At 47.3% G+C, this 71,672-nt stretch overlaps 1 protein-coding gene across 6 annotated transcripts; it reads left to right on the top strand.

Annotated features, from left to right (window-relative positions):
* Positions 1-24,914: 24,914 nt before the first annotated feature.
* FBXO25 (F-box protein 25) lies at positions 24,915-70,541 on the top strand. 6 transcript variants are annotated; one of them, XM_058659823.1, is made up of 11 exons: positions 24,915-25,181; positions 34,333-34,473; positions 38,061-38,164; positions 39,482-39,531; positions 42,851-42,943; positions 64,698-64,791; positions 65,574-65,758; positions 66,979-67,161; positions 67,914-68,057; positions 69,157-69,183; positions 69,652-70,541. In XM_058659823.1, exons 2-11 carry the CDS (start codon positions 34,340-34,342, stop codon positions 69,739-69,741), a joined length of 1,104 nt encoding a protein of 367 aa, XP_058515806.1. In that variant the 5' UTR covers positions 24,915-25,181; positions 34,333-34,339; the 3' UTR covers positions 69,742-70,541. The 6 variants fall into 6 exon arrangements, with proteins under 6 accessions (XP_058515806.1, XP_058515808.1, XP_004590943.2 ...); XM_004590886.2 differs by lacking the exon at positions 24,915-25,181 and adding an exon at positions 25,198-25,313; XM_058659824.1 differs by lacking the exon at positions 24,915-25,181 and adding an exon at positions 25,678-25,683.
* The last annotated feature ends 1,131 nt before the right edge of the window (positions 70,542-71,672 follow it).

The following is a 71,672-nucleotide window of genomic DNA, read 5'->3' as shown; positions in this document are numbered from 1 at the left end:
ACAGCCCAGAACAGGCCATGGAAAGTTTCCCACTGGCATACATTTGGCATGGGTTGGGGGCAGACCAGGTTGAATCAATTCTCGTCATCCATTGGCAAATCCGAGCACCAGAACAGAGTGTGGGTTGGGCCAGGTTCAGTCACGACAAAAACCAGTGCACAATACGGAATGCCAAGATGAGGTTGCCTATACCAGATGTGACCGGCAGTGCGCAACCAGCATGCGTGAGAACCAGGAAGGGAGGGGGCGGAGCCAGCAGGGGGAATATGGAGTGGGTAGGGTCCCTTGCTGGACAGCTACTCCCACTAGAGAGCATGAGCTGGGATGGGGGCAGACCAGACTAAGCAGGGCTACAACACCTGTGCCCTTCATGTGGACTAGATCAGGGAAAAGCCAGGCTGGGCTGATTATTCCTACTGGTGCAAACAAAACTAGAGCGGGTGAGGCTTCTTTGGGCTTAACTGCAGCATCAACTGGCAGAAGCTGGCACTGGGGGCTAATTCTCTCAAGTCAAACCACAGAACCACCTAGAAAGTGAATAATCCGGGAGTGGGAGAGGCCTGCAAGGGAAATAGTGGGCTCCTCCCTCTTGGGTTACCACTCCCACGGGAGGGCACAAAAACTAGGACAGGGGCTGGGGTGGCTAGACAGAGAGACCCAACAGCATGTGTGTGGGCTGCATAGGGGAGCTGGTTAGATGGAACTAAGCTTTAATACCCATTGACATGTACGAGAGCTAAATGAGATGTGGGACAGACTGGACTAGTCTGCTACACGTACTGGCAAACCAGGGTAGGGGGCGAGCCTGGTGGGGGTTATTGTGGGTCGCTCTGACTAGGCTGCAGCTCCCACTGGTTATTGCAAGGACCGAGTATGTGCTGGGCAGAACCAGGCTGGACTGCAACACCCATTGGTTCCAGTGGAAGTCAGGGCTGAAAATAGAACCAACCCAGCAATTGCAACCACCAGCTGATTGGGGCGATGGACTGTTTCAGACCCTGTACTTGCTAGTACATACAAGAATCTGGCCTGGGAAAACCTCAGACAAAGTTTCTTTTGAGATCTCCCCAATCAAAATGCCAGACTCGGAACCCTAACCAAGAAAAGAGAGAAGACAATCAACCACCTCAGCTATATGTTGGCAGCGAACTACCGGGCAAATGGAGACTCTATGATGGACTATGTGAATCAGTGGATTCTTCAACGACCTCATCGTGCTTGGAGTGGCGAGATTGGCAGCAATTCATAACTGGTGAACTATCAAAACCACCTGAGCAAGAACCTCGGAGCATGCCCTACATCCAGGACCTGCGATGGGAGAGAAACTGGGTGGAGCTTCTCCCTCAATATCCCCCTTCACCTCAGATACATGACGGAAACAATGTGGAAATAATAGTCTTACCCACTTTCCTATAGCCCTTGAACCTTTTACCCTAATTAACTATGTAAAGATTATCAAAAATATAATTAAAAAATGAAAAAAAAAACCCAGAATGCCAAGGTGAGGTGAGCCATACCAGATGTGGCCGCAGCACCCAACCAGCACACATGAGAACCAGGGAGGGAGGTTGCAAAGCTGGTAGTGGGAATGTGGGCTCGTCTGCTGGAGAACCACTCTGACTGGAGAGCATTAATCAGAATGGGGGCAGACCAGACCATTCAGGGCTACAATACCTGTGGGCCTCATGTGAGCCAGATCAGGGGAAAGCCAGGCTGGGCTGACTGTTCCGACTGGTGCAAGCAAATTTAGAGTGGATGAGGGTTGGTAGGACTTTGTTGCAGCATCAGTTGGTAGAGGCTGGCATTGGGGGCTAAATCTGTCAAGTTAAACTGCAGAACCACCTGGAGAGTGCATGATCCAGCAGTGGAAGTGGCCTAATAGGGAAATGATTGATACCTCCATTTTGGGTTAGCACTCTCACTGGAGAGCACAAAAACCAGTACTGGGGCAGGCATGGCTGGACAGAATGGCACCCACCAAAATGTGTGTGGGCTGGATAGTGGGGTTGGCTGGGTTGAATTAGGCTTCAATGCTCATTGACATATATGAGAGCTGAATGGGATGTTCAACAGACTGGACAAGTCTGCTCTACATACTGGAAAACATGGGAACCAGTGTAGAGGGGCAGACATGGTGGGAGTTATGGGGATTTTCCCCGAGTAGGCTGCAGCTCCCACTGGTTTGTGTGAGGACTGAGGGAGAGGTGGGCAGAATCAGGCTTGTCTGCAATACTCATTGGTTTGTGTAGAAGACAGGCCTGGAAACAGAACTGACCCAGCAATTGCAACCAGCATAAGCTGATTGGGGCAACAAACGGTACTGGCAAGCGCACACAAGAATCAGGTCTGGGATCATCTCAGACGAAGTTTCTTTTGAGATCCCTCCAACGGAACTGCTGATCTCAGAACCACAACCATGAAGAGACTATGTCAACCTGTGGATTCTGAATAGATTTCATCAGACTTGGAATGGTGAGATTGGCAGCAATTCAGAAGTGTTGAACTATCAAAACTGCTTGAGTAGTACCCTCGGAGCATGCCCCACATCGGGGACCTGGGATGGGTGGGAGGCTGGATGGAGCTTCTCCCTTTGTTTCTCCCCTTACCCCAGATACGGGGGGAAAATAATGATATTAGAGAGGGGAAAAAAGATGAAGGAGAAAAAAGATGAAGAAAAAAAAAGAAAAGTAAAAAGAAATGCAGAGATGGAGAAAGGGAGAGTTCCCACACTTTGTCTCAGTCCTCACATGTCCACATGTCCACATGTCCGTGGCTACAGCCAGCAGCTGAGAAGCACACATACCTCTCTGTGTTGAGCCTCCGCCCTGCCTCTAGGGTCTGCATTAGCAGAAAGCTGGGGTCCAAGGTGAGACCCAGAACAGAATACAGGTGCTCCCACGTGAAATGCAGGTGCCTTAGACATTAGGCTAAATACATGCACTAAGGTTTTCTGTTTTATTTTGATTTGTTTTTAAGTGTGAAATAACTGCCTGAAAGTATTTAAAAATTATTAATGGTGTTCATAATATGTTTGCCATTTCCTGCCTTGGCAAATAAATCAAAAGCATTCAGAAAGGCAAGCAACAAGCATTATTGAGAAAAAATAACTTTTTAATATAGAATTACATTAAGAATTTAAAGAATAAACAAAGCAACCATGTTAAAAGAATTTGTTCATCAAATATACCTATTTGCAAACTTCAAAGTACACACATACGTGTACTAAGTCCTTCCTTGTGTGAGTTGTACTTAGTTTAACTTTACCTGCCTGTGGAATCTGAGATACATTGCGTAACCACTGAGATGGAATTTTACTCTAAAATGAGAGTAATACTGCCTTACTTAAATCCAAAAACTACTGTGAAGATAAATAATAAAGGATGACAAAGGACAAAGCAGGAAAGAAAACATGCACATCCCTGCTGCCTTCATGGGAGACTCAGCTTGTGCTCCCAGCTCCTGGTCCAACTCCAGTCCATTCCAAACCTGCATGGGTGTTGGGAGGAATAAGCCAGTGCGCGAAAGCTCTATCCATCTACCTCTATCTTTATTACTCTTCCTGCAAGATTTAAAAAGCAAAGAAATCAAAGTAACCAATACAGTAACACTAGCAATCACTGTAACCATGATTATAGCCTGAGAGAAACGAAATGGTGTGACAAGGAAGGAAGGGATGGCATCGGGACTATAGCATTATGAAATACTCTACACCTGAAAGGATGTGATGTGTTTCTGAAAGTAGCTAGATGAGCTATAAATACATGTTGAAAACTCTACTGCAATCATTAAGGGTGTTTAAGGAGGAATCATTGATATGCTAACAGAAGAATAAACCATCACTGCATGAAATGCTACTAAAATTACACCTTAACACACAGATTGTCCAGTGTGCCGCACTCTCACTAAAGTGTTCAAAGATTTGTTGGAGATAAAACATAACTATGTGTGTCTATCAAGTTCAAATCACCCAAGAAACAACCCCTCACTGTCTAGGATCCCTGCGGAGTGGTGGCAAACAGTGAGTATAATGAATGAATCATGACTTGGACTACAGAAGGTGGGCTGTGTAGGGCATGCTTTCTGTGGCAGTTAAGGGGCTGCTTGGGACTCCCATATCCCATACTGTGGTCCCTGGGTTCTAGTCTTAGCTCAGCTATCACTCCAGCTTTGAGATAATGCATGCTCTGGGAAGCAGCAACAGATGGTCCAAATGTTTGTATCCTTACCACCTGCATGAGAGACCTAGATTGAGTTCTGGGCTGTTGGCTTCAGTCTGGTCCAGCTCTGGCTGCTGCAGACATTTGGAAGGTAAACCAGTTGATAAAACAGCTGTTTCTGTCCGCTACTCTGCCTTTCAAATAAGTAAATGATAGTTTTCAAAAGCAAAGCAACTCATCACAGGATGGATTCTTTCAGCCCAGGAGCTCTTTTGTTAGCTGGGTTACTTTCCAATGGCCTGGCAAGGCAGCAGCAGATGACCCAAGGCCTTGGGCCCCTGCATCCTCACAGGAGTCTTGGACGAACCTCCTGGCTCTTGGCTTCAGCCTGACCCAGCCATCCATTTGGGGAATGACCCAGCACATGGAATCAATCTTTCTCTCTCTCTCTAATTTCTACAATGGTACAATTATGATTTTTTAAAACAGTGCTACACATTAAAAGAAAAAAACTAAACAAACTAAAATGCCATGCAATGAATGGTAGTTACTATCTTTGGGTGATATGCCTGTTCCAATATCTTCTGGCCTGTGCTTCCAAATTTTTATGATGAATGCATATTAGAGAGCCTCTTACAGTCCTGCTAATACACATGGGAAGGAACAGAAGATGGCCAGGGGTCGCTGTCATCCACATGGCACAGACTTGAAGTTCCTGACGCTGGGTTAGTCTGGCTAAAACCTGTCTGTTGCAGCCATTTGGGAACAAATTGTATTAAAAATATGTAGAGGTGGCCCAGCGCGATAGCCTAGTGTCTAAAGTCCTCACCTTGAATTCACTGGGATCCCATATGGGTGCCAGTTCTAATCCCAGCAGCCCCACTTCCCATCCAGCTCCCTGCTTGTGACCTGGGAAAGCAATCAAGGATGACCCAAAAAGCTTTGGGACCCTGCACCCATGTGAGAGACCCAGAAGAGCTCCTGGTTCCTGGCTTTGGATCAGTGCAACTCATGTCATTGCATCTGCATCATTGGACGGAAGATCTTCCTCTCTGTCTCTCCTCCTCTCTATCTGACTTTGCAAACAATAAATAAATCTTTAAAAAAATATGTGTAGAGGGAGTATCTTGGAAATCAGTGGGAGTGGTATTTAAGATAGACCTTAACTTTGTCTAAACTTTATTTACCATGACAATGCATTAATAATTAAATTTAATTTAATTTTCATAATTTAAAGTGTTTTACAAGTTTTAAATTATTCTGTTTGGTGGAGAAAACATAATTGTCATGTGAACTATACTATTAAAGCTACACCAAACTAAATTATTATAATAGTATAGTTCTTCATAAACAGCCTTTAATCCATCATTCTGCCTGACATTGCAGGCATTGACAATGGCAGAGAATCTGATATCCTATTGTCAAGATATGTTTCAGTTTTGTTAGGAGTCCATCTTCGATATGGAAGTAGAGATGCACACTACATTGTATCCTCACCTCTGGATATGATAGTCTCTATTACACAATTATAAACCCCCTTAAGTGAAAGCCACAAAACAAAATCAATAACAGGAAGAAAGCTAGAAATTTACAACGCCATGAGTTAAATAACATGCTACTGAATGACTAATGTGTCGCTGAAGAAATGAAAATCAAGAACCTTCTTGAAGTAAATGATACCACTGTAAGACTTATGAGTCAGTGAAGAATTTAGTGAGAAAAAATGTTTTGAAGAAATGAAAATAAAAACAAAACATTGAAATCCATGACATGTAGTTTCTGCTCATCTTTGTCTCCTAGAGGTAACAGATAGATGGGTTTTGTTTTTTGATCCAGTCTACTAATCTATGACATTTCATTCATGAGTTTAAGTCACTTACATTAGGGGTTAATATAGATATGAAATAACTCAGTCCTGCCATTTCAGCAATGGGTTATTCACTGTTTGATTTAACCTTTTGTTGTCATTTTACTGGGATGTTCTTCGCATTTACCTTTGGTTTTGGTGGGAGCTATTCCTTTTCTCTGTCAAGAGAACATCTTTAAGTATCATTTGTAGGACAGGTCTGCAAAAGGCATATTCCTTGAGCTCTTCTTTACTGTGAAAGAATTTTATTTCATTTCCAAAGACAGAGGAAAGCTTTGCTGGGTACGTTATTCTGGAATGACAAATTTTTGTTTTTAGAATCTGGAATATGTTGTTCCATTCTCTTCTGGCCTATAGAGTTTACTGTGAGACGTCAGCAATGATCTGATCGGGGTTCTTCTAAATGTTAATTGATTTTTTTCACATGCTAGCCAACAGATCTTGGAAAGGTTTTCTCGACCCTAGAGCAATAAAACCAACAACTTTCCAGAACTGTCAAGACAGCTCAAGTAATACCCTCTTCCCCACATCAGGGTCTCTGGGACATCATCAAATGACCATTCCCAATCCTCAGGTGCCGGTATAGTTTGACAGAAGGATAAGTCCCTTCCCCACCCTCTCTCCTGCACACACAGGAGGAAAAAAAATGAATTATTTGTCTTACCCACTTTCCAGGGTACCTGATCCTCCCTACCCTAATCAAGGCCCACATGGGCCATTCATCCCTCTCAACTATGTAAACAGTATTAAAAAGAAAACAACAACTAAAGGAAATGGAAAGTAAAACTGAAAGATGACACAATTTTCCATGAGGTTTTCAATCCCCTTACATATTCAAGACATAAAAAAGAAACTGAACTCAGACATCTGTATGGAAGGCAGCAGGCATGGCCTCTTCCCATGTTAGCTGTGCACTGCCTTTCTAGAACCTGGTGTTCGGCCTCCAGACACAACGTGAATGGACAGTGTGCTGCAAGGTCACCTGTGGAGGGAACTCAGCATGAGGTCTGGCTGCTGGGTTGTCAGCACAGGTATCTGTCTATCTTGGGGTTCAGCCACAGGCACCTGCCTGCCAGGATTCAGTCATAAGCAGTTATCCGTCTCGGGGTACAGCCACAGGCACCTGTTTAGCCACAGGCATCTCTCCACTACAGTTCAACACAGACAGCTGTTTGAGGAGAAAGTGGCTTCCCCAGAGGCTCCTGTGACAGCAGCACCTCCTCTGATCCTCCTGACCCCTCTGCCTCTTGGTGCCCGGGTTGCTGTGAGAAGGACTGGACATGGATGCTGCCTCCCCTGCTCGCTGAGGCGTCACGCAGACCACCCTTTTCTCCGGAACACACAGTTCCCAAGTGTACTAATGTACCTACCAGCCTGACCCACAGGAGGCTGGAAAGCCAACTCCTCCCCTCACAGAGGCAAGATAGGAAGTGGGAGCTGCTGGCATCTAGTGGGCAGAGGCTGTACCTGCATTCAGCACCACAGTGCACAGTAGTGTGGAGTGGGGGAACCCTCGAGGTGCCAAGGCCAAGAGACCCAGGCGATCAGCCCCACAGACAGGAGCCACGCCAGGCAAAGGACCACATTCTGCACCAAAAGGGTGGAGAGTTGGCCTGGCCGTGAGGGGCTTGCGTCCTGAGTTCTGACTCCAGCTTCCTGCTGATGGAGATGCTGAGAGCCCGTGGTGAAGGCTCCCATCACAGGCCCTGACTTGATTCTGCTGCTCTAAAGGTTTGCCGGTTGAACTGTGGGCAGAGCGATGTGAACGGCACAGAGAACCCGGAAGCCACACTTGCCTCTCCTTTCCCCATGACTCCCTACCCTCAGAAAGGAACAGGCTGTATCAGCGTCCCTCAGAGACACTGGCTTGTGCTGTTGGGCTCTGTGACCCTGAGTGTGGTGTTGACCTGCGGGCTGCTCTTGGCTCTCCCCTGAGGGACTCCGGCATGCCTGGTAGCCTGAGCTCCCTAAGGGCCGTGCATACGACTCTTGGGAGACGCCCACCAATGCCAGTGCTACCTCCAGTTCTGGACTCAAGCAGTGGCTGTGGGAGCCCCCAATGAGTCCACGGATGAGGTGGGGCTGTGGGGAGCCTCCGGAGGCCGCATCAGGCCTGGTGGGTGAAGTTCTTGGAAGGCGGAAAAGGGCAGGAAGCTGTGGGCTGCACCGCCTGAAGAGCAGGTACAGCACCTGGGTGAGCAGCAATACAGCTGAGCGGGAGATTTCTGCCCGCCTGCTACCACCGAGCATTTGCGTCATCGCCCCAACCAGGAATAAAGCCACCAGGGCTGTAATTTAATGGGAGAAGTGTCACACCACCTCCAGTGGAGCCTGCGTGAGAAATCACCAGGCCGAGGCGGAAGCTTAAAGGAAGGATGCCTCTTGGATTCGGCTGCATCTCTAGTGGTCTTGGCATTCCCGGCTGTACTCTCTTTGCTCTTATCTTTATGGCTGGAATAATACTATTTATGTGCGGCAAAGGCTCAATATTTCTTTATAGTTTTATGAAGCCTTCTGACAGCAGACTGGACAAGGAGAGCAAGCAGTATGAGATAAAAACTATCAAGTCACTAGCTTTAACAAATTTACCTAGAACTATTTTTGAGAATTCCTAAAAAGAAGATTATAGTAGAAATCTATAGCTTAAAAAGCCATATAGAAAGAAAAACTAAGAAAAATAGACAAGTTAATATTAAAACCAATGTAAGGCACAAAACACAATGAGAGCTAACCGCTTGATGATTAAAACTGCAGCTGGTGCCAAACTGTGTCCACAAGAAACAGCAAGTGCAGTCTGTCACCAGGCTGTTAGAGAACAATCTTTTCTCGACAGACCCGCTTACCTCCCTGGAATAATTGTTTGTAGAAATGTAACCACATGAATAAACAAAGAAAATGTCCCTTTGCAATAATCTATTGTATATAAGCTGATGCCTTGCTTTTGCAAAATGCACTCAGATACAACTGCCTTGAGTTGTCATGTCTGTTTGTCACTTACCGAATCCTTGCCCACCATTCCTGAGGTCCTGTTCCCATCGGACTGATTGCTCCTGGCTGAGCTGGTCCATTGCAGAGAAGGAAAAGAGACAGGCAATCATTAGCAGGAAAGGAAGCGGACTTAGCCTAGACCATGATTACAAACTGCGGGGCTGGCTCTAAATTTGGTTCCAGCTTTCTAGAAACCTCTGCCGGAAGGGAGTCTTGGAGGAAATGGCCACTCAGGGTGTGGGCTGCTCTCCTTGGTGCTGAGAGCAGCAGCTCACAGGAGGCTGTGACTGGGCTTTCAGTGGGCGCTCTGTGCTCAGCTGATGCAGCCCCCATCCCAGAGGCTATGGGCTGATTGCCCAGCCAGCCCAGGTACCTGACCAGACTGTTCCCGCAGAGGGAGACCAGGTCTTACACAGCCCGGGTCTGTCCTGCATCGGAATGTGTCATTGCTGGAGACACGTGGGCTTCAGTTTCTCTCATTGGTGATCTTAACTAATTTCACATTGACACTGAAGGCTGTTAAAAGACTGAACATAAGCCAGGGAACTAAGCCGTGCACCTGGTCACAACAGCGAGTTGTTCTGTGCACACTGTGCAGTTGTTCTCAGGTGTGAGGGATGATGATCCCAGGACCAAGGAGCTACACGCTGGTCTGCAGAGCCAGTGAGGTCAAGCCCAGCAGAGGCTTACCTGTGCTGCCTGACCTCCTCTCACATGGGAACTTTCTCTTTCCCCTCGGGATACTTTTTGTTGGTCTCTGGGGACACAGGGATGGCCAAGGGGCTCCAGAGAATGTCCACACCTGGGGACCGGAGACCCTGCTTAGTCTTAGGTGCCCCGAGTGCAGAAGCAAAGGCTGATCCTTGGGTGATGGAACCTTCTGGACTCTGAGCAACTGACAGGAAGCTTGGCACCAACAGGAGCCCAACAAGCCACTCACCTGGGGGTGCAGGAATTCATTCACAGGGGAGAACTCACTTGAGGACATCACAAAGTTCAAGAGCTAAAGGAAGAAGTGAAGCAGCAAAAGGAAGCCAGGGTGGGCTGGAATGGGGAGGACTGCTGTGTGCTGGTCAACAGACAGTGGGCTTCTCAAATGGAATGGTTCTTGGCTTCTACAGTGGCATCTTTCCCCAACAACCATTGCAGACATGGATACCCCAACCATGTCCCTCTTCTCCACCCCCAATCCAGGCCAGGACTCTCAGGTTCTCATCCGAAACATTCTCTCCACAGGCATTTCCAGCAGTGACACATTTGGATCTGTGGTACATGGACTTCTGTACCCAGCAGATGATTTGTGATATCGCTGATCAATACAGTGAGCTATTATAGTGGGAGGAAGCCAGGAACTGGGGCAAGGCCATGTGGCCAGGAGAGGCAAATGCAGCACATCTCAGCTTCCCTCCCCAGCCCCCAGCACCGGTGCAGTCCAGATACACGACCCTCTGCTCTTTCATACACTCTGCTCTTTCATGCAGGACATCCCTGCTCATACCGAGCTCCCAGGGCCCTTGTGATACACACACCCTTCCCTGATGGGATGAGGACAGATTGAAAAGTTCTAGCTCTCCTCCTGAGAGGTTTTAGAGAACGCCTTATTCATCCTTTCTCGGCTTGTAAATGTTGCTGTTCTCTACTTTGATCCAGAGGCTGTGGACTTTTCAGATGCTTGTCGGAAAGGGAAAAATTATTTAATAATTTTTTTCTAACTTCCAACTCACAGCATTTGTAAGTTTCAGCTGCTGTAACATTTTGCATCTTCCCTATGTACCAGAGCGATTACAAGATCACACACAATTGTATTTCCAACTTTTAGTAGAGATTGTGCAGAAGAATGAGCCCATTTCCCCCACAAATTTAACATCTGCAGCAACTCTGTGCCTGCTTCATTCACATTCCTTGATACACCAAAGCCACAAAGCGCTGCTTCTCCAGCAACCACTAGGCTGCTGTAGGGTTGGGGTTGTGTGGCCCCACAGAAGAGGCACACGAGATGTCTCTGCTCCCTCACACTTGTGTGATCCACGTGGTAGAGGTGCATGCATGGAGGTTTCAGAATGGGGTGCCTGCTGGACTCCTTCTAGCATGCCCCAGGCACCTCTTCTCCGGTATAACTGACTTTTCTCCACAGAGATTGTGTGGGACTGAGCTTTTGACTGCACGTGGCTTCTCCTTCTTGGTTCACTGCCTTGATCTCCTAGGAGTTGGGTGATAGATCAGGCCTTCCAATTGTGGCTGCTCCTGTAGGGCGGGTTCCTGATGTGGCCCAGACAGCTGCTCACCCCTGGAACCATTGCGGGAAGTTCTCAGGCAGTTGCCCATCTCCCCAGACTAGCAGGAGGGATCTTTGCACGATCTACACTGGCTCCTCAGCTCACAGTTGGACCCAAAGTCCTGGTGCAAAGAGAAGTAGGTAAATAGAGTTTTACTCAGTGTGACTCTGCTGCAGGCTGACACATATTCATGCAAGTTACGCCCTCAATACATGTACCAGTTTGTACCACAAAGTTTTGTGGCTGTAAGGGATCCAGAGGATCCTCATTGTACTCTAATGCTGAACTCAATTCAATTCCTAAACATCTGAGGGAAGCACACCTCATGCAGGCACTGTGGATGTCGTGTTCAGATGACAACCAGAGCCACCCCACCCCGCTGCTCCCCCTTCCTGTTCACATAATCTCTTCTCACTCCCAGTTCTCCTCCTCAGGAACTTGTAGTTGCATACCTCATGCTTCACACCTCCAACCATCCTCCACATGCTGTCGCCTTTATTGCGCAGGCTAATCACTGTGCACTCACTTGCACGGAATTCACTGGAATCCACAACTCTCACAAGATCCTCAGCTTTGACTGCATCTGCTGTTGAGGAGGACGCCAATCCTGAGGACCCCCAATTCTCCCCTAGTCACTGCAGGAATTTGGAGAAATCCATTTCTCCAGTAACCTAGTTTAACTCACAGAGCCTGCTACCAAGACCTAAAGTAAGATTAAGCTGTATTTTCCAACTAAAATTCATGGGGAAAAAAACAAAGTCTGTTCCTGCTAGGAACTCCTCTAGTACTCACCAGGAGCCAAACAGCTGGAGTGCAGTGGAGTCCCACGGGGTCGGCGAGCCACGTGCTGAGCTCTCTGCTCCCTTCTCTCTGAAGGGATGATGCTGATTCCATGGTAGGTAGGCTCCCTTTTATTTTTCTGATGGTCCAATTGATGTTCTGGGTTAATTGGAAATCTTATCAAGGTTTGATGGTTTGCATCTGAGTTGGTCAAACACAGAAGCTGCTTTTGTTTGAATCCTGTCCCCCTGATACCTGCTTGCTGGTATTGGGCACTCTAGGAAGCAGAGAGATAACCAGGAAGCTAGATTTCTACTAGTAAGGTGTGAGGGTCAGATTAAGCCCCACACTCTACATTCTATGTGGCCTGGCTTCAGCTGTTTCAGTTATTTTGGGAGTGAACCAGAGAATGAAGATTCTCTGTGTCTGCATCTCAAAAAGAGTTTTAAAAAATGTAAACCTATGCTCACTAATAAATACCAGTAATGAATCTTGCTGTTGACTACCTCAGTACTGGCCTGAGAAACCTAAATCTATAGAACAATGACAGTCATGGTGCTTCTGGGACTTCCAGAATGAAGAATTCGAGGGCACAATCAGTCTACCCTCTGTGTCTGCTGAATTCAGTCAAGGGAGGGTCTTTGCTGAAGAGGCAACCCTTGATCAGATTTCCAAGGATTAAGTGATGAATCCAGGGTGGGTCCAGCCAGGGCTTTGATTGGACAATCAGAAGCATAAAAAGGAGCCTACCTACCATGGATCAGTATCACTCCAACACAGCAGAGGCAACAGAGGGCTGTGGAACGAGGCACTCTGACCCTGTGGGACTTCACTGCGCTTACAGCTACTTGGCTTCTGGTAAGTACTAAAGGGGTTGTCATCAGCAAAAACAAGCTTTCCTTAATCTTTCTTTTCTTTTGTTTTTTTAAGATTTATTTATTTTTATTGGAAAGTCAGATATATGGAGAGGAGGAGAAACAGAAAGGAAAATCTTCCATCCAATGATTCACTCCCCAAGCGGCCGCAATGGCTGGAGCTGAGCCGATCTGTTGCCAGGAGCCAGGAACCTCTTCCAGGTCTCCCACAAAGGTGCAGGATCCCAATGCATTGGGCCGTCCTCAACTGCTTTCCCAGGCCAGAAGCAGAGAGCTGGATGGGAAGCGGGGCTGCTGGGACTAGAACCGGTGCCCGTATGGGATCCCAGCAGGTTCAAAGTGAGGACTTTAAGCACTATGCTATTGTGCCAGGCCCAATCTTTCTTTTTGAAAAAAAAAAATTTGTTTTTTTGTTTTTTGGTTTTTGTTTGTTTGTTTGTTTGTTTTTTAAATTGGAAAGGCGGACAGATTTAGGGAGAGAAAGAGAGACAGATATTCCATCTGCAGGTTCACTCCCCAAATGGTCACAATGGCCGGAGCTGAGCCAATCCAAGCCAGAAGCCAGGAGCTTCTTCTGGGCCTACCAAGCTGATATAGGGGCCCAAAGTTTAGGGCCAGTCTCTTCTGCTTTCTCAAGTCACAAGCAGGGAGCTGGATGGGAAGTGGAGAAGCCGGGACACAAACTGGTGCCCATATGGGACCCAGGCCCTTAATCTTTCTTTTATTAAAAATTTATTTTTCATTGGAAAGATCGAGTGACACAGAGAAAATCTGTATCAGACATGGGGCAGCCAGGACTCCAACCAAAACCCATAGGGGATGCCAGCGCCACAGGCAGAGGCTTGTTTTGCTAACCCTGGGTGCCAGTCCCATTGTTGCTTTTTTTTTTTTAAGATTTGTTTATTTTTATTACAAAGTCAGATATACAGAGAGGAGGAGAGACAGAGACAAAGATCTTCCAGCCGATGATTCACTCCCCAAGTGACCGCAACGGCCGGTGCTGCGCTGATCCGAAGCCAGGAACCAGGAACCTCTTCCAGGCCTCCCACACAGGTGCAGGATCCCAAAGCTTTGGGCCGTCCTCGACTGCTTTCTCACGCCACAAGCAGGCAGCTGGATGGGAAGTGGAACTGCTGGGATTAGAACCGGCGCCCACATGGGATCCTGGCGCGTTCAAGGCAAGGACTTTAGCCGCTAGGCCACGCCGCTGGGCCCCCATTGCTGCTTAATCTTTCTCCAAGTACTTGTAGCAGACCTGCTGAGTTAGGCTAGGTAAAGTGTGGGAACTGTGGCTGAGAAGAGATTTGGTGGGTACGTGATGGTATGAGGCAATGAGGAAGCAGCAGAGAGGTAACTTATTCAGAGACTTGGATATAGCTTGGGTGGAGCAGTCGCTTGGAGAGTCCTGTGGGAATGCATGCAGGGCTGACTGTGGGCTACGGGCTCCATGGCTGCGGACTAGGTTGTGCACCACACATTTCTGTGAGTGGAGATGCAAGTAAGTGTGACTGGACTCCCCGGGAAACTGGGCATAGATTCCCTGGTATTGAATGTCAAACTGCAGAAAGAATAAGGCAAAACAAAATGTCTATATATGTTAGTCCCACTATTTTTTGATCTGTGGTTGGCTGACTCTTAGATACCATGATCGGCCTTATACTAACCCCTACTGTGTATGAGACACCAAGCAAGAAGTTTCCAAGTGCCTAAAACGATGAGACAGTTTGACACATGTGTAAAAAGTTGCCAGGATTTTCAAGGATCACCACATGTGGGAAGCTGGTGTGTGTGGTGTGTTTAGACATTCTCTATCAGATTCCTGCAGTGACTAGGGGAGAATTGGGATTGGTTTCCTCCTCATCAGCAGCTTCAGTCAAAGCTGAGGTGCTAGGTCCAGCACGATAGCCTAGCAGCTTAAGTTCTCATCTCATACACGCCAGGATCCCATATGGGTACCGGTTCTAATCCTAGCAGCCCCACTTCCCATCCAGCTCCCTGTTTGTGGCCTGGGAAAGAGATAGAGGACAGCCCAAGGCCTTCGGACCCAGCACCCGTGAGGGAGACCTACAAGATGCTCCCGGCACCTGGCTTCCAATTGGCTCAGCTCTGGCTGTTGTGGCCACTTGGGGAGTGAACAATCGGATGGAAGATCTTCCTCTCTGTCTGTCCTCCTCTCTGTACATGTGCCTTTCCAATAAAAATAAATAAATCTTTAAAAAACCAAAAGCTGAGGATCTTGTGAGAGTTGTGGATTCCAGTGAATTCCGTGCAAGTGAGTGCACAGTGATTAGCCTGCGCAATAAAGGCGACAGCATGTGGAGGATGGTTGGAGGTGTGAAGCATGAGGTATGCGACTACAAGTTCCTGAGGAGGAGAACTGGGAGTGAGAAGAGATTATGTGAACAGGAAGGGGGAGCAGCGGGGTGGGGTGGCTCTGGTTGTCATCTGAACACGACATCCACAGTGCCTGCATGAGGTGTGCTTCCCTCAGATGTTTAGGAATTGAATTGAGTTCAGCATTAGAGTACAATGAGGATCCCCTGGATCCCTTACAGCCACAAAACTTTGTGGTACAAACTGGTACATGTATTGAGGGCGTAACTTGCATGAATATGTGTCAGCCTGCAGCAGAGTCACACTGAGTAAAACTCTATTTACCTACTTCTCTTTGCACCAGGACTTTGGGTCCAACTGTGAGCTGAGGAGCCAGTGTAGATCGTGCAAAGATCCCTCCTGCTAGTCTGGGGAGATGGGCAACTGCCTGAGAACTTCCCGCAATGGTTCCAGGGGTGAGCAGCTGTCTGGGCCACGTCAGGAACCCGCCCTACAGGAGCAGCCACAGTTGATGGATCTGATCCAATTTCTATCATCCCCGACACCAAGGCATCAAACCCGCGAAGAAATTCGCAGACAGAAACTCATCAAACAATTGCCGAAGAAAGTCTACAAGGCCGTAGGAGCTGGTTCCAAACAAGAGGAGGAAGAGGAGTGTGTCATCTGTCTTGGGAGCTTTGTGGATGGGGACCTGATCCGGTGCCTGCCTTGCAAGCATGTATACCACTTGTGCTGCCTGGACACGTGGCTGATGAGACACTCCACATGCCCCTATTGTCGGGAGCCTGTGTTTGGGGGTTGAGCCCGAACCCTAGACACAGTGTGGCCCCTAACCCTAACCCCTTTCATCAGGGCAAGCCAGGGGCTAGACATAATAGTCATGCACACAAGTTTCCAAAACTATCCTAAATTTTTGCAGATGTTGGTAAATATCACATGATGTCTTGCTGTTAAATTGGTGGGAAAAGTGAGCTCATTCTTCTACACAATCCTTATTCAATGTCTGAAAATACAAATATATTTGAATCTGTAATTGCTGTACAACATTGGGATGAAGCAAAATGTTACAGCAGCTAAAAATACAACTGTTGAGAATTGGAGATTAGGAAGAAGTTAATATATTGACTTTTCTCTTCCCCATACTTTTCATCTGGAATGTCAAAGATCTTTGGGACAAAGTTCTAATAAGAGCTACTTTTAAAAAAATTCTCTTGTTTGCAAGGTGGTGTTATAGAAAAGGAGGGATATTCCATTTGCTGGCCTCAGGAGTTAGGGTTGCATCTTTCACAAGGATGTAGGGGCCCCAAGGACTTGGGACATCCTGTGGTGCATTGCAGGTCATTAGGGTGGAGCTGGATCTAAAGTAGAGGAGCTGCCAGGACTCAAACAAGTGTCCTTTGAGATGCTGCCACTGTGAGCAACGGCTTTACTCACTATGCCACTGCACTAGGGCCTCAAAAAGCTACATTTTAAAACCTTGAAGTTAAACTGACTCAACACCTAGGTGAGAGGTGAGAGGTTTCATGTTTCCATGGTGTCCTGAGTCCCATCAGAGTGAGGAGGGTATGTCTACAAGAGGGGGCCCTGAGAGGTTAGCGTAGGGTGAGCTGGGGGTGTCCCTGGGAAGGTGCTTCAATTCAGCCTCCTTATCACAAGCACAAAGTCGTCTCATTCCCCAGGGAAGAACCTCTGGGCTCAGCACATGGGCACAACAGCCTCGGCCGATATGGAACATACTGGCTCCTGTTTTGAGGCTTCCACTCAGCAGGCCTGAGCCAGTCGCCCTCCATCCCCTTTCCAAGAGGCCTTCCCATTTTCAGACCTTTTTTCTACCAAAGCCATTACTGAAAGCTTCACATTAGTGTCCAAAATCTAGTTCCCTGTTATCTTTAGCTCTCGAGTTGCTGTGGGATAGACTCTCCCTAACTGTTTCTCTGTCTCTGTTTCTTATTGCTTTATTTTGATGATCTTTACATAGTTGATTAGGGCACAAAGGGCCAAGAGCTACAGGAAAGTGGGTAAGTGTGGGGAGACATGCAGTTGGGTCAGATGGCATGGGTGTGTGATGAGCACCGCTCCTTGGTTAGCAAGGCTACGAGGAGTTTCTGGCTGCGTGGCAAGGCCTGGCAGAATGTCTCTGGTCACCTCATTGCTGCCTCACTCCATTGTATGGACACTCAATCACCTCACTGATGTTTCATAGAATTCTCCTGAGGGTGGCATTGTTATTTTTCTGCTAATTTGAAGTGATTTCTGTAACTGGTATAACACCTCAAATTGATCAATCATGTTATGATAAAAACATCTTTAGTGACATAAGGCTACACACAGCTGAAAGTATACAATAGTACAATTGAGCCCACAATGTCTCCAAACATCCTGTTATGTGCCCACCTTTGTCCTGAAGTTTGCCCTAATGTAAGTAATGTTTTCCTTAAGAAATGGCTTGATAATATCTTGCAACTGATGGCAATCATGGAGGTACAAAGAGTTTGTTTACCATGCACCTCAAACTGTTACAACACATATGACGCATTTTAGTTTCTCACCACAGAAAGCAAAAAGTATATGGGGCACCTTCTAAAGGGAAACAAATGTGAACCCCCCCCCCCAAATGGCTTAAAATCTCAACCTTATACTGGCACTTATATTTAGGGAAAGAAAACAGTTTATAAAAACTTCTATCTTATATTGGTACTCATATTTAGGGAAAGAAAACAGTTTATAAAGATAAAAGGAAGTTTCTTGTAAAGGCCCTCTGTAGATTGGCTGAGTTGCCTTGATCCCTTTCACTGCCCTTTAACAAAAGAACAAAAAACAATTAAATCAACACTAAGAACAAAAAACATTGAAGCCTAGTTCAACCCAACCAGCTCCACTTTCTAGCCCACACACATGTTGGTGGGTGCCATTCTGTCCAGCCATGCCTGCCCGGTCCTGGTTTTCATGCTGTCCAGTGGGAATGCTAACCCAAGAGGGAGGTACCCACTATTTCCCTACTGGGCCACTTCCAGATCATGCACTTTCCAGATGGTTCTGCAGTTTAACTTGACAGAATTAGCCCCCAGTGCCGGCATCTGCCAGCTGATGCTGCAAACAAAGCTCAACAAACCCTCACCCATTCTGCTTTATATGTGCGTCAGTAGGGACAGTCAACCCAGCCTGGCTTTTTTCTGATCTGGTTCATATGAGGCCCACAGGTATTGTAGCCCTGCCTGGTCTGGTTTGCCCCATCCCAACTCACACTTGCCAGTGGGAGTGATGTTCCAGCAGGGGGGTCTTCCACATTCCCCCTGATGACTTTACCCACTCCCTCCCTGGTTCTCACATGTGCTGGTTGGGCACTGTGGCCCAGTCTGGCATTCCCCAGCTCGCCTCAGCATTTGCCAGTACGTGCTGTAGCCTGACACGGCCCGGTCCACCTCAAATTCCAGCTGACACTGTTGAAGGTTACAGTCTAGCCAAGCCCAGCAGGCACTCAATCCCAGCTGTACCGTGTGCTGGTATGTGTTGCAACGCAACCTGGCCCAACCCACACTCTGTTCTGGTGCTCAGATTCACTAGCAAGTGATGTGAACTGGTTCAGCCTGATAGGTCCCCGACCTGTGCCAAATGTATGCCGGTGGGTATCTTTCTCTGGCCTGGTCTGGGTTGCTCCCTATCGTGGTTCTTGCACTCACCTGCAGGGACGGTGTCCTGCCAGAGGAGTTGTCCAGGCTCCTCCATCAGAACCTCTCCCTAAGCCAGATCTTGTGCATACTGGTGGGTCCATGGGTCAGGCATACTTAGTCCACCTCCTGTCCTGGTAGGAACAGTGGCCTTTCCTGACTGGCCCTCAACCTGTTCTGATTCTTACTGTTGGATGTTTCAGCCCAGCCAAGGCTCATCCATACACAGACACAGCTCACAGACATGGCCCAGTAGGGGCAGAGACCTAGCTTAGTCCGTCCTATATTTAACTTGGTCCCCCAGAGCACCAAATGGTGCTGGAGTCTGGCCCAGCTCAGTGTGCCCAGTCCCGGTCCACACTCGTGCCAAGGGAGATTGTAGCCATATCCAGACCAGAATGCAGTCCCGACTCCAGCCCCCACATTCACCAGTGAGAACTCCAACTTAGCCAGGGTATCCTATTAGTTCCCCAACCAGGCCTGTTCCTAGCCATGGATAGCGCGTGTGCCCGTGGTTGCTCTGACCCAGCTTGGCTTAGCCCTTCACCTGTCTTGGTCTTTGCCTTTGATGCTGTGGCCTAGCATCCCTGGCTCATGCAGACCAGTAGGTGTAAGAGCCTAGCTTAGCATGACCTGTGTCCCAGAGTGATTTCTGATTTTGCTTGTGAGCTAAGATTTGCTCACATGAGTGGCCGTCTCCTTCCCTGCCGTTACCAGTGTCTTGTTACCCGGGACCCCAGTGAAACCTGGGACACAGCTATGGGATTTGGCAGCCAGATCAACACACTGTCTTTGTTATTGCTATTTTTTAAAAAGATCTATTTATTTTTATTGGAAAGCTAGATATTGAGAGAGGAGGAGAGACAAAGAAGAAGATCTTCCATCTGATTATTTACCCTTCAAGTAGCCTCAATGGCCACAGCTGAGCCAATCCGAAGCTTGGAGCCTGGAGCTTCTTCTGGGTCTCTCATGTGGGTGCATGATCCCAAGGCTTGGGCCGTCCTTGCCTGCTTTCCCAGACCACAAGCAGGGAGCTGGATGGGAAGCAGGGCTGCCAGAATTAGAACCAGCACCCATATAGGATCCTGGTACATCCAAGGCCAGGACCTTAGATGTTAGGCTGTCATGCCGGGTCCTGTTATTACTATTATTAATGTCAGCCACAGAGCTGCCTGCCTGCTGGTCTCTCCCCACACGTCTCTGGGCCAGCATTCACTGTGGCTCCCTAGCACCTCATAGGTGCACAGTCGTGAGACAGATGTCGACAGCTTCCAGCTCCCTCCCTCAGCTCATAGTTCGTGACAACACCTCAGGACTTAATAGCAGCATGAGCAATGTCAGTCCTGCTTTCAGGGTACAGTTCTTAGCTCTGCCCTAATGACATACTCACAGGAGCTCCAGTGCCCTGGTAGAGCCCACCTCCATCCCAGCTTTCTTGAGGGTCCTACTGGCTTCCAACACCAATAGCCGAAAGGCAACTCATAGGACATGGATAAGCCAGGGGCCTGCCTTGTGGCTGTTGGCACATATACTCCAGCCTGATTCTCACATCCTTGGCCTTGAGGGGCCCAGAAAGGAGGTTGTGACAGCCTCACTCCTTGCTCTGGGCTTTGCAAGAGACACAGTCAGTGACTTTCTGCCTGTGCCCTGGGCAGATGGACCCACTGCTTAGGGCATTCTACAAGGGAAATGTCTGAAGGCTTGGACGATTTTAAATGTTGGTTATTTGGAGGATGTTCATTTTTGTTTTACCACAGAATTCTAGCATTTCATGTGAATTTTCTTTTTTTAAGAAAAAATATTTCCTTACTTGAAAGATGGAGTGACAGAGATGGGGAAGAGCCACAGAGATCTTCTATGGGTGCCTCCACATGGGAATTATCAGGGTTGGGATTCGAACCGGGACCCACACAAGATCTACGTGCCTGACAGCAAATCATGTGACAGCTGAGACAAACCAATTTCAGTAAGCCGTAATAGCACCAGGACAGCAACCTGAAGCAGAAATGAAATGAGACAAATGGAAATTAAAATCTGGTAATGTGAGTGCCTCTACCTCAAACAATAAGCAAAAACAAGTTCTAGAGCATTAGTGGATAAAGTCCTGGCCTTGGATGTACCGCGTTCCCATATGGGTGCCGGTTCTAATTCTGGCAGCCTTGCTTCCCATCCAGCTCCCTGCTTGCGGTCTGGGAAAGTAGGCGAGGACGGCCCAAGGCTTTAGGACTCAGGACCTGTCTGGGAGACTCAGAAGAAGCTCCTGGCTCCGAATCGGCTCAGTTGTGACTGTTGCGGCTACTTGGGAAGTGACTTAGTAGATGGAAGATCGTCATCTCTGTCTCTCCTCCTCTCTGTATATCTGACTTTTCAATAAAAAAAGTCTTAGAAAAAATCCAACAAACAAACAAACAAAAACCTGAGCTCTTAGCGTCTCAGCGTTTACAGACACAGCTACGAGGTCTGCTTGGTCAGATGACCTTGTTTAAAAATGGAGAGAGGCCCCAGGGAACCCAGGGGAACATTTCTCCTTAGGACAGGAATCCTGTGTGGGGTCTGTGAAGTTGGGGTGCTCCAGGCTGTTCCCACAGGCTGGAGCAGGCAGAAAGCTAGGGTAGCCTGTGTTAGCAGTGTCAGCATTAGGTGAAAGTGGGGAGCAGCCAGGCAGGCATAGCAGAGGCACAGCACATGTGGACCATCTGCCACATCCTCTCCCACCTGCAAGCCTGGGCTCCAGGGGCTGTCAGGCAGCTTCAGCCCCGCAGACCAGAGAGCAAAGGCAGGCGAGGCCTTGCTTTGGAGTAGTTGCTGCCAGCTGAGACATGGAGGACAGTGCCCATCTTCAAGGAAACGTGCAGTTAACAAGCAGTTAACAACCCCCAAGGGCTGGGGTGTGGCCCTTGAGGCTGGACTCAGAAGTCAGCAGGTGCTGTCCTGGAGTTCAGATCCAGAGAGCGGAAGGGAAGGGTGAGAAAATGCATATGTGCAATGGCCACACTTGTATCAAACAGAAGAAGACATTAAGAGAAGCAGCACTGCCAGATACCGGGAGCTCCACAGGGACAGCTCCATCTGTCGGGAAGGTGGACATTCCCAACAGCAGTTTCAAATTCATAAAGCAAAACTGACAGCGATGTTGTCTACAGTCACAAGTGGAGACTCAGCAGCCATTGGATGAAGTAACTGGACAGGAAAACTCAGAGAGTAGCCAAGCAACCAGTGGACAGGAAAACTCAGAGAAGGTGCAGCCATGTAACAGATGTGCCAAATCTGCCACCTGAAAGAATATTAGAACCCTGGGCCTCACCTGCCAGACCTGTTGGAACTGGGCACAGATAGTTCATCTAAGGGCTGGTGGAATCCTTATTGCTCCAAAAAGCCCCACACCTGTACATTCCGATCTGCCAAGAAGTGTACTCTGAACTTGACCAAGAAGACCTTCTGCACCTCCCACCCATCTTGTTAGGATCCCCAGGAAGCCCTGCCCGTCCCTCAGCAAGTCTCTCAAGAAGAAACTCTGTCTGGCTTCTGTCCTTGGCCCAGGTTCCACCTCAACTCTCTCTTCACCTCCCTGATGCTATCACCCCAGAAAAGAGGTCTTCTCTACGTTAGCTGCCCTTCTTGTAACAGCGGCCTGATCTGCTTCCTGTCTACAATGCATGATGCATCGCACATCCACCTCTGGCTAGGCCAGAAAACATGTCTCAAAAATGTCACTGAGATTCACAGTTTCTTTGTGGGAATAAAATTTACATGTAAAAATAATCACCAGGTAGCACATGGGAATGTGGATAGAAATAAACATGAAGTAAGAACAGAAGGCTTTGATTGCGACAGAACAGGTGTGGAGGAAACAGGGCCTGCACCACACCACATTGGCCCGTTGAAATTTGCTTCACATTTTCATCACAAAAAGCCTGCAACTGAACAAGCACTAGAAGATAACTTTAGGTTCTTTTTCTAAAACTTGGGCGCAGGAAACACCTTTTCATAACTTGGAATCCAGAGATCACTTGAAGATTGACTTGGACTATATGAAAATCAACTTTGGCGTAGCAAAATTATGTTACAAATAATATAAAAAGACAAATGACAAACTTAGGGAAAGACTAAAGCATATACAGTATAGAACACCTTTTAAAGTAGGGGAAATTTTGAAACACCTGATAGAAATGTGACAAAAAGCATAAACAGTAAATAAGATATGTGAGGGTATTTATTAAGGAATGGCTTTTTATTAATTATGCAAATGATTATAATCTCAAAATTATTTCAAAGCAAAAATTGTGAAGGTGACAAAGAAGCTGCAATGTGGGGACTCTGGAAAGCAAGGCATGAGAGAAATGACCCATTGAGCACAAGAGCACATGCATGCTGCAAGAAGACCCGTGTGTGCTCATCACACAGACCTTCAGAAACCTAACCTCACACATGGCGTGACCTCACCATGTGCTGCCAAAAGCAGGGGCTCCGTATTCCCACAGAGCAAAGTGTGTTTATGCAATAGGGATTCCCAAGAAATCGAGTGACATTGCACACAGTGGGAGGCGCAGTGTGGTGGACGGTTTGGGTGTTCAGTCCTTCTGGGACTTACTTCTCTCATTAGCAGTTATGAGCTCCATAAAAGTGGACATAGTTGGCATGGAGAACTCATCAAGCCCTCCTCCCAGAGCATCAGACAACAGCCAAGTGATGACCCCTGGACCTGCAGAGCAAGGCAGCGGCAGTGATGTTCACAAGAAAGACAACGTGTGTGTGTCCATGGATGGGGTGCTGTGGGCCTGAGGAACACTCGGCACACGCGTGTCACACGTGGGGGCTTGTTTCTCTGTGACTGTGTCCCCTGTGCTGTGGGCCTGAGGATCACCCAGCACACGCGTGGCACACGTGGGGTCTTGTTCCTCTCAGAGCCAATGACTATGTCCCCTGAGCTCTGGGCCTGAGCAGCACCCAGCAGACCCAGGTAAACAGATTTGACTGGCCTTCAGGCCTGAGTTGATGTTATCACCGGGCCAGAACCCACTCCACATGTGCGTTTTTCCACAAATCCAAGATGCAGAATACGGCAAGTGAGCCACAGGAGAGGCCTTTATTCCAGCGAGGGAGACAGCATGGGGGAGGGAGAAGGTGAGAGCAGAACAGAGAGTAGAAAAGGAGAGACAAAGGGCAGAGAAGAGCTGAGAGACATAGAGAAGGAGAAAAAGAGAGAGAAGATAGAACAAAGGGGAGAGGCATCTTTTATGGCTTCGGGGAAGGGAGATAGGGAGTGTGGGGTTCAGGGATTGGCAGGTGCGGCTGTAGGTGGACACCAGGAATATACGCTTCAAGCGATTGATATTGGTGGAAAGCACAGTTTAAACCTAGAGGTCACTAAGCTTGATGAGGCAAGTGGGCTTTAAGGGGAGCTAGGAGGTTTACGATAGCGCTGGGTAATTAGGTATTCAAGGGGACTGAGGCCTAGATTTAAGACAGTCCTAGGTATGCAGGCGTTCGTGGCATTCAAGGTGGCACTGAGTCCTGGATTGGGGGTTCGGTCCTGGAGTTCCTCCTTGGGACCCCAACGAGCCTGGCTGAGGCTGGACCACGCAGCAGGTTAAGGCTTTGGGGATACACGGAGCAGAGCGATCCCCACTGCTACAAGAGTCTAGACTCTTGACCCACGAGGGCTGGCCGCAGGGATGTGCGCCCTTGAAGAAGATCTGGAAAGGAAAGGAAGGGTGGGCTGGAGGAGCGCGCAGGCGCCCGAGGGGCCGAGCGTACGACCCCCAACTCCGTGGTGCAACCTAGACGTCAGTGTCGGAGACTTCCAGAAACGTTTCCAGCACACTGTCCGAGTCGAACACTGCAACGACCCCACGCACCCCTTCCACACGCCGCTCCACACAGCCGGGCCCCCGGGACCGCGGCTCCGCCCCTGCGCCCCGCCCCTCGACGGCCCCGCCCCCGGAAGCCCAGCTCCTCGTGGCCAAGCTCCCAGAAGCGGCCTCCGTTCCCCGGGAGCAGGAGGGCAGCAGAACGCCCGAGCTGCCGCTCCTCCAGCTCTAAGGGTAACCCCGACCTCGGCAGGCGTCGGCCAAACCCACTGCGCACGCGCGCACTGGGCCTTAGGGAACGGGTAGCAACAAGGCCACGCGGAGCCGCGAGACCAGTCAGCGGCTGGGGGCGGGGCTTCCGCACGCCGGGACGCGGCGGGTGACTTCCGGCAATAATCCTGAACGCGGCTGCAGCGTCAGCTCCAGGTGCGGACTGAGAAGCGGGCGTGGGGTGGACCCGGGTGGACTGGGTGTGGACGGGCCTGGACTGGGCCGCGACCTTGCGGGGTGAGGACTACCGTAGACGATCCGGGTGCTGACGAGGCTGTGAGGGTCCAGGTAAGTACAGGGCCGTGAGGGTCCAGGTGGGGATGGGCATGAGGGTCCGGGGGAGGGGGAAAGACAGTGAGTGTCCAGGTGGGGATGGAGAGTGAGTGTCCAGGTGGGGATGGACGTGAGGGTCCAGGTGTGTATGGCTGTGAGGGCCCAGATGGGGAAGGAGCTGATGGTCCAGGTGTGGAAGGGGCATGCAGGTGGACGAGGCCTGAGGGTCCAGGTGGGGATGGGGCGTGCAGGTGGATGAGGTCTGAGGGTCCTGGTGGGGAAGGGGTGTGAAGGTCTGGTGGGAACAAGACGTGAGGGTCCAGGTGGTGACGAGGTGTGAAGGTAGTTTGTGAGTGTCCTGGTGGGGAATGGGGTGAGGGTCCAGGTGAGGAAAGGTGATGGGTTGGTGAACGGGGCTGCATCTGCTTTATAGAAGCTGCTCCTAGCCATCCCATGCACCAGCCTGTTTGGCCCTGATCAGTTCCTATGCCATCCATGCATCTAGCTCCCCTTGCCCATCTGCCTTGGCACAGCCCCTTTTCCACTGGCTGGCCACAGTCTGGGCTGCTTCTTGGTCCTTGCCTCCCCCTCCGGTTCTTGGGGCACATTGTGTATGCTTTTCCTTGGGGACACCCAAGGAAGGCCTACCTGGCCTTCCCCTGCTGTGTTCCAATCAAGTCCTGGTTAGGGGTACCTCCTGTCTGACCCCCTGCTCTCTCAGGCTGGCCTTCCCCTGCCACATCCCAACCCCAGTCCCATATGCCCTGTCTGAGAAGAAGCCATGATTGTCTCAGGCTTTCTGGGTGTGAACCCCATTTCTGTTCCCAGCCACAGCTTTGCTGGTTTTTATGTTCTTTCTGGATCCAATCAGTGCCCACTGCACAGTGCTATTCATATTTGACCCCAAGTTTTCTGGTAATAGTATTAGGAAAGCAGATGAAGAAAGCAGAATCAGATATTTATCAAGTGAATGCCATTTTTTCTTCCCTGAAAACAATGCAGATTATTTTTGTAAACATTTGCAATAAAAAATACAAAAGGGAAAATAAATCCTTTTGCCAACTGTTGTTTTCTGAGTGTGAAATGGCCTTGGTGTTCATCCTGACATCCTTTTTTTTTTTTTTTTTTTTTTAATGTGTGGCCCTAGCACTTGCTTTTTGCTCACAGCTTTTATGGTTTGTGAAGATCAAGTTAACTATTGTAAATGTTGGCTCTCTCATTTACTTTCCATCTTGCTTGAAAGCAAATAGTAAAAACACATATTACCCTTTTGAAGTGTCTGTCTCCTGTCAGGTTTTGTGTGTAGAACCCTCTCTGTGTATTAGGTCCTACTGTAAGTTATGTTAGCAAACACCCCAACCTTGTCACTGTATGACACCTGCTGTGATGGGGAATCCGGGGCAGGCTGTTCCTGGTGATTACTTCAGGGATTCTCTTAGTTCCTTGTTCTCACCGGGGAAGCGAAGAATTAATCCTGAAGAACAAGAGTAATTCACATTTCCTGCTTTACGGGGGAGTGAAAACTGGGGAGAGTGGGCTGTTGGGAGTCACTCCCAGCTCATCCTGAGTTCTTCCTGGTGTTGGACCTTGTTTATTCCAGTTAGCTAAGAAGAATTTTGTCCACAATGGACAGACGCTCCTTGGTTAGTTTATTCCTCCTGGGTTCCTGCAGCACACAGCTTGATGAAGGCTGTTCTCCTGCAGGTCCTGGCACACATACCATTTGCAAGTGTCATATAGGACAGAGTCAAGAAAGACTTAAATTGTTCAGCCCAAGGACTTGCCTACCGGCATTGATGTACAATGTGTTTAAAAACTGTAGCCTGTATGAGGGGCATCACAGTGTAGTAGGTGCTCTTTGCTTTTGCTTTTCAGAATTTTAAGAAATAATTTATATTTATTTATGTGCAAGGGAGACAGACAGAGATTGATGCCCCACTTACCCACAAGAGCTGGGACTGGGCTAGGCTACAGCCATGAGGTGGGACTTCAGTCCACATATCGTAGGTGGGTGGCAGGTACCCAAGGGCTTAAACCATCGGGAACAGAGGTGGAGCTCAGACCCAACCCTGTGAGGTTGGAATTGGACATTTTAACAGTTGTGCCAAATCCCACACCTAGGAGTGATAATAGTTCTTATTTTAAGATTGCAAATACTCAAAACAGAAGTAATTTGAATATATTTATAAAGCCCTAATAATTGATGCCTTCGAGTTGAACAGCTGAATGCATTCCCATTCATTCAAACATTTTCTGACTTACAAAATCATGCTTTGTATTGGGAGTAATTTTGAATACTTGAGACATGGGCCTTGTAGGTGACAAGTTTTTTTTTTTTTCCCCTACCACTATTTCTGAGTAAATCCTTGGAGTCTGTGTGTAGTCTGTGAATGGCATAGATGACACCTTAGACTGGGATGTGCCCTGCAGGCACTGAAGCACTATCTTCCCTTGTTGTGGGCTAAGGAGTTGATTAGCACCTGTTAAACTGAGCACTACAGGGAATGGGCTTGGGGCTAAAACCACCTGGTCTAATTGGACCCAGCTGTACCCAATATTCTTGCTAATGAGGGTGTAGGGGAGAGAGTAAACAAGGAGAGGTGAAAGGGCAAGAAAGAGAGGCTTCGGAGAGATTTCCACCATCTCTGGTCTCCTGTCGGTGCCTCATCCCCAGATCCTCGCCGTGTCCACGTTACTGGCTCTGTTGGCTGGAACATTCCCTCTGCACAACCCTGAATTTGGACTGCTCTGCGCCTCCAGGCCCCTGGGGTAGTGCCATTGTCCAGTCCTTCAGCAGTGAGCACTCTGCAGCTAACAGGTTCAGACCCCTGAGTCCTTGAAGGCAAAGTGAGTTCCAGTATCTGTAGTTTGGGCAGCTCCTCATGTGATTGTCAGATATAGTCAAATGTACAGCTTTGTCTACAGGGGCTGTCTTGCTGCCTGGCTAGGTTTTGTTCTCATCTCCAGTCTTGAGTCTGACCTGAAACAGGCTCTGGAAAATCGTCAGTCCTAGCAAAACACTGCTATGTCTCTTCATTGCTGGATGTTTTGAGATTTTAATCTGAGATTGAAGTCAGCTGTAGTGCTGCGGCCTGGGGTCTGGCTTCCCTCACCTTCGTTGGGGTGTGCACTGGCTCCTCCTGATATCACTACTTTTCAGCCTCCGCTCTGGGTCAGCCACCTTCCAGCTCTGTCCTTCTATGGCCCCACTCTTGGGATGGCCAGCCATTCCATTCTTTTGAAGTCTGTGTGTTAAGGGCTACACACATACCTTACTTTCTCCTCAGAGCCTTCCTAACTGAAGGGCTGTTTGTCTCTTGATTTTAGTTTTTCTTTTTATTACTCATTAAATACTTGTGTTCAGAGGTCACTTGTAAGTGTGTTCATGCGTGCTGCACCTTGTTTTATCACAGATGTTAGTCATATTTACCCGTATATGGAATGTGTGTTGTACTTTGTTTTATTATAGTATGTTAATCATATTACCCGTGTATAGAGTTGTACTTTGCTTTATCACAGATGTCAATTATATTACCTGTGTGTGTTTTGCTGCTTTTTGTTTTTATGTTATTGAGAGCAGGAATTTTTAAAGGTTATCTTTTTTTTTTTTTTTTGAAAAGGAATTTTTGATCCCACAGTTTTATTATCTAGTGAGAAATACTTTAGAGAGGGTCCTAGCAGCCATTTTTTGCTATTGTGTTTGAAAGTTGGGCACATCTTCCCCATCACTGCCCTTTTTTGTGGCAGTGTTCTTGTCTTGCGTCTGGCGTGCTGGAAGATCAGGTGCATGTTGGAGGCAAACAGAGCTAACTCGAGACCGCTAAGTGTAGAAGGTCGATGGCTGTGAGGCAGGCGTGGAAGAGGTCCGCAACTTAGTACAGGAAGGTAAGGACTGTCTTTAAAGCCTCTGGTGAAGCAACAATGTCAGTGCATTGGTCTGTAGCTGGGAGAGACATGTTTTCACCATCAGGGAGATCCTTTGGCTCTAAAGAAAACTGACTTCATGTATGTTTCATGCACCCTTTCAGGGACAGGCCTTTGTGGCTCGCCCACTCATATGTTTGAATTTTGTGTAATGTCCTGCCTAACTCTTTTTTTCTCTTCTAAAATAATGTAAGTGTCCACTTTCCTAATTGTACTAAATAAAATCAGAAGGTGGTGTTTGGAACCCTTCATCTCTCCTAGGCTCTCTGTAGTGTGAGCAGGTGCCATCCTAAGGCCCTCCATCTCTGCTCAGGACTTGAGATGACACCGCTCCCTGCTTGAGTCCTCTTGGCTGCCTCCTGGGGCTGAATTCAATGTGGTTTTCCAACCCAAAGCTGCTTCATTGTTTCCTCTTAAAATGCTTAAAAGGCTTTCTGTTTTCTACTTATCTGTCTAGCTCTTCCTTTTCAGGTTTCCTTCTTGACTTGTCTTCATCCTCTTGTCCCCTAAATGCTGGAATTCTCAGGGCTCCACTCCACACCCATGATAGTGTTCCTGTGGCTTTGGTTGCTCTCCTGTGTTTCTCTGTTGTCCAGTAGGGTTGGTGTGTACATTCATTCACTGTGTGCTGGGTGAGCTCTATGTTCACCTTGCACTGACCTGGAGGGAAACAGACAAAAGCACCAGATGCCTACGACTCTGTCACCGTGGAAACAGTGGTGACAGGGACAACTGGTGTGGACTCTGGGGACGTGACAGCTGAGTGTACAGTGTGAACATTTGAAGTGCATCCTCCTCTCTACGTGAGGGTCCCCAGTGGTCCCTTCAGAAATGCTTAGCCTGGTCTTCACCCAATATACTTATATTTAGTTTGTGTGAGGTGGGGCTAAGCACTTCTGTGTTTTAGAAACTTCCAAGACTGATTTTAATCTCCTCCTCTTGCCCACTGGGCAAGGAGGAAGGGAATTCCAGTCCGTGGACAGAACTCAGGGTAGATTTTGCTCTAATCAAATCATACAATTTGTGAAGTAATTGTATTTTTTGTCATTTTAAAAATTAGTCCCCACACCTGGAATCCAGGCCGTCAAACCCAGCAGGCACGTCCCTCTCCTGGCAAAGGCCTCAGATCCATGTGCTGCTCATCTCAGAGTCAGGTGCTGAAAACCCAGCTCTGGGCATATGATTTCTCCTCTCAGCTTCTCAAGGGCTGTTTGACTCTGTCTAGACATTCCCTGACTCACTGTGCTTGCTGGCAAAGGCAGTCTGCAGTACCTTGCATTCTGTCCTTTTTCCTTCTGGTGTCATCCACTCTAGCCACTCCCTACAGCTTAATCCCCAGGGCTTTGTAAACCTCAGGTCTGATCAGGTTGCTTGCCTATGCAAGTTCCATCCTTCTGACTTACCTGGCCTTTAATGAGCTCTCACTTCTGGCTTCTAGCCACTCTGTCGCCTCTGCTGGTCTAGTCCAACTTCTCCCAGATTAAACTGTTGAGAGTTGCTGACCAGAAATCCACCTCATGCTATGTTGCACATAACTCTAGGCCACAGGGTTAGACTCTGCTTGTGGTAATGTTCTGTAGGCTCACCTCTGCCAGACTCCTGGCTGCTCTTTAGGAGTGCTATGCCTATGCCTAGAGCCATGGCTGCTCTGTAGGCTCACCACGCCCGAATCCCTAGCTGTTTTGTAGGGTTATCATGTCCAGAGCCCTCTACTATTCTGTAGGCTCAACCATGTCCAGAGCCCCTGAATACTCTTCAGATCTGAGTTTGGGTATCACCTCTGGTGACAACAGATGATATTGATTAGGCTGGTAAGTTGACTTGAATTAGGACACTTCAAAAGTTTGTGAGAAATAGAATTAAAGATGTTGATTTTGGGGCAAAAATGTTGAAATCTGTGTACAATTTTTTCATGATATTTATGTGAGCTTCTTAAAGACAGTTCAGATGTACTCATCATTTTAGGATAATTGTGGTGTCACATTGTTGGCATGATTTTATCACTAATAATGAGGGAGGCTGACTGGTAAGCAGACATTCAAATATTGAGTAATGATTTTAGTGTTTAAGATCCATGGACAACTGTTCTGGAGAATCTAGATGGCGGAATAGGGTAAGGACACGTTTAAACAGATGGAGAAATATTAACCAGTATGAAGCAGAGAGGGTACGTTCCAGGAAATAGGAGAAGACAGAACAACAGCAGAGGAGTACCCGGAGGTACTCCTAACAGCAGAGGAAAGCAGTGGACAAGACGGTGTGCTGTTGCAGTTACTGATACCCCAGCAGCATTCAGCAAATGGTGATCTGAATTGCATGAGCAACCAGAACTCCACCAGCAACAGGTGGGAAGGGATGTTTACCAGGAGCTCTGGAGGTGAACCCAGGCAAAGAACTGCCCATTCTGTTGGTCTGTTTGATTTGACTAGGAGCAGAGACAGAGTGGCAGATCCCAGATGGGCTGTGCGAGAACAGGGTGAATTTCACAGCCCAGTCTGCCCATAGAGCTGAATCGGGCACAGTTTTGTTTAAGGAGGCAAAAGCTAGGGAAAGGATTGAGCATGCACTGAACTGGGAGTGAATTCATTTCTGGCTCAGCGAAATGCAGTAATATGGCATTCTACAGGTTCCACCCAAGACAGGTCCAAGTAGCACTCAGACCTGACAGCAAGCAGATCAAGAACTCTGGTAGTGGCACATCAGGTGCCATTTTGTATAGTGTGGAAAAAGTTTTAAGACTGTAGGGGACAACAGTGAGTTGTGCATGTGCAGAGCTTGTGAGAACTCACTGAGCTCAGTGCATTGCACTGGTCCCACAGGAAAATAATACTATGGCATCGTATGGGTCATAAACTCCGTGTGGCCCTCAGACCTAACAGCCAATAGCTTCTGGCAAGATCAGCACCAGCAACAACCTAGCTATATAGGACACCTGGTGTCTCCCTAATCCTGACACCTGCTGCAACCAGAAGTGGGAGAAAGGTTGTACAGACAACAGTGCAGTCTCAGCACAGTATCATAGGACATGGAGACTGGTGAGCCAGGAGCTCGGGCTACTGAGACCATGGTGGAAATCTAACATAAGAACCCAGACCTGGAACTCTGGAGGGAGTGGCACAAGTGCTTGCAAACAAAGAACCATGTACCAACTGCAATAAAATTGAACTGTAGACCTGTGGGTGACTCAGCTTAGAAACCTGCCCCAAGGAGAAGACTCTGCTAACCAGAAATACAATTACCAAGAACGAAGGAGGAGACAAAGGCACAAAGAATATGACTGAAGACTCTTCTGCAAAGGAGCAAAAGCTTTTGCCAACCTTAGAGTTCACTGAGGAAGACATTGAGAAAATGAGGGATACAGAATTCAAAATACTTGTTATAAAGCTCCTTAACAACGAGAAGCATATAAAGCAGGCATTCAAGGAATTTAAGAAGTATGTCACACTGGAAAATAATTAAATGAAAGCTGATACATCAGAAATGAAGAATAGAATGAAACAAATTAAAAGTACAGTGGAGAGTCTCAAATAGAATGAAAGAGGCAGAAGAAAGAATCTCAGAATTGGAAGATATTTTCTGTCAACAGAGGGAAACAAACAAAAAGCTAGAAGCAGAGCTGAATTAGGCTAAAAAAGCATTCAAGAATTGAAAGACACTATTAAAAGGTCAAATATAAGAGTTATGGGAGTCTCAGAAGATGCAGAATGAGATACTGGGATTAAAGGTGTATTTAATGAAATAATAAGGGAAATTTTCCCTAATCTCGAGAAAGAATTGGAAAACAACATCCAGGAGGGGCACAGGACTCCCACTAGGGTTTACCAAAGGTGATCTTCACCAAGACACATGATAATAAGCTCTCTTCAGTTGAACATAAGGAAAAGATCCTTAAATGTGCACATGTAAAAAAATTAATTGACATATAAAGGAATGCTAATTAAACTCACAGGAGATCTCTCACAAGAAACTCTACAGGCAAGAAGAGAATGGAGTGACATAATCCAGATTCTAAAAGCAAAAAATTGTTGGCCCAGGATAGCATACCCAGGAAAACTTTTTGTCTTTGAAAATGAAATAAAATTCTTCCACAGTAAAGAAAAACTCAAAGAATATGCTTATTCCAGACCTAACCTACAAATGATACTTAAAGATGTTCTCTTGACAGAGAAAAGGAACAGCGCCCATCAAAGGCAAATGCTAAGAACTTCCCAGTGAAATAACAACAGAAGACTAAATCAATGAACAACCATTGCTAAAATGACAGGACCAAATTTCTACCCATTCATATTACCCTAAATGTAAACAGCTTAAACTCATGAATGAAATGTCATAGTTAGTAGATTGGACTACAGGAGACACATCTCAGCAACAAAGATCAGCGGAAACTATATCTCATGGATTTTTATTTATTTCTTTTTTTGGTTAGTTTCATCTCTTCAAAACACTTTCTTCTGATTAAATTATTCAGTGACTCAGATCGTACAGTAGCATTGTTTTCTTCACGAAGGTTCTTGATTTTATTTCTTCAGTGACACATTAGTCATTCAGTAGCATGTTATTTAACTTCATGATGTTGTTAATTTTTTTTTCCTGTTGTTGGTTTTGTGGCTTTTCCTTTAAGGGAATGTGTAACTGTGTAATGGAGACTATCATATCTAGTAGCATGTTATTTAACTTCAGACTGTTGTAAATTTCTGTTTTTCTTCCTGTTGCTGATTTTGTATTGTGGCTTTTCATTTAAGGGGATGTGTAATAAATGTGTAATGGAGACTGTCATAACCAGATGTGAGGATGCAATGCAGTATGCATCTCTACTTCCAGACAAAGATGGACTCCCAATGAAACTGTTCACTATATCTTGACAATAGGATGCTGGACTCTGCCTATGTCTATGCCCACAATGATGGACATTTGACTGTGTATGAAGAACTATACTATAGTAACGATAAAGGGGAACACAGTGAGGGTGGAGGGTATTGGGGATCGGATAAGGCAATTCCCAGGGATAATAATAAAAGGACATAAAATTTAAAAAAATCCATGAACAACTGTTCTTAATGAAAATCTTTTGGTATATATATATATATTAGCAAATGTTTTTATTTTTTAGGATAAATATGCCATTTTTGGGTCAGGACTGGAGGTCTCCTGGATGGATTTGGATTAAAACAGAAGATGGATGGAAAAGGTGTGACTCCTATAGTCAGAAACTTGAAAAAGAACATAACCAGTGTGGCCTCAGTCACAACCTGTAAGTCGCAGCTTTACCTGTTAATTCAGGGCACAGAAAAGGATGCTCATAAATTAATGTTATTGAGTATGTCCTACTTGTCCAGGAGACAGGTGTCAGGAGACAGGTAGGAGTTTGTCCACCCAGGAGGTGGTGTGGGGATAGCTAAGAATTGGTTCGCTCGGGAGGCAAAGGTGAGAATATTGCTGGGAGTTTGTCTATTAAAGGTACAGGCGAGAGGAGTCAGTTGAGAGTTTTATCACTGGTGAGGCTGATTGAGGAGATGTCTGAGATACAAATGTGAGGTCACAGATTAGAATTTTCCAGCCAGGACACAGATGGCTTAAACTATTAAGATTGGTTCTTTCTTTTCTTAAAGTTAATTTATGTAATGCCTCACTTTGGTTTTCTGGATATCTGTGTCTACTTTGAATGGGTAAGTGTTTCTCAAATCATGTCTGTCTTCATTTATGACCTTGAGATGTGAATCCGTTAGATATTCTCCATTTGGCTTTAAAACTGACAGAATGGGGTTGTTACAGGGTGACTGAGAAATTCATCAAAGGAAGGTTGGAGGCTCAGCTTGACTTTTGGTATTAAAGGGCCCAGTTTATTGGCTGAATAATAATTTTTTTTTCATCCCAGCCCCTGAACTATATGGTATTAGTATCCTGCTTTTTCATGATTTCTTTGCTAATTCCAGTGAAGGTCTGTTGGCACATTGGCCAAGCTGTTGGACCACCAGGGAGTCAACATGGGTGTGAGCCTAAGCTCAGATTTGGTTTCTGCTCTAGCTGCAACAAGTGGACAGAACGATGTACAGGTCACCACGGGTCAAGCCAAAGGGCAGCACTGCGGACTCAGATTCCTCAGTAATTTTGGTGTAAACTTCTAATACCTTTCTTCATTTTGGTGACACTTGATCAGTAATGGAGAAAGGAACATATGCTCCAGTGGTTCCAAAATCTCCTTTGGCCACCTCTCTGTGTGTCTGGGTGGCACCAGGCTCCACTCTGAGCAATTCCAGCCGGGCTTTCCTCTAGTAGAGGGGGAAAGTTAGCTTGTAGGTGTGGGCAGGTATGTGAAGAATTATTGACTAGGGGTTAAGGGTTCTGAATCCCTTGGGGATGGGTCTGATACTGGGACAAGCTGAGCTCAAGGTGGTGGGGCTCTGGTGGTAAATCCCTCACAGTGGGTCATCATTCTGTCTGTCTGCTGTCCTATGTGTCCTGTTTCTCCAAAGGACAGGGGCACAGCAGAGGCTAAGCACAGCTCCTTGTAAAGCAGGGGTGATGAAGGTATGAATGTGCAGAATTTATTTGCAAGGCAAGTATTTATAGACAGAGAAGGGAAGTAAGGGGAGAGAGGTCTTCCATCTGCTGGTTCACTCCCCAAATAACTGCAATGGCCAGAGCTGAGCTGATCTGAAGGCAGGAACCTCCTTTAGGTCTCCCATATGGGTGCATGGTCCCAAGGCTTTGGGCCATCCTCTGCTGCTTTCCCAGTCCATAAGCAGGGAGCTGGATGGAAAGTGGAGCAGCCAAGACACAAACTGGTGCCATAGAGGATGCCAGAACTACAGGGTGGAGGATTAGCCTGCTAAGGCACTGTCATCAGCCCCTCCCAATTTCTCATGAAGATTAATTTATTTTAAAAGAGTTAGAAAGGAAGAGATAGAAGGATCTACCATCTGCTGGCTCACTCCCCAGATGGCTATGATAAATTGGACTGGGCCAATCTGAAGCCAGGAGCCAGGAGCTTCTTCCATGTCTCCCATATGGGTAGCAGGGACCCAAATCTGTGTGCTGGCATGTGCTGCTTTCCCAGGCCATTAGCAGGGAGCTGGATGGGAAGCAGAATAGCCCGGATTAGAACTGGCACCCATATAGGATGCTAATGCTGGAAGGTGGAGGATTAGCCTGTTTGAGCCTTGTGTCTGCCCTTTAGTGTTCAAGTTGTAAAGGAGATAACCCAGAGGTGAATCAATGGTGATGAATGGGGGTGATCCATGGTATCAAAAGGCCTTTTGTGACCTAGGGAGAGGAAAGGAAGATGGGGAAGGAGTGGGCCACAGCTCCTGCTTTGCCCAGGCATCCATGGCCTCTGAGGCTCTCTGTGAGGACGTGAAATAGTTTGAATCTGGTGTCCTGGAGTCTTCAGTCACACCCTTTGGCACCTGTGTGCAGATCAGGACCTGACCTCCAAGACCTCCAACAGGATTCTTGGGAACCTGTCGGGTGAGGTGGGGGCTACAGGGTTAGTTGTGAACAATTTTAGGCCTTGGTCGTGCTGTTCCAGCAAGATGATAGCTTGTTGATGGCCTCAGGCTCAGCCAGTAGTGATGTGCTAGATCTGTGAAAATGTTTCTGAAAGTTTTCAGTTGAAGGAAGAGTAGAGTACACCTGTCAGTCCTTTCCCAGGACCACACCCAGGCCCGCGTTCTAAGCTGTACCATGGGGATGACAACGCTATAATCAGCAGTGATGGTGGGGAATGTTAGTGTCAGATCACATGGGTACTGAAGCTCAAGACTGGAGGATGGCATGTGCCAAGGGGCTTTCCACAGAGGCAGCACAGGTGCCCCAGGGTCAGAGGATGCCAGCCCTTATTTTCCATGTGTGGGAAGATACGAAGTGCCTAGGAACCAAACACCTTGTTGGTGAAAGTGACATAATATGCAAGAGAACTCATCCCAAAGGAGCAAAAAGGCAGGAGCTTTAGAGACAAGCGAAAGGAAGGTTGGGCACTGCAGGAAGTCCATGGCCAGCTAGCAGTAGGAAAAAAAGAAGACTGTGGGTGCTGTGCAATTGGGAGCAGTCCTCCACTGCTTTCTCAAGTTCTTTGTGAAGGACCAAAGGGTGTCAGACTTGGAGTGTTGGCCTTCTTGCATTCCCCCAGTCCCTAGGTGCAAAAAAATGAAAATGTGCATCTTTAATTTTGAGGGCATGGGTTGCTGTTTACATTTTTTTTTTTTTTTGCCACAAAGAAGAAACTTAAAAGCTTTTCACATCAGTTAGCTTTTGCTGTCTGATCTTACTTGCTTATTTCATAAAAAGAACTATGGAGAATGCTTTTTGTTTCACACTTCCATGGTGAAGCTGTGTGCTTTACTGATTTCGCTGTAGTTGATGCTTGATGAGAAGATACACAGTGTATGCAGAAGGGCACAGATTCACCACCCAAGCTTACACATTCATTCATGCAGAGTATCACTCACATGTCCCCAGGGATTTATAGTTCTGCCTATAGTTCTGCCTACTCTGTGTTTGTTGAAGCATTTTGATGACTGAAACAACTTGGCAACCATGTCAGAGCATTTAGGAAGTTTTCAAGTGCTCCTCAAGTTTTCTGCGTAATGCTCTCCCTCCCTAGAACTAGGAGATATCTAAGATTTCTCCAAGTGAAAACCCAGTATTCTACATTGCTCTAGTAATTTTGACCCATTATATGTTGCTATGAAAGTTAATCAGTACTTTCAGAACTTACTGTCATTTTTGTTTGGGGCTTGTAAATTATAATCAGATATTTATCATATTCTGTTACAAAAGAGAAAGCAAAGGATAATTTCCCTGAAATGACTGTTTTAATAAAGTGTACTTTTATTTCAGTATCCTGAATAGTGAAAATGAGGACGTTTTCAGTAATGAAGACCATGAGTGTGCATCCAAGAAAAGGAAAAAGGACCATTTTAGAAATGATGCAAATTCCCAAGGTAAGATCATTCTCATTAGTAATTTTTGGCATTATCCTCCAAGAAGTTGATGTTCTGAGTTGCTTTGGAAGGGCTGGCTGGTGAAGGCAAGGTAAGAGAAATGTGTCAGTGGTGGCTCTGAGAATGGGAACACGTGATGTGGTGGCATTGCAGCCCTTTTACTGGAGTTGGAACATGTCCAAAGCCTGAAAACCAGCCATGCTGCTGAGTGATTTCTTTGTGGCCATGGATTCAGTTTATTCCCAAGCAATACGGCCAAACCTAGCTAGCTTCACTTGTGTAATATCACTGGAGATGGGAGCAGGATATAGTGTAGTTGGAGCAAGGATTGTGAGTCCTCCATTCAGTGTGGGATAGGGGGTGCCAGGAGGCAGACTCATCTGCCTCATGCTGTCACACATGCAGCCACACATCCCCAAGGCTGTCATAGTACTGCCTTATATACTGCCTCCTATCAAGGTGACTGTCCCCACACAGTCTCACTACCTCCCGTCACTGTGACTGTCCCCTCACAGTCTCACTACCTCCCGTCACTGTGACTGTCCCCACATAGCCTCACTACCTCCCGTCACTGTGACTGTCCCCTCACAGTCTCACTACCTCCCATCACTGTGACTGTCCCCTCACAGCCGCACTACCTCCCGTCACTGTGACTGTCCCCACACAGCCTCACTACCTCCCGTCACTGTGACTGTCCCCACACAGCCTCACTACCTCCCGTCACTGTGACTGTCCCCTCACAGCCTCACTACCTCCCATCACTGTGATTGTCCCCCTCACTGCCTCACATCATTGTGACTGTCATTGCATTGCCTCATGCACTTCCTGCTCTGCTGCCTCACCTCACTGTTAACATCACTGCAATGCAGTCTCATCACTAGAATTGTCAGCACACTACCTCACAGCATTGTGATTGTCACCCCATTACATCACATTATTAAACTCACATCATTTGACTCTTTGGAACTTAAGTTATATCAAAGTTGTGTTTCTAGGGCAATAAAAGAGTAGAACTCTCGTATATATAATAATTGATGGATAAATGCATTTTTTAGAATATAGTCCTTATTGATTCCAGTTTTAGTCCATGATGCTAAGTCTTGGTTTTCCTTTAAATCATTTTCTATGTGAGAGTGTTTCAGTAACTTTATAATCACTGTAAGTAAACCAAGAAATGCTGTTTATGTTTAGCTGAATAAAAGCATCTATATTTAATAACTTATGCGACTTTGTTAACATTTACAGTAATTAAGATTTTTTAAAGCTTAGTTGAAGTGATTTACCAGATTTTAAACAGAAAGTTAATTTTTATTGTAGGTTTCTATCGTGAAAAATGGATCTATGTCCATAAAGAGAGCACAAAAGAAGTAAGTATTTTGTCACAAGAGTGTTTCTTCTCTCTGCGTATGTTTCATTATATTAAGTAAATTACTTCCTTGGCCATGCCAGATATTTGTTTACTTTCCAACTGTTGCATGTGCATGAGTGACTTTTAAAGCACAATGTATATGGGAGGTGCTTCATGTATAATTTGTGCATGTGTCATTGTGTGGTGCATGTAGTGCGTGTTTTTATTATTGTGTTATACATTTATTCAGCCTACACTAAATGTGAATAGTGTGTATTCTGTGTGGAGTGTAGGGGAGTGAATATGGTGATTACAGTATGTTGGCTCTGTGTCATGGATATGTTGGATTTAAGGTGTGTGCGTTTAAGTGTATGGATTATGTGTTGTTATGATGGGTATGTATTGATTGTGTTGTGTATCAAGTACAAGTAAGTGTGTGTAGTTTGCCGAGTATGTATACAGGGTGTGTGTAACATCTACATGTGACTGCAGTGTATAGTGTATGTAGGGTCAAGGTTGGGTGTGCAGTGTATGGAGTGCGAGTATGAGAGCTGTATGACATGGGAGTGTTGATTGTGTCAGGTAAATGGGTTTATGGCGTGAGTAGTAGTAGTGTGTGTCAGGGGTGTGTATGTGTGTTTCAGTGTGAATGTGTGCAGTATAGGTCATGTGTAGTGTGTTGAGTGTATGTAGAGTACTCAGTGTGTTGAGTCTGAGTATAGGAAGTGGGATATATAGTATGCCAGATGTGAGTGCATATATATAATGTGTCAGCTGTATATGTGTGGCATGTGTGTGCTGGATGTTTGTGTAAGGTATGTATATAACTTGTACAGGTATTTGTTGGGAGTGTGTGTTGAGTCTATGTGGTGTGTGTAATGTGTCAGGTGTGTATGCCTTGAGTGTTGTGTCAGTAGTGAGTGTGGATATGTAGTGTGTGCACGTGGCATATGTGCTCGGTATGAGTAGGTTATGTATGTTGGGTGTGAAAGTGGGATGCAGTATAGGGTGTGATTATAGTGTGGGGTGTGGGATGAGTGTGGGATATGTATGTCAGATGTCAAGTTTGTTGGTTGTCTAGGATATGCATTCACCTGTGTATGGGTTGTGTGAAGTGTGTGTGGTGAGAATAGATGTGTTGCATGAAGTTCAGGGTGAATGTGATCCATTGTATCTGTAGTGTGCAGTAAGTGTGAGTGTGCTGGCTGTGTGAAGCACAGGCACGTGTGTGTCTAGTGTGCGCAGGATGTGATTATGGATGTGAGCTGTGGTATAAATGTAAAGTGTCGAGTTTCTGTGATGTGCAGGGTGTTGAGTGTGTAGAAAGTGCATTCACATGTGTGTAACACATGTTCTTTACCCATACCCCCGTGGTTCCTTTCTGGGGAGCCCCCAGAGCTCGCCAGCTGGATGGGTGAGTGTTCCTGGCCTCTGCCTCTACAGGGAACCCACTGTGCAGTTTGAATTCTTTCTCTTGCCAAGTTAGCTAATTTTTTTATGATCCATGAAGCATACTTCTAGTTCCTTTACTCAGTATTAGAGAAGCTTATTTTGGAAGCTCTGTGTTTATTTTGTTTTGTGTGAGTGGCTGTCTGTCTTATTGAATCATGTTAGGGAAAGCTAAGGTGTTTTGAAACTAGCCCTGCATCATGGTAAGTGAAGATCAGATTCTCAGGAAAAAAAAATCTGACTGGCCCTGCATGGTGATAGTCAGTCCTCAAGGTGGACCTAACCTGACAGACTAACCTGTGACAGGCTGTGAAGTCTTTCTTTGACTCAGTGTTGGTGCCTTGAGCACAGGGCAGAGTCTAGAGAGGAGCTTGTTGGAAGGTAGGGCTGTCCTGTGGGTCCTGGGAGCAGGGATATGAGCAGGCTCAGGAAGAGACCAGAGCCCATAGCCCACAGGTCTGAGGTGTTGGTATGTGCTCAGCTCTGCTCACCTGCTCCAGGGTGGTCACAGCAGCTCCAGGGGGTCTCAGGACATGGTTTGGTGTTGCAGTTCTGGGACCCTGTGGAGAACACATGCACACAATACAGACTGCCACTGGTCGGAGCTGCCTCAGTGTCGGAGCACCCTTGACTACAGTTCTGTTCCCCAGGAGGACACGGGGCGAACACACTGACTCGGTGTGCACACGTTAAGACTGTACCTGTGACCTGAGACAAAAGGGATCAGCTGTTGTGCATCCCCCTGACTGAGACGCTGGGATCAGCTGTTGTCTATGATCTGGCTCCACAGTGACTGGAGGGTGACCTGTCACTGTGTTTGCTGTTCGTTCCAGTTTGTGCCCCCACAGCTCTTAAACAGTGTATCTTTTTAGCATTTCAGATATGGAAGGAGTAGTTCAAAATGGTTTAGCCCAACATGCAAATCTGAACCAGATGATATAGAATGTGGGTTGTGGGCCTGGTGTGGTGGCCTAGCAGCTAAAGTCCTCACCTTGGGCTCACCGAGATCCCATATGGGTGCCAATTCTGATCCTGGCAGCTCCACTTCCCATCGATTTCCCTGCTTGTGGCCTGGGAAGGCTATCGAGGACAGCCCAAGGCCTAGGGACCCTGCACCCGTGTGGGAGATCTGGAGGAAGTTCCTGCCTCCTGGCTTCGAATTGGTGCAGCTCTGGCCGTTGATGCCACCTGGGGAGTGAATCATCGGATAAAAGATCTTCCTCTCTCTCCTCCTCTCTGTATATCTGACTTTACAATAAAAATAAAAATAAATCTTTAAAAAGAAGAATGTGGGGTGCATCCTTGGAGAATTCTCAGATCAGAGGGGGTGCCTCTGCAGGACTAAAGAGTTCTATTTCAGTCTCTTTTTTACTCTCAGGTCTGACTTCCAGTTTCTTTGGGTTTTCAGTGCTCAGTGTCCACACTGCCAGCGTGGAAAGGACCTGCCTTGTCCAGCCTTGCCTCCCACATGCCAAGGGCCTCTCCCAGCCATATCCATGCATGCTGCCAGCACCTATACCTTATGCTAGAGCTACACAAGTCACCTGTGTCTTACCAGAAGTTGTGTCCCATTTTTATATCTTAACAGTGTCTCCCCTCAGTCTGTCCCCAGGAAAGTAAACCAACAATATACTTAATAAAAGTTTTCTGTGTTATTGTATCATCAATAACATTAAAATAAGTTTCCATGTATAAATATGCCTTGGTTATGCATAAGTGGCTTAAATTTAATTGCTATAATGTTACTCTCATCTTCAGAATAAAGACAGTTGTCCTTTGGCAGTTTTTTAAAGTAATTTTAAAAAGCACTTTTGTGCATTCTAGTTGCGTTTGCCTGTTGGCTAGTTCTGACAGTCTGTTGACTCTAGCTCCCTTGTGTTGCTTCTCAGAGGCATGGCTACTGCACCCTGGGAGAAGCCTTCAACCGGCTGGATTTCTCAAGCGCCATTCAGGACACGCGGAGGTTCAACTATGTGGTCAAGGTATGTGTTCTCAGGTCTATGGATGACTCTTTAAGAAATACACCATGAAGCTGCTATGTGTCAGAGGGTTCAGATGCTTCTGGAATCTTCTCAGCTACTGTTTGCTGTGTAGGACAGAAAGTGGACCAGGAGCTGGAGGAACAGAGGAAACTGAGGATCTAGGGTGTTTCTGCTGGGAGATTTCACCAGCCCTGTGGCTAATGCCACACAGCTCCTCAAACAGTGCCGGGGCAAGAGGTTGCAGGTGTGCTTGATTCTCTTGCATCCTCCACTCTTTTTCCTAAAGAAGAGGAAGGACTAACTGACAAGCAAAAGGAATTTTGTTCAAGTATGGCTTTTTTGTACAGGTTTTATTGCATTTATGATAGCTCTGACAAAATTTTAAATTGGTTTGTTCAGTAGAGGGACCTGAGCCTGTTACATTTGCCATGGCTGTATTTATATACAGGCCGATGGCAGTGCACTCTGCTCTCCTTCCTTGTGCTGGAGGCGAGGTGTGAGTTAAGGTGTGTGGGATCATCATCCTGGCTCTTGGTGTGGTGGCATGAGGCCTTGGGAAGGTTTCTTCTACTACTTATCCAAGTCTCCTGGGAGGAAAGCAGGAGGGGTAGTGGGGGAAGCTGTGGGGAGGGTAATCTCCTCAGTTTAATCCCAGCAGGATGTTTGAGGGCTCTGCTGTGGCATGTGTGACCAACATCTGGCTGCCACGCTTGTGTCTGGGCTCTCCCTACTGGGATCTCAGGGACAGCTGCATCCTGATGAGCAGAACTGCTCCTTAGGTGCCTGTCACACAAGTGGGGAAACAGAGCCCCATCTCAGCTTCATGAAAGCATTCTGCCATTGATGTCAGCAGAGATGTATTTTACGGGGAGCATGAAAAGTTCAGACCATGTGTGGTTGGGTTTTAGTAGGTATGTGTGGACATCGTGGATGGAAGTCAAAGTGAGATAGAGGCCAGGGAGGGAAGAAGGTGCAGCTCCAGACTGACTGGGGGAAGGTCAGGTACCTCTTGTGGTGCCAGGGCTAGGTCTGTTGTGCCTTTTGACCTGTGGGCTTCCTTGTGATTTTACTGTATCCTCATATCACATATGGCCGTTATTTATCAGGCAACTTTTCTTCAGAATCACTCTTTGAAAATGGAACCAACTTTTGGCATATAACTGGCATTTTCTATCCATGTAAAATGAACACATAACCAGAATGAGATGCAGTACTGTGTGCCAGTGGCTGAGCTGGAAGCACAGGGAAGCCCTAGTGGCAGGCAGGATCACCTGGTGAGTTTAGGAGGAAATTCCCAGCCTCAGAATCATTTTCGCCAATTTCAAGAGTTTCCCTAACAGATGCACTCCTGTCTGCATCCTGCTGAAAACCAGTCCGGGGCCCTCCTTGCATGACCTCTGTGGTAAGTGGGGGTAGGGGGTGCTCACCTGGCTGGACTTAGGGGCATTGTCCCCCCCCCCACACCAGTGTCCCTGACTTGTCCTTGGTTCCATAGCCTCCTGTGTCTCCAGGGGACATGTGGCCAGCTGTACTTGGTATGGGTTTCCAATACTTCTTCATAACAGGCCCAAGAAGCTTTCTCCCTGGGCAGATAGTGTCAGGTCAGATGCAACTTTGTTCTGACCCTGGGAACAAATGGCTCCTTGCATCTAACTCATCTTAGAGCTCACTTCCCATTTGTCCACGGACAGTCACATCCAGCACCTTGTGCACTGAGAACTGGCACGTGAGTGCCTATCTAAAGAGCTTGACAATAGATTCATGTGGGATGGACGCTTGCCCCTGTCATCATTCCATCACATGGGTGTGCTGGTGAGGCCGGCTCGAATTCCACTGGCACAGCATTCAGCAAGATGATCACAGTGACCTGGCTGGGGCCTGACCCTCCTTGACCCTCCACATTGTGGTGCCAGCAGCCTCATGGGAAGGTCCCAGCGTGAGTCCCAGGAAGCAGGGCTTGGTTTGTTCACAGGTAAGCCCTTCATAGTGGGCTGCTAGGCTCTGGGCAGGCAAGAACTGGACACAGAAATGCAGCCTGTGTCTGCACAGCTGCCTCTTTTTCCTGGATGAAAAGGGTTTAGGCTGTGGGTGTTTAAGTCTTAAAAACAGAAAAAGCAAAACATACTATTTATGTAAAATGAGCAAATTGCATGTGTTTCACAATACAATGATAATTCTCACCCTCCCACATTCTGTATCCATTCTCCTTCTTCCTTATTTTTGCTTTATTTTTTGCAATGGCATACTTTGATTTTATTTCACATTCACCTTTTCAAACTGCATTGGGTAAAGCTTTCAAGAAATAACAAGTAGACACCCTGTAAACCATAACCAAATTTCAAAATATCAATCTTGCTAACATAGAGTACTCTTTTTGTGCTCTGTGTATTAATACGACAGATCAGGGAAAACACAATGTCTGGCTTTTTGGGACTAGCTGATTTCACTAAGCTAAATGGTTTCCAATTGCATCCATTTTATTGCAAAAGTCAGGATTTCATTCTTTTTGATGGCTGAGTAATATTCCATAGTGTGGGAGTGAGGGGAATCACATTTTTAAAATTTTCTTTATTCACTCATTGATGAACAGCTGGCTTGATTCTGTATCGTAGCTTTGGCAAATTGAGCTACAATAAGCACCGGTGTACAAATAACTCTTTCAGATGTTGCTTTCATTTGTTTTGGGTAAATTTTCAGTGGTGGAGTAGCTGGGTATATGGTAGATCTTTTTTCAGAGCTCCTAGGAGTCTCCAAACTTTCCTTCTTACTGATTGCACTAGTTGACATTCCCATGTGTGTAGTTTAGGGTGCCTTTTCTCCACCTCCCCACCAGCATACATTGTTTTGTTGTTCTCTGGTTCTGACCAGAATGAGGTGCAGCCTCATGGTGGTTTTCACGGGTGAGCCTGAACATTTCTTCATGTGTTTGTTGGTCATTTGAATGTCATCCTTTGAAAAATGTCTGTTAATATCCTTTTTTTTCCTTTGCTTTGCTTTTTCTTTTCCTTTGTCTGTTTTTTTTTACTATATTTTTGATAATCTTTACATAGTTAATTAGGGTAAAAGGTTCAAGGGCTATAGGAAAGTGGGTAAGACTATTATTTCCACATTGTTTCCGTCATGTATCTGAGGTGAAGGGGGATATTGAGGGAGAAGCCCCACCCAGTTTCTCTCCCATCGCAGGTCCTGGATGTAGGGCATGCTCCGAGGTTCTTGCTCAGGTGGTTTTGATAGTTCACCAGTTATGAATTGCTGCCAGTCTCGCCACTCCAAGCACGATGAGGTCGTTGAAGAATCCACTGACAGAGTCCATCATAGAGTCTCCATTTGCCCAGTAGTTCGCTGCCAACATATAGCTGAGGTGGTTGATTGTCTTCTCTCTTTTCTTGGTTAGGGTTCCGAGTCTGGCATTTTGATTGGGGAGATCTCAAAAGAAACTTTGAGGTTTTCCCAGGCCAGATTCTTGTATGTACTAGCAAGTACAGGGCCTGGCACAGTCCATCGCCCCAATCAGCTGGTGGTTGCAATTGCTGGGTTGGTTCTGTTTTCAGCCCTGACTTCCACTGGAACCAATGGGTGTTGCAGTCCAGCCTGGTTCTGTCCAGAACATACTCGGCCCTCATGCCAAGGGAAACTACAACACAGCCCCCATTCCAGCTCACGTGCCCCTTGGTGGGAACCTCAACCCAGCTAGGGTTTCCCCTTAGCTCTCCAACCGGGCCTGTTCCCAGCCATAGATCACACACATGCCAGTAGTTGCTCTGACTCAGTTTGGTTCAGCCCCTCACCTGTCCCGACCTCTGCCTTAGACACTGTGGCTTAGTGTTCCTGGCTCACACAGACCAGCAGGTTCAAGAGCCTAGCTCGGCATGACCTGTGCTCCATCCTGGTCTCTAGTTTCGCTTGTGGGATAAGGTTTGCCCAGTACACCCCGTTCCATTACCAATTGACACATTAGCCAGCTGTTGGAGCTGTTGGAGCTACTTTGCCCAGCTTGTCCTACCCCCAGGTCTGGACCACATGTTCACCAGTGGGAGCTATGACTCGCCAGGGAAGTTTCCCAAGTTCCTCCACTTGATCCACTCCCAGACCCAGTTCTCATACATGCCATTGGGTTTTAGGCCAGGTTCTGGTGCAGTCTGGACTTCCATTTGGCCTTGTGTGAGCTGGTGAATGTTGCAGTCCGCCCCACCCCACACCCTTTTCAGGATGCGCATTCGGATGCTGCTGCCTTGACCAGTCCAGACTGTTGTTGGTTCCTTTACCTGTGATTGATGGGAGGCTTCTTGTCACACCTAGCTTAGTCCATCACCACCCCATCTCTTGAGCTAACCAGTGGGGCTAGAATTTCCACAGGGTTTGACCCACACATCCCCTACAGAATCTATCCCCGGATATGGTTCTCGAGTGCTAGTTAATGTCATGGCCCTGCCTAATGTGACCCGTCTCCTGATCCATCATCATGTCAGGTAATAGGATATGATCCTGCTAGACAAGCCCTGAGCCTTAGCTTTTGCATGGACTGGTGTTCGGTGCTCAGCATTGTTCAGTGGTTACAATTTCTTCAAAGGGGCCTGGCGGTGTGGCCTAGCGGCTAAAATCCTCGCCTTGAAAGCCCCGGGATCCCATATAGGCGTCGGTTCTAATCCCGGAGGCTCCACTTCCCATCCAGCTCCCTGCTTGTGGCCTGGGAAAGCAGTCGAGGACGGCCCAATGCATTGGGACACTGCACCCACATGGGAGACCCGGGAAAGGTTCCAGGTTCCCAGCTTCGGATCGGTACGCATTGGCCCCTTGCGGCTCACTTGGGGAGTGAATCATCGGACGGAAGATCTTCCTCTCTGTCTCTCCTCCTCTCTGTATATCTGGCTGTAATAAAATGAATAAATCTTTAAAAAAAAAAAACAAGTTATTCAAAGGAAGTTACTGTCATTGGGAATCTTTAGGATTGATCCACGTCCCAGAAGTACAGTGGGTTCACCCTGCAGCTACCTAAGCAGTGATTCAAAGAACTAAAACCCCAGAGCTCCAGGCCGGTCAGCCAGCAGGCTGAGCCTGGCGCCAAATGGTGCACTGGCCACCCATGGACAGCTCACCACGTGTACACAGTGGCTGATTCATGGATCCGGCCATGAGACGCCCTGTCCTGAGACCCACCCTGCTTTTTAATCTCCTTTATCCATTCTCTACCTGGATTTTTTTTTTTATCTCTGAGTGAGTTTCTTAAGCTTTTTTTTTTAAATATAAAGATTTGTTTATTTGAAAGAAAGATTAACAGAGAGAAGCAGAGTGAAAGTGTACTTCCATCTGTTAATTCACTCCCAAGATGACTGCCATAGCTAGAGCTAAGCTGATCTGAAGCCAGGAGCTTCTTCTGGTTCTCCTATGTGGGTGCAGGGGCCCAAGCACTCGAGCCCATCCTCTAATGCTCTCCCAGGCCTTAAACAGGGCTCTGGACTGGAAGTGGTGCAGCCAGAACGTGAATCAGTGCCCAAATGGGATGCCAGTATTGCAAGAAGAGGATTTGCTTGATACATACCACACTAGCTCCTGTTGAGCCTTTAGAGATCCTGGATAGTAATCCTCTATCAATTGCACAGTTTGTAAGTATTTTCTGTTATTTTTTTGTTTGCCTCTTTGAGTTTTCTTTGCAGTACAGAAGTTTCCTTAACTTGATGTAGTTCCCTTTATTTCCCTTTGCCTTATTGTATGTGCTTCCAGTATCCATTACAAGAAGTTTTTGACTACCTGTGCCCTACAATTTCCCCAATGTTTCCTCCAGTATTTGATGGCGTCTCATTATAGATTTAGATCCCTAATCCATTTTGAATTGACTTTTGTCTAAAGTGTAAGCTCGGGGTCTTGTTTCATACTTCTGCACACATAAATGTAATTTTCCCAGAACTATTTGTTAAGAGACTGACCTTTGGACTCGCAAGATGGCCGACATAGGAGGAAGACTGTGAGAGAGCTCACAGACAGAGAGGGCTAGAACGTGACAAAAGCGTAAGTGGAGCAGCATAGAACTACAGGGAGAAGAACGTGAAGTTCCCTGGACAGTGTGGAACCAAAAAAATCCACACAACTTGGAAGAGCAACCAGGGAAAAACAAAACAAAGGGCAGGGAAGACGACTTTCCGCTCCTGACCTGCTGAGTCACCTTTGAGTGCAGACGCTGAAAGCCGCAGACCGACCCGCAGACCGACCCGCAGACGCTGTGGCCGTGAGGACCGGCGGTGATTGGGACCCGCTGGCATCTGCTCACCCTGGTTACCAGGACCCGCCAGGACCTGCGCCCGCTGCGGACACCAGGACCCTGAGTCATCGGGACCCGCTGGCATCCGCCCACCCTGGTCGCCAAGCCCCGCCGGGACCGCCGCAGCCTCCAGGTTTCATCCGCCTACACCCGCCGGGACCAGCAACAGACGCAGTAGCCGGGAGACGCACCCGCGGCGAGGGTTCCCACCAGAGGAAGAGGCAGACTGCAAGAACCTGAGGTTTGAGTGAGTTGGGTGGGGACAGTGGTGGGTTGGAGGCTTCAGGAGTTGGCCCCCCAGGGGCATGCACAGAGCCTGAACACAATTGGTGCTCGTCTCCCCGCCCCTCCCCCCCTAGACTCCAGCGTCTAGAGACACCGGGCGAGTGCCTTGAAACTGCCAAAACTGTGTCTGGGAGAAAGGCAAAAGGCACACTGAATACTCCCCTGTGCCTTTGCGGTCTGGCACTCAGCTGGGCGGTGCTATCCCACAGGAACCCAAGCACGCCTCTGGGCTGGGCAGTCCCGTGCTAGCGCTGGGGTGGTCGGTCCCCTGCAAGCGCTGGGGTGGGCGGGCCTGCGCAGGAGGCGCTTCCAGAGAGCACCTGGAACACCCCACGCCCTATAGTCCCGTGCTTGGGAGACGAACCAGGAGAGCACTGCGGACCCGCGTGCAGGAGGCGTTCCCAGAGAGCACCTGGAACCTCCACGCCCTGCAGCCCTGGCACTGGGGACACACAGAGAAGGCACCTAGAATCCTCTGAGCCCTGTGATCGTGCGCACAGGGGGCGCGCACAGAGAGTGCCTTCACTCCCCCACCCTGTGGTAGCATACCTGTAGGGGACGAGCTGAGAGTGCGCTTTGAATCCGCTGGGCCCTGGAAGTGGCGCCCTGAGGTCCAGTGTTCTGGAGACGCACCAAAAGTGCCTTGAAAATTCCCACACCCCTGCTACTCCACGCCTGCAGACTCAGATCTCTACAGGATAGTGCTGGGAGACCCCTCAGCACACTGGTGCTTAGGTCTCTCAAAAAAGAAACACTAACACAATGGGAAGAAATACCAGAAAAGGTAATGATCCAGATGAGAGTGCCAACACCCTACCAATAAAGGATCAAAAGCCAATGTCTATTGCGGAGATGCGAGATGAAGACATAGAAGATCTACCAGACAAGGAATTCAAAAAAATAATGTTAAAATATGTCAGAGACAATGAGAAGAATTGGGAGGACTTCAAGGAATTCAAGAACCACATAGCCTCAGAAATACAACAAATGAAAAGTAAAATCCTTGACTTAGAGCACAAAATTGAGAGCCTAACCAACAGAACAAATACAGCAGAAGAGAGGATCTATGAAACGGAAGACACACAAAACGAACATACCCAGTTCATTAAACAGCTGGAGACAAGTCTGAACAAAGCCAATAAGACCATACAAGAAATGAAAGACAACCTCAGAAAATCAAATATTAGGATTATTGGCCTTCCTGAAGGAGCGGAAAAAGAGTCAGGAATGCAAATGGTGCTCGACGAAATTATACAGGAAAACTTTCAAAACACTGGGAACATGAACCCAGCCCAAATCCAGGACGGTCAGAGGACTCCCAGCAGATATGACCCAAAGCGATCTTCACCCAGACATATGGTGCTCAAGTTCCACTCCAACGAAGACAAAGAAAGAATCCTAAGACAAGTACGAAGCAGAGAAAAGATCACATATTGGGGAAAACCAATCAGGATCACTGCTGACTTCTCTGAAGAGACTTTACAAGCAAGAAGAGAATGGACAAAGATCTTCCAAATCCTGAATCAGAACAACTGTCAACCACGAATATTGTACCCAGCAAAGATCTCATTCGTATTTGAGAACGAAATCAAATACTTTCACAGCAAAGAGAAATTAGAAGAATATGCCAGCACAAAACCAGCTCTACAAAATCTCCTTAGAAATGCACTAAATCCAGAAAAAAAGGAGGTGAATCATAAGCAAAGATGGCAAACAGGAAGATCTCCCCACTAAAGTCCACACAAGGAAGGGCAATTACACAGATATCAACACCCACTAAAACAAGTATGGCAGGGCAAAATCACAACCTCTCAATTTTAACTCTTAACACAAATGACCCGAACTCACCAATCAAAAGGCATAGATTAACAGAATGGATTATCAAACAGCACCCAACTATCTGTTGCCTACAAGAGACACATCTAACCAGAAAAGACTCTAAGAAACTGAAAGTGAAAGGTTGGAAACAGATATTTCATGCCAATGGACGAGAAAAAAAGGCTGGGGTAGCTGTCTTAATTTCAGATGATGTGGACTTCAATCTGACACACATCAAAAAGGACAGGGAAGGACATTATATATTGGTGAAGGGACTGATCCATCAGGAAGTAATTACCATTGTGAACATATATGCACCAAATTCAAACGCACCTAGCTACGTGAAGCAATTACTCACGGACTTAAGGGGAGACATAGATATGCACACAGAATAATAGTGGGTGATCTGAACACCCCACTAACAACAATAGACAGATCAACAAAACAAAAACTCAACAAAGAAACAACAGAGCTCATACAAACAATAGAACAACTGGACTTGGTTGACATTTATAGAATTTTTTACCCTAAGGCCACAGATTATACATTTTTTTCAGCAGTGCATGGCACCTTCTCAAGGATCGACCACATGATAGGACACAAAGCAAACCTAAATAACTTCAAAAAGATAGGAATCATACCATGTACCCTCTCAGACCACCACGGAATGAAGCTGGAAATCAGCAATTCAAAATGCCCTAGGAAATGCAGAAACTCTTGGAGGCTGAACAATATGCTATTAAACGAACAATGGATCAGAGAAGAAATTAAAGATGAGATCAAAAAATTTATGGAAACCAATGAAAACTCTGACACAACATTCCCAAATTTGTGGGACACTGCCAAAGCAGTGCTACGGGGTAAACTCATCGCAATTGGAGCTCATGTCAAGGCCCAAGAGAGGCGCCAAATACAGGAACTAACCACACACCTCCAGGAATTGGAAAAACAACAGCAGAAGAGCCCCACACACAATAGGAAACAAGAAATCATCAAAACAAGGGAGGAAATCAACCAGATAGAAATTAAAAAAACCATACACAAAATCAATGAATCAAAAAGCTGGTTTTTTGAGAAGATAAACAAGATAGACACCCCACTGGCCCGACTGACAAAGAAAAAACAAGAGAAGGCAAGAATTAACAGCATCAAAGATGAAAAAGGCAACATAACAACAGACACTGCATCCATTAAGGCCATAATTAGAAATTACTACAAAGCACTGTACTCCAACAAATCAGAAGATCACCAAGAAATGGAAAAGTTCTTAGACTTCTACCACCTGCCAAAACTTAGCCCAGAGGCAACAAACGACCTGAACAAACCCATAACTGAAGTAGAGATTGAATCAGTGATTAAAGACCTCCCAACAAAAAAAAGCCCAGGCCCAGACGGCTTCACTACAGAATTCTACAAAACATTCCGAACAGAACTGACCCCAATCCTCTACAAACTCTACAAAACAATAGAAAAAGAAGCAACCCTTCCAAACTCATTCTATGAAGCCAACATTACCTTAATCCCAAAACCAGACAGAAAACTAACAGAGAAGGAAAACTACAGACCTATCTCTTTGATGAACATTGATGCTAAGATTCTCAACAAAATCCTAGCCAACAGAATTCAGAAACACATCAGACAGATCGTTCATCCAGATCAAGTAGGATTCATCCCGGGAATGCAGGGATGGTTCAACATTCGGAAATCCATAAATGTGATACACCACATCCAAAAACTGAAAAACAAGAATCACATGATAGTATCAATAGATGCAGAAAAAGCTTTCGACAAAATCCAACACCACTTCCTACTAAAAACCCTAACCAAGGTAGGCATAGATGGAAAAATCCACAACATAATTAAAGCCATATATGAAAAACCCAACGCCAGCATCATACTGAATGGAGAAAAGCTGGAACCCTTCCCACTGAGATCTGGAACAAGACAGGGATGTCCACTTTCTCCACTACTATTCAACATAGTCCTAGAGGTACTCGCTGAGGCCATAAGACAAGAAAAAGAAATCAGAGGAATCCAAATGGGAAACGAAGAAGTCAAACTCTCACTATATGCAGATGATACGATTCTTTATGTAGAAGAGCCAAGAGACTCAATACAGAGACTGCTAGAACTTGTATGAGAGTTTGGTAGAGTGGCAGGGTACAAAGTTAATGAACAAAAATCAATAGCCATAGTGTATGCGAACAGCCCCAAGATGGAAAAAGACTTAACCAGCAAGATACCATTCAAAATAACAGAGAAAAGTATGAAATATCTGGGAATAAATCTAACCAAAAATGTAGGAGACTTATTTGAAGAAAACTACAAACTACTTAAAAAAGAAATTGAACAAGACCTCAAAAGATGGAGTAACATCCCATGCTCCTGGATAGGTAAAATCAATATCATTAAAATGTCTATACTGCCAAAAGCAATATATACATTCAACGCAATCCCAATCAAATTGCCCAAAACATTCTTCATGGAACTGGAAACAATGATCCAAAGGTTCATCTGGAAGCACAAAAAACCACGGATAGCTAGAACCATCCTGAAGAACAGGAAGTTAGCAGGGGGAATCACAGTTCCGGACCTCTGGACATACTATAGGGCAGTGGTTATCAAAACAGCGTGGTACTGGCACAAAGATAGAGAGGAAGATCAATGGAGCAGAATAGAAACACCGGAAGGAAACCCACACAGATACAGCCAAATAATCTTTGACAAAAAGACAAACGACAATCCAGGCAAATGGGAAGGTCTGTTCAATAAATGCTGTTGGGACAACTGGTTAATAGCCTGCAGAAACAAAAAAATAGATCCACATCTCTCACCATACACTAAGATCAGATCTAAATGGATAACAGATCTAAACCTACATCCAGAAACCTTCAAACTTTTGGAAGAAAATGTTGGAAACACACTGGAACACTTAGGGGTAGGCCCTCGCTTCCTAAAAAAGACTCCAAATGCAGTAGAAATCAAGACCAAAATAAACAATTGGGACCTCATCAAACTAAGAAGCTTCTGTACAGCTAGAGAAACAATCAACAAAGTAAAAAGGCAACCCACAGAATGGGAGAAGATCTTTGTGCACACGACATAGGTGATAGAGGGCTGATCTCCAGAATATACAAAGAGCTACAAAACAACCAAAATGTCAAAACAAACAAGCCACTCAAGAAATGGGCACGGGAAATGGGCAAACACTTCACAAAGGAACAAACCCAAATGGCAAATAAACATATGAAAAAATGCTCAAGTTCCCTGGCAATAAGGGAAATCCAAATTAAAACATCAATGAGGTACCACCTAACGCCAGTAAGAGTGGCCCACATGAATAAAAGCACCAACGACACTTGTTGGCGAGGTTGCGGGGAAAAGGGATCCCTACTCCGCTGCTGGTGGGGCTGCAGGCAGGTACAGCCTCTATGGAAATCAGTATGGAGAATATTCAAACAACTCAAATTCAACATACTGTATGATCCAGCAATAGCACTCCTAGGAATATATCCAGAACACTTGTTTTATGAGAAACCAACATGCACTCCTATGCTCATAGCAGCACAATCAGTAATTGCAAAAACATGGAAGCAACCAAAATGCCCATCAACAGAGGATTGGATAAGAAAGCTATGGTTCATCTACTCCATGGAATACTACTCAGCTATTAAAAAAAACAAAATGCAGTTCTTTGTGGCCAAATGGGCCAAACTGGAAACCATAATGCTAAGGGAAATGAGCCAATCCCAAAAGGTTAAATACCACATGTTTGCCTTAATTTAAGATGATATGATGTTATGTATAACATGTTATGTTTTGAATGTTATATGTTGTGTATAAACTAAAATTGAAGTATAGGTGAGGTGGTCACAGAAGGTGGCTGGGAACTCGCATTTACTTTTAACATATTGGTTACTCATTACTATGTCAATTAATTCCATAATGATGTAAATTTTTGCTGATGGTATGTTGGAGCTTTCAATTGACTGGGATGATACTCTGCTGGCTCTGTCTTCAGACCAGAGAGGGTATACCTAAGAAGCCGTTGAACTTGACTGGACAATAAGATGCTGGACTCTATGTTTGGTATACGCTTGCAATGGGGAAATCTCAACTGAACTTGAGCTGTGGTTATGCAACAAGGTGGAGGAATCCACCATGGTGGGAGGGTTTAGGGAGGGGTGGGGAGAACCCAAGTATCTATGTAACTGTGTCACATAATACAATGTAATTAATGAAGTTAAATAATAAATAATTAAAAAAAAAAAAAAAGAAAACCAAAAAAAAAAAAAAAAAAGAGAGAGAGACTGACCTTTGGCCTGGCACGGTAGCCTAGTGGCTGAAGTCCTTGCTTTGCACATGCCAGGATCCCATGTGGATGCTGGTTCTAGTCCCAGTGACACCACTTCCCATCCAGCTTTCTGCTTGTGGCCTAGAAAAGCAGTTGAGGACGGCCCAAAGCCTTGGAACCATGCACCCACATGGGAGACCTGAAGGAGGCTGCTGGCTCCTGGCTTCAGATTGGTGCAGCTCCAGCCCTCACGGCCATTTGGGGAGTAAATCAGCAGATGGAAGATCTTTGTCTCTCCTCCTCTGTGTATATCTGACATTCACTGAAAATAAATAAATGAATCTTTAAAATAAATAAACTAACCTTTCTCTTTGGGTTGATTTGAGTTTGCTTATCAAAAATGAGTTCGTTCTAGGTCTGTGGATTCAGTTCTGGGATTTCTATTCTGCTTCGTTGATCCTCAAATCTGTTTTTATGCCATCACCAGGCTATTTTGAACACCTGCCCCATGGTACATCTTGAAGGCTGGTATTGTGATACTTCCATCTTTGCTTTTGTTGTTCAATGTTGCTTTAGTGTTTGGGGTCTTTTGTGTTCCCGTATGAATTTTAGTATAACATTTTCTATATCTGGGAAGACTGCTGCGGGTATTCAGATTGGGATCACATTGAATCAGTAACTTGATTTTGGTAGTATTGACATTTTGGCATTTTATTATAACTATCTACAAATGTGGTAGAATTTTTCCACTTTGATTGTCTTCTATTTCTTTAATGTTTTGTGGTTCTCATTGTGGGGATCACTCAAACCCTTGGTTAAACTTATTCCAATATATTTATTTTTATTATTGTTGTTGTTATTATTGTAACTTAGGTGAGTGGAACTGAACTTAAAACTGTTGCAGGGTGCGAGCAAGATCATACCAGACATGTCTAAGGTTTATTAAGGAGTCTTTATTAACCAAGCTTGGTGATAATAGAGCACAATAGCAAATCACAAGTCCATATGTCAACCCAACCAATCATAATCCCAAAAGACACAAATGGTCATCATACTTAAGTCCATCCATTAAGCTGAAGACCTATGTCCCAGCTTCCCCAACAATATATGTTATCCTAAGAGTCATGCAACAAATAACCTGGACACACTTAAAAAGAACCTGGACACAGTTACAAAGCTGCAGACATTCACCTTTCCCTGGCTTCTCTGCCCACATTCTACTACTGCTAGGCCTCACCCCTCTTGGAACTCCAGATAGTACACAAAGCAGAAACAACATTATTATAACCATTGCCTCTTCTAAGCAGTACACAGGAACCATGCTCAGGGGATTATCTGTCCTGGGTCAGCCAAGAGTTGAGGTGCCAGAGTAACAGAAGCACCTGGCCAGAAAGAGAGTGAGAGCCCCTGCTTCATGGGCCTTTTAAAGGGGCTTGTGAGGGGAGTGGTTGAGGATGGAATTAACATTCCATTGTTGTTAGGACCCACCTTTAGGACAGAGGGTAGAGAACACAGCCAAATTTCATTTGCCCACTGTCAATGGGTGCTGGCTATTACTAGCTGCATCCCATAACAGAACTTGTTTCTGAGCCGTATGATTGTGTATACAAAGACTATTGATTTTGGTGTGTTGATTTTATATCCTGCAACTTTCCCAAACTCTATGATTTTCCATAGTCTCTTACTAGATAGTCTTTTGCCTCCCCAGTATAAAGAATCCTGTCATCTGCCAACAGGGATAGTCTGACTTCCTTCCAGTTTATATCCTTTTGATTGCTTTTTTTGCCTAATGACTGTGGCTAAAACTGCCACGGTTAGAGTATAGAACAGTCACAGTGAGAGTGAGCACCCTTGCCTGGTTCTAGAGCTGACTGGAATGCCTCCCACTTTCCCATTCCATATGGTGCTTGCTGTGCGTTTATCGTGTGTTGACTTGATTGCTCATTCTACACCCAGTTTACTTAAGGTTTTTTAGCATGAAGGGTGTTGTGTTTTACCCAGTGCTTTCTCTGTGTCTGTTGAAATGATCCGTTTGTTGATGTGATGTATTGCATTTATGAATTTGCTATGTTGAACCTTGCCTGCATACCATGGGTAGATCCCACCTAGTCTGGGTGAGTGTTTCTGATGTTTTGTTGGATTTGGTTAGCCAGTATTTTATTGAGTTTTGCATCTGGGCTCATCAGGGCTTCTGGGCTGTAGTTGTCTTTCTGTCTTGTATCTTTTTCTGGTCTGGGGACTCAGGTGATGCTAGAACTGCCTTCAGATTGTTGCAGAAACATCTGCTGGGCCCCATGCAGGAGAAAATTCCTTGCAGCCTTGCCTGCAGGGGAACAGTTCTCTTCATACCTTCCTGTCCTCTACAACTGTTCAGACCAGCAGAACCAGTAACATGGACACAGAGAGGGTCTGGGGATGAAGTGCCGAAAGGAGACCAGTGATGGTGGAAGTCTCTGCGAAGTCTCGCTTTATTGCTCCTTCACCTTTCCTTATATACTCTTCCCCCCAAGTCCTAATTTAGCCAGGAAGTTGGATACAGATGAGTCCAATTAGTCTAGGTGTTTTTAGCTACAAGCCCAGTTCCTGTTCCTGCCCAGGCCAACCAGCACTAATCAACTCCTTAGTCCACAACAGGTTTCCCCTTTTTGTTTTAAAGCAGAGTTGAATGCACCTGTGTTAGGTTGTGGACTCTCGGGTCATCAGCCTTACCCATCATCGGGAATCTCCATAGCATGACAGAGCCCCTGTCTTAGGTTGGTCAGTGTCTGGTCCATCTTACCCGTTACTGGCTGTCATTCAACGCGTTGCCTGCTGCAGCTGCACAAACCATACTTGGGGAGGCTGGTAACCCTGTACCATGGCTAGGAGTGTTTTTAGCTCAGTAGCAATGAGCAGACAGCAGTTCCTGGGCTTGGGAAACATTTTGCACTTGCACAGGTATTACATACATAAAGACATGATGGGGAACAAGAGGCCCTGACAATATCCCACAGCATTTGCTGCTCTGTCAACAAATCAATCTGCTATTACAACATAAGCATGCCCACCTGCACATGTTCATCTACACAGTTCTGTTGTTCCATAGCTCAGGCAGTCAGTTCTGCAAGCTTGTTCATGGTCTCAGCGGTCGCTGTAGGGTGTCCTAGGGTCACTGCTGCTGTGGTGGTGGCTGCAGATGGTAGGGCAATGCTGGCTATGATGGCCGATGTTATGCCAAAGTCTCTTTTATGCCTTATCAGGCCAACAGAGGCCTTTCTGTTAGCCCTGACAGGCACAGGCAAGATTCCAGGCAGCCAGCCGAATGACAACAGCAGTATCGCCATTACCAGTCCAACATGCTGTTAGGGTGCAGCTGACCTCGGTGCAACTCACTTCAGAGACATTTTCTGCATGTAAGAGAGAAAAATGAGGGGATGACACAGGCAGACACGGAATTAAAATTCAAGGCGCTAAGGTTCACCCAAATCCAGAGGAATGATTGAACTAGTAATTTCCATCGGAATAATTGCCTCACTTAATAAGGGAAAGCGGGGGCATGCAGTGCCTGCCCATTCCCCACTAAGCTGCCTCTAGAAAAGGCAGGAAATATCGGGACCTTGGTGCTCATAGGAGGAAGAAAAAAGAGGGGTGCTTAACAATATACTAATATATAATATATAAAGGCCTAATATACTTGCTTGTCCCGTCGATCTTCCGACTCAAATGCCATCACCGTGGCCAGTACCCGAGCTTTCACAAGACTCAGCAGCAGGAGCTTGCCAGACAAACCTCTCAGGAATCCACTGTGGGCCATTTTCATTTTTTGGGAAACACAAACTGATCCTCGCCCCCATATCAGGACGGGATCTGGGCCTTGCCACTGACCAGTCAAGGGATTCTTCCACATCACGTAACCCTTCTGCTTCTGAGACGGATTCCAATGATGATCTGCAGCAGACCATTCTTCAGCATTCAATGTCAGAAAATTTAAGATAAATAATACAAGGTTCAAATGATCTCGGGGAGTGCTATACTCCCCCTTTTTTGTTTTAATAAGATAATCCTTAATAGTACGGTTGGCGCATTCCACACTACCTTGTCCTAGAGGATTATAAGGAATGTCTGTAATTAGCTATATATGGTGGGAGGCAGCAGAATTACAAAACTTACTGCTGGTATAGCAGGGGCCGTTATCAGTTTTAATAACTCTGGGAGTTCCCAATATGGAAAAACATGCATAGCAATGGGCTAGAGCATGCCTGATTTGTTCCCCTAAGGAGTAGCTAGAATAAATCTCGGCTGCTTCACTGGGTTATTTTTATAAAAGAAGGAAAATAAAGTAAAAGTCTCTGGCAGGGGAGGAGACGTGGATTTTTTTTCGTTAAAAAAAAAAAAAAAAAAAAAAGAAAAGAAAATGTTGCAGGGTGCCAGCAAGATCACACCAGACATGTCTAAGGTTTATTAAGGAGTCTTTATTAATCAAGCTTGAGGACAACAGAGCACAATAGCAAATTACAAGTCCATACAGCGATCCACCTAATCATAATCCAACCAATCATAATCCCAAAAGACACAAATGGTCATCATACTTAAGTCCATCCATTAAGCTGAAGACCTATGTCCCAGCTTCCCCAACAATATATGTTATCCTAAGAGTCATGCAACAAATAACCTGGACACACTTAAAAAGAACCTGGACACAGTTACAAAGCTGCAGACATTCACCTTTCCCTGGCTTCTCTGCCCACATTCTACTACTGCTAGGCCTCACCCCTCTTGGAACTCCTGATAGTACACAGACCAGAAACAACATTATAACCATTGTCGCATTTAAGTAGCACACAGGGACCATGCTCAGGGGATTACCTGTCCTGGGTCAGCCAAGAGTTGAGGTGCCAGAGTAACAGAAGCACCTGGCCAGAAAGAGAGTGAGAGCCCCTGCTTCATGGGCCTTTTTAAAAGGGCTTGTGAGGGGAGTGGTTACACGACAATGCAATACTGTCCCCTCTCAGTTGATAGGTGAGTCCCAGTGGGCCGGAGGGAATACCTAAGTATTGTGGGCTAAAGCGTTGATTAGTGCTCCTTAGGATGGACAGGAACAGAAACTGGGCTTGTACTAAAAATGCCTAGACTAATTGGACTTCCCATATCCTGGCTCATTTAGGATGTGGGGGAAGTGGTTGAGGAGGCAATTACTATTCCATTGCTGTAGGACCCACCTTCAGGACAGAGGTTGAGGGACACAGCCAAATTTCATTTGCCCACTGTCAATGGGTGCTGGCTATCACTGGCTGTACCCCATAACAAAAAAATTTGGGGTGGTGTTTTTCTAAAGATTTTTTGGAGATGTTTTTGGATTTTTTTTTTAAATATTAAATGTGTGTTCCTAAGCCAGAGCACACACTCTGCACTCTCAGCACTAACCGCTGGGGAGAAGGGCCATATCATGTAATATCTTAATGATTTGTTTCTGTGTGCTTTTGACTAATCCTGTAATCATTTTTCCCACTTGTTTTCAGGCATATCATCAATTTCTGTCTTCACAGTCTAACATAGAAAGATTGTGTTGCTTTTGGGGAGTCATTGTGTCTTCTATGGTTTTGTTTCTTCTGTTTCAGTACTTAATTTTTAGGCATTTGTGGAAATACTGGTTTTTCTCTGATGAATTTATCTTTGAACTTTGCCTCTGTGCCTGGTTCGATGCAGGTCCAGAGGAGTGTTCAGGCTGAGGCCAGGTTATTCTAGCCAGCGCTCAGGTGTAGGGTACGAGTCCAGGATGATGTGAGGCTGAGTGAGGTAGACTTGTGTCAGCAGTGTGGAAGCGTGAGCATGACTGTTAGTACAGTCAGCAGCTTACTTCCTCTGCTTCACAGCACTCCAAACCCAGGGTCGGCGCCCTTCACGCAAGCACATGAACCCTGCCATTATATACCTTGTGCAACTTGAGAGCTTTTAGTCTCTGGTGTCAGACGCATTGAATGCCTAAAGAGCCAGCTGCATGTCACACCCCGTCATGCAGTCACATGGGGCTGAGGACCCAGTGAGCCTGTCCTGCCCACAGAGAGCAGCTTTCATGGCAGCAGCAGCTGCCTGTGGTGCCCTGAGCTGGGAGCAGGGTAAAAGGGTGTGCATGCCTGTGTTCCCTACTGTGCTACCAGCACAGACACAGCAGGGAAGATTCTGGCAAGTGCCGCAGCCGCTGGCTGCCTTCACGGGTCTGTAGGTGGCAGTATGCACCCCTTGGTCTGGGCTTACCTGAATGGCCACGGGAGGAAAGAAGGTACTCATGGATGCCCTTCCTCCTGCCCTGCTCCACTCTGAACCCCAGGTCACCATCTCCCTAGAATTCTGTGTTGGGCAGTATTGCTTCCAGTCCTGAGTTTCATAGTTGGAATGTGCTGAGCCACTGTGACCTTTACTGAATTCAAAATGACATTGACTCCTCACTGGTCCAGGCATGAAAGGAAGGAGAGATGATCGCCTCCCATGATGTTCTGGGGTCCCCCTGTCTCCTGCCCCCTGCCCCACTGTAATAGTCCGATCTGGAAGTCAGTGTTTTCTGCAAGATTCTCCGTCAGGTAGTATCACCAGCCACCCTGCCTGTCCCCACTTTCTCTAGCCCTGGGCTGCATGAGCCACTGGTGGTATTCCTGCTGGCCCTGTGTGCTGTGCACACTTGATGGTGTCTCTGTGCTGTCCGCAGTGCTTCCCCAGTAGGCCTCTCTCCAACTGTCCCCTGGCAATGTACCTCTTGTCCTCCACCCACTTCCCTGGTCAGAATCACTGTGTCTGCTCCTTATTCGGCCATGTTGAACTCATGGCTGCGGCTTCATGGTGTCGTTTGTGGCCTGATATCTTAGCCAGGCCTTTGTGGAGGTCAGGTCATGTCCCTCAGTTGGGAGCTGACCACCAGATGCTGCTAGGGGTTGTCTTCAGGATGGTTTGAGCAAAGCATTCCAGGCATGTGCAGACCCATCTAAATGGGGAAGAGCAAGGACAGGGCACAGACTCTGTTCTGGCATCCAAGCACTGCTGCCTCTGGCTTTTAGAAATGGAGGAAGTTGCTTCTGCTCCATAAAAAAAAGTCTCCACAAAAGGGCAGATGTATGTGAGTGTGGGTCTATGCACATCCTAAGTCTTGCCGATTGAGCACTGTGTCAGGGATTGGTTGCAGGCACCACAGTCAGCATTAGCACATCCTGCCCACGCTGGTCTGGCCTGTGGTGCAGATATGACTGGCCTCAGTGGGAAACACGCCTGGGGCAGCAGGTCCAAGCCCCTGGTGTGAGTGGACAGCAGTGCTGGTCCAGACACCACAGACATATGGCCTCTGGTGTAATTGGATGGCAGTGCTGGCCCAGACACCATGGACACATGGCCTCCTAGGGTGTGGGTGGATGGCAGTGCTGGCTCAGGCATCACAGGCACACAGCCTCTGGTGTAAGTGGACAGCAGTGCTGCCCCAGACACCATGGACACATGACCTCCTGTGTGAGAGTGGATGGCAGTGCTGGCCCAGACTCCACAGGCACACAGACTTTATTGTGAGTGAACTTTCAAGGAGTTGGCTGTTGGCCAGAGCAGTGCCCAGAGCTGTTGGGCAGCAGAGGGGTAGCAGGACTCAGGACCCTGTTGTGAAGAGGGTCCTGGAGCAAACATAGGTGAATGGGAATTACTGTCCTGTCTCCCTCCTGGTTCTACGTGAGTACAATAACCCAGGATCCTCTAGTGACACCTGTGGGTCAGGGCAGGCCACACAAAGCGTGAGAGCCTGGGGATATCTTCCTGAGGAAGCTGATGTCCACCCTTCTGGAGGTGGCTGAGGAAGCAGGTTCTGGACAGGCAGCATGCCGAGAGCGGATAGGATTGTCTCGGGGTCAGTGCAGCCTAGTGGTCCTGACTGAACCCAGCCACATGAACCCAGGAATGTGAGAGAAACTGTGGGAGAGGGTGCTTGGATCTTTAGAGTCACGTGACCAGTGTTAGGTGTTGTGTGTCACAGCTGCAGCAGTGCAAGAAGGCAGAGCTTTCCCAAGTGTCAGACTAGAGCCAGAAGCAGTGGGGGTGGGGAGACGTGTTTTGACAGCCACAAAAACAGAAACCAGAAAGTAAGACAACTGTGTGTATCAATGAATGTCAGTGTTCAGCTGGAAGTTTTCAGATTGTAGCTGCATATTGGATGAGTGGGGACACCAGAGAGCCAACCACTCACAGGTGTGAAGACAGGAAGGGTACTGGGCTGATGGGCAGATTGGGGACGGGGTGTTTTAGAGAAGGAGCCATGAGGCCGTAGTGACAACTGGGTGGGGTGCAGGTGTGTGGGGTGTTTGCAGGTCTATATGGTATTTGGAGGTGTATGTGTATAGATGTGTGTGGTGCAGGTCTGGTGTGTGCAAGGGTGTGTATAGGTGTTTGGCATGTGCAGGTGTATGTGTATAGATGTGTGTATAGATGTATGGGGTGTTTGCAGGTCTATGTGTGTGGTGTGTGTGTATGGATGTGTGTGGGGTGTTTGCAGGTCTATGTGTAGGTATGTGTGTGTTTGTGAATGGATGTGTGTGGGGTATTTGCAAGTCTGGTGTGTGCAGGTGTGTGGGGTTTTGCAGGTCTGTGTATGTGGGGTGTGTATATAGATGTGTATGCAGGGGTGTGGGTTATGTTTACAGGTCTGTGTGGTATGTGCAGGGGTATGCATGTGTCACAGCAGATCTGTCCTCGTGGTCTCTGTGACATTGATTTATGGTGGGGATTTCTAGGTCGTCTTTCATTTCTTGGTTGACCAAAGTGCTGCTTCAAGTTTAGGTCTGGTTTTGCTTTTAATATTTTGGTTTTCATTACATTGAAAAGTAGGAAGTCTGGCCTAATCCTGAACGAATATTTGTCAGTGGCCAAGCTTCCCAGCCTGTGTCCCTCTGCTTACTTGATGGCCGTTGGCTGTATCACTCGGCTCTTCCCCTCAACTTTCCGTCGGCTATGTCACTTAGCTCTTCCCACTGCCTGGTGACCATCGGCTGTGTCACTCAGCTGTTCCCACTGCCTGGTGACCATCGGCTGTGTCACTCAGCTGTTCCGCTCGCCTTTCCGTCGGCTGTATTGCTCACCTCTTTCCCTCTGCCTTCTAGCTGCTGGAGCTCATTGCAAAGTCCCAGCTGACATCCCTGAGTGGTGTAGCACAGAAGAACTACTTCAGTATTCTGGATAAAATTGTTCAGAAGGGTAAGCACAACAGTGTTAAATCAACAATGTTAAAATGGTGTTTTAATCAGATCCTGATGAGAACCCGCCTGTGATGACTCTGCGCCTGAGAGGTACCTCCCCATCCCAGGGGTCCCTTTTTATCAAACCCCTGACTGAGGAGTCCAGGAGTCAGTAATCTCCTGTTTAATTTGTGAGGCTGCTTGTTAGCTAGTGATTAGTAAATGGAACTTCAAATTTCACACTATATTTTCATAAACTTTTTAATCCTTTTTACAACAAAGGCATAAGAAAGTAGAAACCATTACATTGAAATTACAGACCCTACTGAAGATGGCAGACAGACACAGTTGTGAAGTTTCAGGTCTTGACCACACCTACAGGTCACAGTGACAGGGAATCCTGGTTGTCCACTGTGTACAGTCCTCAGGAGTTGCCAACCTTGAGACATTGTGTGACTGCCACCAGAGCTGTTTCCACTGCCAACTGAGAACCCATAGAACAAATCCCTGCACCCCTGCCAGCCCCAAGTGGATGCATTGTGTGTGGCTGGGTCTTTGTGTCCCTGGGGTCTGCAGTGTGCCCCCCTGGGCTTGCTGGTCAGGGGTCTGTGGGCCTGTGTGTCCCTGGGGTATGCAGTGTATCCTCCTGGGCCTGCTGGTCAGGGTATGCAGTGTGTCCTCCTAGGCCTGCTGGTTGCAGGGCTCAGGGGGAAGGTGTGTTGCTTCCGAGTCCATGTGTTGTTTTGCTGCATGTGGGGCCGTGGATAGAGCTTTGCAATCTCAGTTCTGTTTTCTGTCCAGTTCTCAGGGACCACCACAATCCCCGCCTTGTCAAGAACCTGCTGCAGGCTCTAAGCTCCACGCTGTGTATGCTCCTCAGAGGGGTTGGCAAGTCTGTCCTTGTGGGCAACATCAACATCTGGGTCTGCCGCCTGGAGACCATTCTTGCCTGGCAGCAGCAGCTACAAGACCTGCAGATGACACAGGTCAGTCTGTCGTGCTGTGTAGACAGAGTCAGCTCCAGGGAGGTCTGTCCTGCTCTGTAGACAGTCACCTTGCAGGTACCATTGGTATGGGTTGTCCTCAGCTGTGAGCAGCCCAGGATGCAGGGCCGTCTGATTTTGGGTGTCTCGCCCCCCCCCCCAACCAGGCACCAGCTCCTGAGCAGCTGCAGGCTAGCTTTGTGCCTCTGCAATTTGCATACAGGCTCCTGGCCCACAAGGTCACACTTTAAATCAATTCATCACTGTGTGTGCCGCCACATGCATGTGGCTCCCTCTGTATCTCAGGACTGTACTGGTGGGGACACAGGACAAGAGGGCCTATGCCAGACCACACAGCAGCCCCCCTGGTCATCCACACAGCCTTCCCCCATGGTTGTTCACACAGCCTCCCTCATTCCCCCGTGGTCATCCACACAGCCCCCCCCCACGGTTATCCACACAGCCTTCCCCTGTGGTCGTCCACACAGCCTGCTCCCATGGTCATCCACACAGCCTCACCCGGTCGTGGACCATGGAAGGCTCACAACATGGCCAGGATATTGGGCTGCTGCACAACAGCCTTGGGCATTTCTGGTGAACCCAGAGTGCTGACAAGAGAGCAGGTCCTGTACCCTGTCCTGCCCATGGGATGCCCAGGAAGGACTCTCAGAGGCTGCACCCTCGCAGGACATGAAGGGAGCAGAGCAAGGTGACAGAAAGGGGCTTTTAATACCTCTCCCTGTGCCCCGCATAACTGTCAAACAAGCTGTAACTAACTGTCCAGGTGATGCACCAAGCTCAGACCATGTTGGTTATCCAGGCCTGGGCACCAGGGCTGTTTCTCAGGAGAGGTTCCTCAGCATGACAGAGTGGAGTTCAACCCCAGCACAGGCCACCCAGGTGGGCTCCAGAGCAGGTGGACCCTGGGATGAGGCCTGACTGCAGGGCCTGTTGGCTGCATGCCCACCTCTGAGCAGCAGCTCCAGTGCAGGCCACCCTGGCCTCTGGTCCCACAACAGGAAGAAACAGGTTCACCATGTCCACAGTGTCACTGCCTCAGAGACCATGCCAGGTGTCAGTGGGGAACAGACAGACCTGTGCCTGGTGGAGTGGGAGGCCCTGTCCTGGCTGCAGCTCCTGACAGCAGCAGGCAGGACGAGGGGACACTGCTGGGCGCCTGGGGCCTTGCAGCCAGCCTCAGCCGCTGCTCTGCTGTACTTCAGCAAGTGGACACAGGACTCACGCTCGTTGACCTCCCTCTGCACATGCTGAGCAACATCTTGTACCGCTTCTCGGACGGCTGGGACATCGTGACGCTGGGCCAGGTGACCCCCACGCTGCAAGTGCTCAGTGAGGACAGGCAGCTGTGGAAGAAGCTGTGCTTGTACCACTTTGCTGAGAAGCAGGTGAGGAGGCCACATGGCTGCACCCTTCCCTGCAGCTGCACCCAGGCCCTTCAGCTCAGAGTAACCCTGCTATGGCACCCTAGTCCGTGTGTCTTCCTATCCCCTCGGCCACACGACCCTGTGGACAGTGTGCTGTACAATGCAGCTGCTTGTCTCCTAACACTGTGGCCTTACCTGTTGTCCCTCATCTACATAGGGCCCTGCTCACTGGCCACTCTCCCTGAGCCAATGTCCCAGGGCTCTGAGCTGTGCAGGAGGCAGAGCCTCCTCCTCTTCAGGGCTGTGTGATGTCCACAGTGGTCACCAGGCCATGTCCTCCTCTGTCAGTCAGTGTACCTTGGTCTGTTGCACCTTCAGCTCTGTGAGCTGTGCTGGAGCAGAGGCAGGTGTGTAAACTGGAGGCCTCCCCTCTCCAGAACCGGCTGCCATGGTGCCAGGTGTAGACTGAAGGCCTTCCCTCTCCAGGGCCACACACAGGGCGTGGTGCCAGGTGTGGACTGGAGGCCTCCCCTCTCCAGGATCACACATAGACTATGGGGGCAGGTGTGTACTGGAGTGGTGTTGTGAATGCTGTCTGTATCATAGCTGTGGGCCCTGACTCAGTCCAGGCCTGTAGGCAGCAGCTGCCCAGTGCCTCTTGGACAGATATCTGCTCTAGGGGTTTGTCTTCCATGACCAACTCCAGTGATGTGTCAGCATGCCCCGCATGTGAAGGCCGGTTTGCCCTGGCTCAGCGGGACCTCCCTATTCAGTTTTGCAGACACCTGATCCTGTCAGAGAAGGGCCATGTTGAGTGGAAGCTGACATACTTTGCACTTGAGAAGCACTACCCAACCAGGGAGCAGTATGGAGACACCCTGCACTTCTGCCGGCACTGCAGCATCCTATTCTGGAAGGTACTGCAGTTAGAGCTGGGGGTCTGGGTGGGCACCCTGCTCCCACCCTGGTCTGTGAGCTCCCTGTTGGCTGGGAGGAGCAGTGGGCACCCCTGCTCCCACCTTGGTCTGTAAGTTCCCTGCGTGCTGAGGGGTGTGGTGGGTGCCCTGCTCCCACCCTGGTCTGTGAGCTCCCTGTTTGCTGGGGGGAGGAGTGGGTGCCTTGTTCCTGCCTGATACCTGGTGGACCTGCTTCAGGGCCATTTGATAGGCACAGTCAGACCCTTGGCGCTCCTGCTGTTCCCATGACAGATGGCACCCTTGACGTGCAAGTCCCTGCTCTGACTGCAGCAGGTGACCAGGGCTGTGTTGTGGTAAGTGGCACTGGACAGAACATGTCCACTGTGCCAGCCTGCTCTTTGGTTGTAACCTCCGCCCCTCAGAATCACATCCATGCTCAGGCGAAAGAACATTTCTGTGCTGACCTCCCTTCCCTATCAGACCAGACATGGGACCCACAACAGCCAAACCACTGTGGGGTCTCACTCCAAGCCGCCCTTCCAGAAGTTTCTTCCAGGATTAAAATGTCTGGATACCTGGGGAAGCGACCACAGCCTCACAGGCAGGTGGGCGGCCATGGTTGTCCCCTCTGGAGTGGATACCTCCTGTGGTCACATCCCTCTGTCCCCATGAGCAGATGTGCTAGCCATACAGGGGAGGGTGCCATTCGCTGAATAAGCACGATGGTGGTCCACATTACACAGGACCCTGACCACAGTGAGAAGCCACCTGGGCCTCCCCAGGAGAAGTGGTCACAGCACATTTCAATGGCAGAGTCCTCACAGGCTGCTGTCCCCGTGTACGCGTGCAGTGCCCGTTACTTCATTTCTCAGGGACTGACTGTTGGTTATCAATCTGAGATGGAAGTGACTGGCAATTCCTTTGGACTCACTGCCTCGCATGGGAGGCTGGGAGCTTGTCCTGGGAGCCTGTCCTGGCACGTGGAGCTGCTGTGAGCACCACGCTAGCTCTGACAGTCCACTGTGGTCTGGCTCTTTCTAACTCTGGCTTCTCTCTTTTGCTCCCCTCACTGCACTCCTTGCTGACTCGTGTGCTAAAGGACTACCACCTTGCTTTACTCTTCAAGGTACTGCCCTGTGGCATGTGAGTGATTGGCCCCCACAGCAGCTGAGCAGGACCAAGCCAAGAGGGCACCACATAGGTTGGCCTGAGACATGCGTGGGCCCCACCACCTGGGTCCTGCGGGCCGACTGGTGCTCCTCCACAAAGTGCATGTCTTTGTGTCCCTTCTAGGCAGTAGAATCCTGTCAACACCACCCCTGGCCTCCACAGGAGCCTCCTCAGGGCAAGGCTGGCAGGAGGGCAGGGAGGGAACAATGTGGGGCAGAGGCAAATGCCTGGATCTGATGTGGCGCCTCACTCAGCCACACAAGCTTTCCAGGCCACCTGCCGTGGGGACTGTGATGCTGGTGCAGTTCAGGACTTAAGTTAGAGGTGGGCCGGTTGCCACATGGCCATGGGCTGTACTCGCTGCCTCTCTCCAGGGACATGGCTGGTGGTGCTACTGCATCTGACCTGTGTGCTCTCCTCGCAGGACTCGGGACACCCCTGCACCGCAGCTGACCCTGACAGCTGTTTCACACCCGTGTCCCCCCAGCATTTCATCGACCTTTTCAAGTACTGAGGCCACCGTTGCCGCTGTGTACCCACATGCAGCTGGCAGCAGCTGTTTCTGTGACCAAACACAATGATCAGGGCTGGGGACAGCAGCATCCTCCAGTGAAGCTGAAGCTTTCTGGAAGAACCGAAAGAGCGTGCCGCTCCCTGGGCCTGGCCTGGAGCCAGCACGGGGTGGGGGTGGAGGACACAAGCAAATCATTTTTCCTTAAGTTTCTTTTCTTCTAAGGATATTACAGTTTGTAATTTTGCATATTTTATAAAAATGGACCAAAATACTTGGGTTGTCAATCCCACATTCTGTGCTGAATGGACACAAATGGCCAGGAATGTGCTTCTTAATTGTTGAATTTTAGCTTCCTGATTTTATGGTCATTAGAGGTGGAGATAAAAGAGTTGATCATTGTAAATATATTGTGCAGAATATTTATTTTTTTTCTTAAAGTGTATTTTGACAGCTTCATTGGCTGTGCCCACGTGAGCCTCTCTGGATGCACACTGACCTGGGTACTTCCAGCTGCCAGCAGCTAACATGCGTGGGGCTTTGAGCAGCGCAGGCCACCTGTAGCCGGGAGCTGGCCTGCACTGCTCACTGCATCTGACTACTTTGATAGACAAAGTCCTACATCGTGTGTGCTGACCGCACTGTGCAGTTTCCCATAATGCTAAAACACTGTTAAGTGATTTTGATATTGTTTACTTAAGTCTTTGAAAGACTTCTGTTTTTAAAATAAAACATGTCGATTGCAGAAAATTCTGAAAATAAAAGGCCTATAAAGGAAATAAAATTGATCCATTATCCTAGCACGCAGAGATTCCTGTGATTGTGAAACAGTAAGAAAATGTGTGCCTCGGGCGCTCTCTTGGAATGGTAAGGTGCTGAGCAAGCCAGTCCTGCTTACACACTTGACTGCTGAGCATGTCGGGATATGCGGTTTGTCTACTGGTCACTAGCTAGGACAACACGGATTGGGCTCAAAGGCTCACGTTCTCTACCAAGGGACCCAGGCTGTGCTTGTGCTCAAGGCTCTGCGCAGACACTTGCAGATGCACACATGAGCCCCGAGTGTCTCTCCTGCACCTGGGCACTGTGTATGCTTGTGTGTTCTCTACATGCATCCCACACACCACATCCCATAACATACTGTGTTCAGCTTCACTTTATCATCTCATGACAGGCTTTGTGAACACGAAACATTCTCCCATCCATGTTACGACAGATCACGCACCACACCCCCATGATGCACTGGGTTTAGCCTCCTGTCACAACTAGCCCATAAACTAACTGCTCCACTTGATGTCGTATGAACATTCTGACCTCCATGTGATGGCAGATCACACACCCCACATGCCACTTATCTTGTGAACAGAATCCTAAGCATCTGCAGACTGCCTCAAGTTATGCACAGATCCACAAGGTGGCCTACGTTACATTCTCTACACAGACATGCAAACATCCCACATCCCAGCTGTCTATTTTGGGTCCCTGGAAACACTGCACTTCACTACCCTACACTTCCTTTTACAACCAGCCCATGAAAACCCTGCATCCCACTTCATTTAATGACCAAACCCAACAACATTATAATTTCTATTTCATTTTATGCACAGACCCACAAACGCTTTCTATTACACTTCATTTTGTGACCAGTACAGAAAGCACTATATTTCACTTCATTTTATGGCTGAGAGAACAAACATCCTCCATTCCTCTTCTTTATGTGGGCAGACCTAAAAAACCCCTCGCATTCCATTTTATACCCATCTCTTTTTTTTAAAATTAATTATTTTGCATTATGTGACAGTTTCATAGGCTCTGGGAATCCCCCCACCCCTTCCTCCACCTTGATGCAGTATTACAGTTCAAATTCAATCAAGATTCTTTCCTTGCAAACATATACCAAGCATAGAGTCCAGCTACTTATTGTCCAGATGGGT

The sequence above is a fragment of the Ochotona princeps genome, unplaced genomic scaffold (genome assembly GCF_030435755.1).
Source record: "Ochotona princeps isolate mOchPri1 unplaced genomic scaffold, mOchPri1.hap1 HAP1_SCAFFOLD_116, whole genome shotgun sequence".
In the NCBI taxonomy this organism is placed as follows: domain Eukaryota; kingdom Metazoa; phylum Chordata; class Mammalia; order Lagomorpha; family Ochotonidae; genus Ochotona; species Ochotona princeps.
The sequence above is the reverse complement of the archived record's forward strand: the minus strand, read 5'-3'. Positions and strand labels throughout refer to the sequence as shown.

Coding starts and splice junctions, on each gene's coding strand:
- FBXO25 (XM_058659823.1), top strand. CDS start 34,340: ATGCCATTTTTGGGTCAGGACTGGAGGTCTCCTGGATGGATTTGGATT. Junction 68,058..69,156: donor GCAGCATCCTATTCTGGAAG/GTACTGCAGTTA, acceptor CGTGTGCTAAAG/GACTACCACCTTGCTTTACT. Junction 69,184..69,651: donor ACCTTGCTTTACTCTTCAAG/GTACTGCCCTGT, acceptor CTCTCCTCGCAG/GACTCGGGACACCCCTGCAC.